Source organism: Larus michahellis, chromosome 1, assembly GCF_964199755.1.
Source record: "Larus michahellis chromosome 1, bLarMic1.1, whole genome shotgun sequence".
NCBI lineage: Eukaryota > Metazoa > Chordata > Aves > Charadriiformes > Laridae > Larus > Larus michahellis.
This window is the reverse complement of record NC_133896.1, coordinates 125,171,458-125,228,732: the sequence shown is the minus strand read 5'-3', so window position 1 is coordinate 125,228,732 and position 57,275 is coordinate 125,171,458. Positions and strand designations below refer to the sequence as shown.

The window sequence follows — 57,275 nt, the reverse complement described above, 5'->3', positions numbered from 1 at the left end:
GGATGGGTAAGGTGAGAAGTGAGAAGGGGCCTGGCCTTAACATTAAAGATGTGGCTGTGAGAGGAGCACGTCCCTTGGAGAGCACAGAGCTGCTGCCTCCTTCCCATTGCCTTGGCGTCTCCAGGGGTGCTCCTTCTGTGAAGACTGGCCAGTCCCGCCACAGCGAAGCCCTGCAGAAGGCTTTGGGGTGGGGAGTGGGGACTCTTTGTAGGCGTTGCTTCTTACCAGAGGACAAAGCTGGGGCACCTTGCCTGGATGCCAAAAGCGTGGGTACCTCTTGGCCCAGGCCTCTGCCTCTGGCGGGGTGCTCTTGCCTGTGCGGCCAAAATACATCACAGGGCCCACAGCCCTATGCCCGATGTGGGGTTGCTATGGACCCTGAACGCCTTCTGACAGGCCACCTGTGGGACCCCTACCTGCCGGCCGACACTGGCCAGGAGAAGGGCAAAACCCAGGCTGTGCAACCCGGGTGCAAAGCCCAGTTCGCACTCCCCCCCACTCCCCTTTTCCTCCGCCTCCGCCCCTCGCACAGGTGTTGTGCCCGGCCAGGAGAACCCGCTGCCCTGACAGGGGCGAGCCGGGGCGATGAGGGCGCCGGCCGAGGGTCAGCTCCGCCGTCACCACCCCCCGCCCCTTCCCCGGCCGCTCCCTCCTCCCGCGCCGCGGCGGCCCGGACCCCGCCGCTGCCGGACTACACTTCCCGCCCTGCTCTGCGGCCGGCCGCGCCGGCTTCCGGTGGCGCGTGGTTTCCGGAGCGGATCGGAACCCGGAGTCCGGATCCGATCCGGGTCTGGCCATTCCCCAGGCAGGTAACGCCGGTTCGCCGCGCTCCCGCCCGCCGCGCACCCCCCACTCCTTTCCCACCCACCCCCGGCCCACGCGTGGAACGCTACGCGCGGGACCCCCGCCCCGCCGGCTCCGTGCGCGGCCCGGCCCGACGCGCCTCCTCTCGCCGCCCCGCCGCTCCCCGGGACGCGCGGGGCCGAGGCGGTGGCGGCGGCGGGGGCTCCCCGGGGCGGCGGCGGCGGCTGCTGCCCCGCCGCCTCCGCCTCCTCCTCCTCCGCCGCCGCCTCCTCCATGCCGCCTGTTCTTTGTTACAGCGGCCGCGCCGCGGCGCGCGGAGGGAGGGCGGTAGGGAGGGGGGCGAGGCGGGTCCGAGGCAAAACCCGGCGGAGCCGCTCCCGGATCCCCGGCCGGGCCCTGCCGCCCGGATGGGTTTCTGGCGGCCGCGGTGCGGGATCCCACCGCTCGGCGCCCCGGCCGTGGGCCCGCGTCCAAGGCCTCGTCCCGCCCCGCACAGGCGCTCGCACGCCGCACCCCGCGGCGCCGGCAGGCTCCGGCCCCGCCGGAGCGGTGTGTCGGGCGCCGAGCGGGGCCCGGGCGGTGGTTCGGGGACGATGCGTTGTGGCTGTGTAACGGCCGTCCCCACGGGCGCGGGGCGCGGCCGGTAAAGCCGTTGGTCCGGGGAGGGCGCGGGCCCTGTGAGGGAAACGGCTTTCCCCCCCGCCCCCATCCCCCGCGCTGGGGCTGTGGGAGCGAGGAGCGCCTCGGCGGGGCAGGGATTCGCCTCGGGGTGGGGGGGTGGGGGGCTGGTTCCAGGTGTGAGGGCGGGATCCAAAGGAAAGAGGGTGGGAGGAGGAGGAGGCAGGTCTGGGAAGCGGCCCTTACCGGCGGAGGGGCCACCGGCTGGCGGCTCCGCCCGTCCCCTGCCCGGGCTCTCCGGGTGCCTGCCTTCTGGAAGGAGGCGGGGGGTGTTGGTTGAGCGATGAGAGGAAGAAAACCCCAGCCTAGAAGGCTTCGTACAGTTTTTCTGCAATACGCTTGATTTCTGCTCACTCCCATTAAAAGAATGGCACATACACTTCATACACCCTGGGCAGGGTGAACGTGACAGCAGGAAATTTTGGAAAGGGCAGGTGGCATAAACTCAGCGCTCCCTCTGTTACTCTCCGCTCCCGCTAACTGCTACTTAAATTGTTCCCCTTCTCAACAGTAACTGATAGAACGGTCATAATTAGAAATACAAGGTCTCACTGTAGTTTGACAGATATTCTGCCAGGTGGTTTCCTGGCAGATTACTTTGAGCAGTAGCTTGAACAAATTAGACTTACATCATGAAGAAAACAAAGGGTATTTTTAAGTGCATTCTGCTTGCACACATGTATTTGCAGTACCACCCATCCACTTCACTTGTGTTTTTCAAGTTACTTATTTGCACTTAGTAGAAGCTCACTCTAGGACTTTAATGGAAAACTGAAGAAGAAAGAGAAACTTTAATTTTACTTTGTTGGTCGTCAGATTCAAATATAGTTTGATTTGGTTTATTTTTTTTAATTCTTACCTATTTTTTAGATCCATTTGCAAGATCAAAATTACTCAATTTACCACTGGAGCCTGATTTCTTTCTTCAGCAGTTTACTAGGGGAAAACGTGGTTTTATACCAGGTCTTACGTTTTTGGATAGCTTAATGGCTCGAGTGGTTGCCTTACACTAATGCTGCACGCCACGCTCCGCAGGCGCATACCTGTGACTTTGCAGTCCCTCAGTGTCTTCATTTGCTCCCTCAGTGTCTTCATTTGCTCCCTCGAGTTTTGGCATGTTCAGAGGCCCATGTTGCAGCTGGAGTTTGTTTGCTTAGGTGCGTGTTCTACTCTGAGGTATGAAACCAGAAAATTCTGGTTTTCTTTTTCTGCAGTCAGAATTAGAGATTGTACCTGTGGTCTAATTTCTTTGGTGTAGCTTTTCACCTGATTTTTCACTGATTGGTCTCTGCTTCATAAAAATATATCCCGAATTTCCAGGAGCTTTGGTTATCTCTGCAAGACAAGAACGTACCTATGTGCCATATGACTTAAAGGAATATTTTTCTGATACAAATCGTTGAAAAGAAAAAAAAAATCTGACATGGCCCAGCACAACAGCAGATGAGGGTAAAAAAACCTCTGAAGTCTATTTTCAGTGCCATCATGTGAGCTAGCGTGGCACTTTGTAGCTCTGTTAACCAGCTGGAATGAGTGGCATAATGTCATTTATTTCCCAGACTCTTGGGAAATACAGTTGAGATTTGTGAGGAGTTTTGAAGCCTATGGGTGAGAAGTAGTATGTGTCTGCAAAGCAGAATTGTTAAACCCATTTTGGGGCAGGTCTTCCTTTCTTACGCTTTCTGTAAAGTAGGAACGGGGGAAAGAAGACCACGCAGGAATTTCTAACAAGGTGCAGACACTAATGCGAGGTACTCCTCTTTTTGTGAGTTTATTTGGTACACAATATGTGACCCATTCCTGTTTATTTCAGAGCATAGCAGGCCATTGTGCTAAGCACAGGAAAGATGGATGACAAATCAGAAATTTTGTGATGTGGAAAATGAAAGTACTTGCTGCCAAAATGAAAATTACGCTAATGCAGATAATAATTGAGATGTAGTGTCCTTATCAACTTCATGAGGTATGCTTTCTCCCCATCACCTTGAGCAACATTTATGCCACTATGATTTCTCCGCACCCTTGCTGCTATTCTCATCTGACGACCCCTAGAACAAGACTCACGTTGCTGCTTCTGTGATGCCGCGTGTCATCAGTCTGCTGTTTGTGAAGAATGCGACACAGGAAAGTCCTAGAGGGCAAATGCCTTTGACAAGCAGGTCACAACACAGCAGTATTGCTGGTCTTGCCGCACTGCATCCCCTGCGTATCTGAACCATCGACCAAGAAGGGTATTTGTTAATTCAGCCATATTTTAGATTAAAGTCTTGTCAGGACACACACTATCTAAAAATAACTGGATGTACACCTCTTGAAATAGCGCAGAGCATCCACAAAGCATCTTGGTTAAAAAGCAAACCAAATAATTTTTGACATCAACCTACGATGCGCTTTCTGTTGCTTCTTTCGCACTGTTATACTCCGGGCTTCCCTAAATACCTGTTGCATTGTTTACAGTGCTTTCAGGAAAAGAGGTTTTGGGAAATTCCCTGAATTGCTGCTTGTGCTCAGCATTGGGCTTTTATATAAATGTTTAAGTGTTTTATTACGTGAGTTTAGTCCCCAAAAGCCATAGCTGAGGAAGGACTAGCTTGTGCCACAGATGGGCAATGCTAGCCCCTTCCTGGGGAAGCAGGTGTTGACATTAGGTGGAGTTGGGTAGGGCAGTGCTTGGGACAGGCCGTGGGGGAATGCCAGGGTGCCCAGACGTGGTGACCAAAATCCTCCTTATGCTGTTGCCCAGATAACTGAGCAGCAGGATCCCTCCTGGCATGACCAAAACCCACAGCGACCAGGTGTCCCTTTGTATTTCCATCAGTTGACGTGCTGGCTTTCCACCCAGGCACATCTCTGTGTGGTGATGGACTGTTCTTCGCTAATTGGGAGTAGCCTACGGATGGGTGAAGGAACCTGTTTGCTCCTTCTGGTGGAGGCTTGAGGTGAAGTGGAGCGTGGGTGCAGCTGGCAGCTGCATTGCACCCTGGCATGCGCAGGTGCCATGGTGGCCTTAGCAGCAGTCTTGGTGCAAGTATGAAGCCCTTCCTGAAACAGTGAAAGGGGTCATGTGGGACAGGGACTTCACTTGTGCTGAAAAGTCAGTAGAGCCGGTACCTGTGCAGAAGCTGCTGCTCCAGGCTACCAGCCTGAGGCGTATTTCCACATCGCAGCCAGGCAGAGCATATGAAGCATCTGTATTCAAGAGTAAACTCATAACGGAGAGTCCTGCTCTAGCGCTGATCCTGAGTAACGGGTGTGCTTGTGCATATGTGTGCTTGCAGCCCAGAAGGCCAATCGCATCCTGGGCTGCATCAAATGAATTGTGGCCAGCAGATCCAGAGAGGTGATTCTGCCCCTCTTTCTGCTCTCGTGAGACCCCACCTGGAGTACTGTGTCCAGCTCTGGAGCCCTCAGCACAAGAAGGACATGGACCTGTTGGAGCAGGTCCAGAGGAGGGCCACAAAGATGATGAGAGGGCTGGAGCACCTCTCCTATGGAGACAGGCTGAGAGAGTTGGGGTTGTTCAGCCTGGAGAAGAGAAGGCTCCGGGGAGACCTTATAGCAGCCTTCCAGTACCTGAAGGGGGCCTACAGGAAAGCTGAGGAGGGGCTGTTTGCAAGGGCATGTAGCGATAGGACGAGGGGCGATGGTTTAAAACTAGAGCAGGGTAGGTTTAGATTGGACCTTAGCATGAAGTTCTTTACTGTGAGGGTGGTGAGACACTGGAACAGGTTGCCCAGTGAGGTGGTGGAGGCCCCATCCCTGGAGACATTGAAGGCCAGGCTGGCTGGGGCTCTGAGCAACCTGATCTAGCTGAAGATGTCCCTGTTTGCTGCAGGGGGGTTGAACTAGATGACCTTTAAACATCCCTTCCAACCCAACACATTCTATGATTCTATAGCTTTGGCTTGGATTTTGTTGTTGTAATAGCAAATGCTTTATCTTTTTTCAAACAGGGCTCTGCTGTCTTAATGTGTCTTCGTGTTTCCTCTCTTCCTGTCCTTCTCTTTCTGACAGCTTCAGTCTCCTACTCTTTCCTATTTTCTTCTTGACCAGTGCACTTGATGTTTTTGCAGCCTCATTTTCCCTTAGACTTCTGTCATGATCTTCCTGTTGCTTTGCCTCTCACTGGGGCATTGGAAAAATTGAGAGGAGAGAGCCTTTTCATAGTTAGTAAAGAGAGAACTTTATTCTAGGTCCTGCTTGTGTCATAATCTTAGCCATACGTAATCACAGACTATTTGCCAACCGTAATTTAGATTGTCTAGACTTCTTTGAGGAGCAATAAATAGTGTTTATGCAAGTTTTTAATACACGCTGCCAAAACAGATTTATAAAAGTGAATATAGATTATCCTTATCTTATGGGTGAAAGCAAATTGGTGAGTTTCTGTTTCATGGAATATCAATGACACAGACGGGATTCGTTTTACCAGGTTTTTTGATGCTCGTTATTGTGGTATACCTTTGCCTTTGGAACAAATCTGTGATCATATCTGCAGTTTTTAGGTTCTTGTGATTATTGGGTTTATTAAATAAGTAGTCTGCCCTTCAGAGACAATTTTTTAAGCTACTGTTCAATAAAATGTTGCACCGAACCAGATGGGCCTTGTTTCTGCAGTGGTTGTTGCTGGCCTGGATTAGTCCTCTGGCCTTGCTTGTTCTGAGGGTCCACAGGAGCTTGTTGCAGGGCACACAGAGGAATGGCTGGAGGTTGGTGGGAGGAGGGGTGGGGAACAGCATGAGACGGCATTGCCGCAGAGAGAAATGCCCATGAACCTACAGGCATTTAGGCTTCTTGGTAGTGATTTCAGCAAGTAGTGATTTTTGCTGGAAACAGTGTTGATTATACAGGGATTTAAGCTGAGCAGTGCTTACACAGAGTCAAGACCTTTTCTGCTTCTCAGACCACCCCACCAGCGAATAGGCTGGAGGTGCACAAGAAGTTGGGAGGGGACACAGCCGGGACAGCTGACCCCGTCTGACTGCAGGGATATTCCACGCCATATGATGTCATGCTCAGCATATGAAAAGCTGGGGGAAGAAGAAGGAAGCAGCGGGGGGACATATTTTAGGTTATGGCGTTTTTTCTTCCGAAGTAACCGTTACATGTGATAGAGCCCTGCTCTCCTAGAGATGGCTGAACGCCTGCCTGCTGGTGGGAAGTAGTGAATTAATTCCTATTTTTTTTATGATACTGGGTGATTTTTAACAAGTTTAATTTCTTTAACTTTCCGTTGATACTCCTGCAGGGATGCGTTTAGATATGCTCTGGGTCAGTCAGCATCATTACTCCATAAAGGGATGTTTCAATAATATGTAAAGTAAAAGTCCTTCAGAACTAACTACATCTTTTGTATTTTGGCAGGTTTGAAAAATGGCTGAAGATAGCAGTGAGGAGACTATGTTCATTTGTAAGTATTAGAAAGAAAAATGATCTAACTCTGGTGGTGTGACTTGTCTACTTAGAATGTTTGAAATTGAAGACTGAAACAGACTAAGTTTTTATTTAGAAAAGTATTTATGTAAAGGAAGCTCAAACAGCTTATGGAGGAGTAGAGAGAAGGTTGCTTATTTTAGGCATACTCATTCTCCTGGATTTGTTGGCAAACACACAAAGAGACCTCTGAATGTGAGTTAGCAGAACAGCTTTTTCATGGTTGAACTAAGTGAGACTGAAGGCCTAACACTAGCCTAAGCCCTTCATTTATACAGACAGCTTTAGCAACCAGGCGTGTCTGTGGGGAGCTCCAGCTTCCAGCCGGAGCTGAAGATCTGCACCTCCACAGGAGGAGAACGAGGGCACATTATTTTCTCTGGGCAAGCCCAGTTTGAGATGCACTGACTGCCCTGACAAGCCTCACTCATGGCATTCACCGTGTTTTCTTGTGCCCCTGTGACTAGGCCTGCGCTTCATGCAGCTTGACTTTGTGGTCTGCCTTCTATGTAACAGGATCTGGACTCATGGGGTCATGGCACATGAAGAGAGGCTGCGGCAGTGGTGTGCCCATGCAGTGTGGTGGGCAGTGCCCCATGCCTGATGGATCTTGGCTAGTAGGCTTGTCTTCTAGTGGCATACTGGCCCTGCAGCCTCTCCTTTGTCACCAGCTGGGCATGCAGCATCTGGTATTACAGTGGAAAAAAGTGAAGAGATGTAGAGTCCGCTCACCTACTTGTATGAGCAGAGAGGGCCCAGATATTGTGGATCCCAGGGATTGGGAGGAGCAGAGTATGGATCCACAGTCTTTTACCCCTTATGGCTCCACAGCTGCACATTAACCTTACGGCAACTATATCGGAAAGTTCCGCTTTTCCCTCCACCGCAGATTCACCAGAGCTCCTTCACAAATAGTGTAGACTCAATAGGCATTTTTAGTGAATTGCAGATACCAGTAGTGAAGTTACCTTATCTTCCCCTTGATAAAAAGACCCTGGTGGATAGCAACAAGGGTGAGGATGTGATACTATCCCCTAATCGTACAGGTAGAAGGTTTCACACAACACAATTTTCCCCCTTCCAGTGGAGATCATTGAATTTCTTGACCTTTCTTCTGCTCTCTTAAGTTTTTTCCCATGGGATATGGGGACTGCTTGTGTTGTGAAAAAGTCAGTTGTTGTAAATGATACTGTGCACTTGCACAGCTAACATCATTGAATACATATTTCACAGACATAAGAGAGTTTTGTAATATTTTTTATAGAAGTCTGTGAATATACTCCCCCCAGGGTATTTTACCATTTATCCAATGCTTAGTTTTGTTTTCCTGCTGTGGCTGTAATCTCTTGAAAGTGTCACATATGGTGAGCGTAACAGCCTTGGGGAATGTCAGCTGTAAGGCATCCCTTAGATTTTGAGAGACATGCTACACAGTGTTAGTATCATATTGCCCCTGCTTTGATCATTCATCCGCAAAGGAGTGAGAGCGGATGAATGGAGCTTATTCCTGCATGTAGTTTTGGACAGTGCTGTCCACAACTTGTTGAACCTGTGCAGTGGTTGCCTTTGCAGAAGTGAGAGGTGCCTAGGTGTAGTCGAAAGATGAGGGAAATGACGAAGTGCTTGTTTCCTTTGTCAGCAAAGCCTGTTGAAGAAGCTGTCGCTCCGGCTATTCCTTCCTGCCCCCATTGGTTATGACAACCCTTTGTGGATGATAATCTGATTCTTTTCAGCAGTCTGGTTTACACATTCCCGTGTGGCTCCTCCACCCTCTCTGGTTTTGGAAATTTGTATTTAGTCCAGATTATTTCAGTAATATTAAGCGCAGTATGAGCTATGGGCACACCTAAGGGGGATGGTGGTATGGTAAACAGCGCAGGACGAGGAAGGACGTTTGCCTGCAGGCTTTGATATGTGGATAGCACTTGCTCACTGATCCTTTCCCCTGATACTGCTATCTGGTGCTGTACAGCAAACTGGACTGGGAAATTCATGCAGGTGAAAAATAGACTGATGGGAAAAGCTGTTTATTTCGTTCCTTGGTTCACCAGAAGGCAGCACAAACAGCTGTACAGGAAGCAGCGGCCAGGCTTGGGGGTTGCATGAGCTGGTACTGCCGCTTGTCAAATGTATGTGGATTTTCACTGCTAAGCTGTTTTAATTGCCAGAAGAAGAAACAACTTGAAGCTGTGCTGTAGTTTGGGATTTCTTTTCCACATCATAGAAGAAATCCTTTTGTTAGTTCACTGTAACAAACACCGGGAGGGAGAGGTTTCCAGTTAGGTGTACTGAGCAGCTTTACAAGAGGGGGCATAGCCTGGAATGAAATGGCCTTTTTCTTGTTCTCTTCCCAAAAAAGGTGTAACCACCCTCTACTTTGCATCCTTGCTGGGGTTACCTGACTCGCCCTTGTGAGCGTGCAGCTCAGATGGAAGTTGCGCTACAGGAATATAATCCCTGCGCGATGATCTCTTCTTAAGCTGCATCAGCAGTTGACCACGCAGGGCAGTCTGACAGCTATTTTTCACAGTGAAGCAATGTATGTGCATTTGAAATCCTGTTAAGTTGTCTTATTTTAGAAAACCTCAAATTATCCTGGTCTGAAAATTGTTTCTTTCCTAAGAAAGAAACCATTCAGTTCTGGGTAATTTACAACCACTTAAAGTAAAAGTTAATTTAGGTAAGCTGACAGTGAATGAAGAGGTGGCCAAAGTGTATTACGCAGCCAGCTGACTTGTTTGGAAAGGCACCAGGAGGTATCTTGGAGGTATCTCTCCCTGCACCGTGGGTGAGGAGTGTGAGCAGGCCAGGTGCGGCTGCGGGCAGGACTGGGATCCTGTGGCGTGCTTGTGCCCTGCTGAGGACCCATGCCAGTGCTGCTACTGGGCTTATGCCTCCTGTCACTTAAAAAGACCATGCTACCCAAGCTGGTTCTAAAAACCTGAGTTCTGGTGAAGGTAGTAATGTGGTTTTCCTTACCTGCTAGATGTTATAGCACTTTACCTGAAGAATAATGCCATCTTCAAGCAGAATATTTACTGTGGATGCAAAACAATTATTTTCCTTTGAGAGATAATTTAAACAATTTTCTAGTAGTACTCGTCATGGTGTGTGATATCTCACCTACACAGGTGCTAGCTATCAACTTGATGTTCAATTATACATGTTCTTTTAAACAATATAAATAAACATCTGCCTCTATATGTATATATTTTGCCTGGTGCTAGGTTTTGTATTTGGCTCTTGAAAAAAGGAGGCAGCTGTCTTACAAAAGTGTTTTCCATCAACCTTTCTGTATGCTGTCTGTTTCCTTGCAGGGTGCGACGACTGTGGCCTGTACCATGATTCAGAGTGTCCTGAACTGGGCCCAGTGGTGACAGTCAAAGACTCCTTTGTATTGAGCCGGGCAAGGTAAGGAAAGTTTGTGTTAGTTCTGACTAACTCAACACCCATCTTAGTTCTTTAAAGCATATTTGCTGTTTAATGGGTGTCGTGCTGACAGCTGAAAAGTAAAGTCTCAGTCTGTGGAATGCACATAGCCTTGATTAAATAGAAAAATTGATGCACATACTTAAGTGCTGTACTGAATTGAAGCCAAAAAATAACTTGCTGCACATCGAGACTTGGCTTCTTTGCTGAGGTTTCTGGCAAAAAGTCAGATAGTGCCAGGTGGGGTCATGACTTGGTCGAGTACCTGCAACTTTTTCCCCTCCTCAGATATACTGTATTAGTTTCAGAGAAGTGTGTGGGGATTTCTCATTCGTATGAATGATTGTGTCCTCCTGCTTGGTGTAACCTCTGTAGTTCCTTCACTGAGAAGCAACACAAGTTGTTCTCATTATTGTGAGTCTTTACGAATGATTAGGGGTAATGCTTCTGTCAGAAAATCTGTGATGGCACAGCAGAAACGTTCACGCTTGCCAAAAGAAACAAATAGACTAAGTCTAGTTAGGAGAAAACAACACTAAGGAGTGATTTTTACAGAGAAAGGCAATCAGGCGTTTGCAATCAGCAAAATTTGTATTAAGGTGTAAAATGTAAGGCTGAGGAAAAGAAACAGCTATTGTGAAGATGCAGTACAAATCCAAAAAGAGAAGAGAGTTCAAATGGCTTTGTGTATTATATAATGTGCTTAGGGCTTCCATATTTCATCTTAGGAAGTCACAAACAGAGAACATGGGCATGTGGGCAGCAAGTCTGACACATGCTGGCTATGTAAGCCATACTGTGCATTCCCAGGAACATTTTGTAACAAATACTGAATGTGCTGGGTTTGCAGGATGCTCTTGGTGTCCCACGGTGTACACTCTACACGTGTGCAGGAGCTGTAGACATTTTTCTGTGCTTTCCCAGAAAACGACGCTCCCTGCAGCTCCTGCCGGGCACCACCTTCCTGTGCCTGGAAACCTGCTGCGTAAGTGTTAGTGGGGACCACTCTTTTGACAGCTCTGACTCTACAGATGCTTTGTTCTTGAGGGTAATTTCAAAATGCCCCTAGGAATAATAGAAGCTGGTGACGGAGGTGCTTTTCTTATACACAGAAACTAGGCAGTGCAGCAAGTCTAAACCCATACTAAGCAGATTCAATTACAAGTTAAACTATTATTTCTTACCTTTTATCCCTTTTTCTTTTTTTTTTGCCTTGCAATTTAATGCTCTTATGTATTTGTATGGTGGAGAATTACCACAGTGTCCAGATGTTCCAACTGTGAACATTTGCAAATATGGTGCGGGTACTGATTTTCAGCCTTTTTTTGACATGCAGATGCTAAGTTTTCCCTAGTGGAAGTGTGGGCTGCTGGATAGTGGATTTGAAAGCAGAGTTTAAAAATGGCAGTGTTACAGAAAAATGTATTTATTTTCCTCAAGAGTTTACAGCTGAAAACAGCTAAGATAAGAAAGGTCATGAAGAAATATAATTGCAGCCTTTATTTTACATTTGGGCAACAGTAGGTGAGAGAGTGAGTTGTCTGAGGTTGAGGGCAAGTTTAACCACAAAGTGGATATGAATCTCTTAAAAAACAGTCTAGTTGCTTAACCGCTTGATCGTTGTTTCCTCTCTCCTACTGAAAAGATAAAATGAATGCCTTATGGTTAGAAAAGAAGTGTTAAGAAACATCTCCTGAACTTCACTGTCTCTAGCATTGTGTATTCTGTTATTAAAATTGAGAGCACTTTTTCAATTCATTTGCTTATCACTATGATTGCAATCTTCTTGGATTTCTCTTCATCTAGACAGGAAAGTGGATCTGCCAGTGTCAATTTCTACAGAGTAGTCAGTAGCCGTCTGATTATTTTTAGCTTTTCATCCATTAGCACAGACCTGAAAAAACAGTGTTGCATTTGGTGTCTGTGAAACCAATATGGTGGTTCCGGTCATATGATTTTTTGGGAAGATGTTCTCTGTATATTATATGTAGTAACAATATTTACTATGTATAATTCTTCTCAGAAGCTTGTTTGGTAAACGAAGCACTTGTGATCAATGTATAAATATTTGTAATAAGAGAGCTAGACAACAGAAGGAAAACTTCCAGGGCTTTCATCTCAAGGTCTGTGATCTGCCTAAGTATATAAGGTGTTAATTTGGGGAGGGATGTAGATTATTTTTTAAAATAAACATGATCATAACCAAAGATCTGTAGAGCACAGGATAATTCATTTTGGAAGAGGTCTCGGGGTATCCCAGTCAGAACTAACATCCAGGCTGAACCGCTTATTTTTCGGTTTTATGCATATTCGTTTCTGCTCTTGCCATGAGCCCCTGGGAAGAGCCTGACTCCTCCATCTCAGTGATGTTCCTGTAGGTGTGCACAGGTGGCTGTTTGGGCCCCTACAGCCATCTCTTCCTCACGCTGATCAAGCTCTGCTTTCCCAGCCTCTCCTCACAGGGTGACCACTTTAGCCCTGGACCGAGGTGGTCCTCCCCTGCGCTCACTCCAGTTTGTCAATATCTTTCCCATATTAGGAGCCCGAAACAGGATCTAGAAAGTGCAGAGCAGAGGGGGTTAATCACTTGCCTCAATCTGATGGCTGCTCCTGTTCGTACCATCCAGGATGCCTTTGGCCCCCTTTGCTGCTGGGACATGCTATGGCCTCGTGTCCAGATTGCTGCCCACTGCTACCCCCAGGGTCTTTCTCCCTGGTGATGGTACTGGCTGGGTGTTCTTCCCAGGTGCAGAACTTTGCATTTGTCCATGGAATTCCATGTGGTTCCTGTCAGCGTGTCTCTCCAGGCTATCCAGCTCCCTCTGAGGTCTGCCTGCAGATGTGTGCATCCCCCAGTTAGTGTGACCTGCAAACTGGATGACAGTCCACTCCATTGCCCCTTCTAGGTCATTAGTAAAGATGTTAAACAGTACAAGTCCCAGCACAGACCCCTGTGGTACTCCAGCTGTTATAACCTTCAGGTGAAGAACCACTGATCATGACCCTCTAAGCCTGACCACCCAGGTTATTTACTCCAGTAAACTTACTCCAGTATTTACAAGTTATTTACTCCAGTAGTTGCGTACTCATCCAGACCATAATGTCTCAACTTGGACACAGAGATAGTGTTGAAAGCCTTACTAAAGTCAAGAGAAATGACATCCACTGCTCTCCCTTTATCCTATATCCAAAATGACCCTTAAATGGTCATTTTATCCTGGAAGGCAAACAGTTTGTCAGGCGTGAGTTGCCCTTAATCAATCCATGATGACAGTTTCCAGTTACCTTCTCCTCATGTGCCATAAATGCCTCCCAAAAGGTCTTGTTCCATGATTTTCCCAGGCGCTGAAGCGAGGCTGACCAACCTGTAGTTCCTTGTATCATTCTTTGGCCTTTTTTGAGGATGGGTGCAACATTTGCCTTTCTTCAGTCATCAGGGACCTCCCCTGATGCCAGTGATCTTTCCAAGATGATAGAGAGTAGTCTTACTATGGTACTGGACTGCTCTGTCAGCACCCTCAGGTGCAGCCTGTCAGATCCCTGCACTTAACATGGGTTGAGCTCTCTCAAGTAATCACTGATTTAGCTCTCCTCCACAGCTGGTAGTTGTTGTCCTATGTTTATTTATAAATCCTCATAGAAGTTAGGGTATTTTGATCAGAAAGCTTTGCTGTCACTGGAGATTGGAGAAATAGATGTTGACTTCTTTCTTCAGTGGGTTCCTGCAGTGTTGTGCCATGTGTAACTGTTTGGGGTTTTTTTTTCTCAATTCTTTCTTCAATGTTTAGATCATCTCTGCCTTCTAATTTGGAGATAAGACAATTGGAAGACGGGACTGAAGGAGTGTTTGCTCTGACTCAGCTAGTGAAACGTACCCAGTTTGGCCCATTTGAATCCAAGAGAGTTGCCAAGCTGGAAAAAGAATCAGTTTTTCCCCTGAAGGTAAGACATGGCAACATGAAAAGCAATAACAAGGAGTCCGTTTTACCCACGATGAATTTATGCAAACACTTTGGGAAAGAAAATGGGGGTTATTTGGGACATCATTTAGACATGCCCTATAACAGACTACCTAAACAAGCATTCTCTGGGCAAGACGCAGAAGAACCAAACTAGAGGCTTGTGCTTCATGTTTGACGTGAACATCCTTACAGGGGATAGGGCTAGGATGCAGTCAGTGAAACTGCTTGTCTTTCACCTTTTGTATGGGATGATACAAGAGGAACAATAACTGTGGCAGTTGATTTACGTTGTTTCAATGAGTCTCTTCAATTCTGTTGTCTTTGCTTAGTGAGTGACATATGCATTAGGCTTATGGAACATGCAGAATAAATATTTTTTTTTTTCTGTCTTGCATTTATTTTATTCCTCTCTTGACAAGTTTTGGTAGGAAAAATGCTACGGTAAAAATTGAATTCAGTCTTAGTTTTCAGTAACATCTAGCTCAAAAGTAAAGATTTACAAATGTGACTTGGGCTGATGGGTGTTTCACAGCGTGCTGTTTGGATTCCCCTCCATTCTCCTGTATGCAGTCATTCAAATTTTGTGTGAAACTGGTGGGTCTAGCAAGAATTCTTAGGGTAGAAGTTCAGCTTGTTCCCATCCTGCCCCTGGTTGTCTGTCTCAGGCTTACTCATCTGAAGATGTGACTGATATGTGAAACACACCTGATGCAAGTGTTGGAGCTTGCTTTGTCTCTGATGTACATTGAATGGAAGCCATTGCAAAAGCAGAAAATAAAAATTCTTCTTAACTTTGTATTATTTGTTAGGGTTTTGTTATATGCATATTTTGCTTGGCAGGTGTTCCAGAAGGGTGGGCCCCTGTTATATTTTGACACCTCAAATGAAGATGATTGCAACTGGATGATGATGGTGCGACCAGCCACCAAATATGAGCATCAAAACTTAACTGCCTTCCAGCAAGACAATGATATTTACTTCACCACTTCCCGGGACATCCCACCAGGAACTGAGCTGCGAGTGTGGTATGCAGCTTTTTACGGCAAAAAAATGGAAAAGCCAGTGCTGAAGCAGGTCACTAGTATTGCCAATGGTATGTGTGGGGGCCTTTTTTCCTTTCTAAGGGCCCAGTCTTGATAGGGACTGATAGTCCCCTTCTGTTGTAGTTGGCAGTGTGATTTATCAAATAGGCTCTGACCCTGAGTTTGTTAGCCTTTAGAGTCAGTATAACCAGCATACATGGTTGGCCTACAAGAAGAAAGCACCATGATTTATCTGAGTTTTTGAAAACGGATGGCCTAGTTGTTGATTCAGCCTCTCCAGAGTGAACAAACTGGATAAATAGTTCTTTACTAAAGAACTGGTGGCTGCATCAAAAATATTTCTGGGAGAAGAGCAAAGGTACCTAAGTGTCAGTGTAAGTCTAAACATACATGCAGACTCGCTAAAGAAGCCGTTCTTTTTCAGTTGTAGTGAAAATATTTTGGTTTTACTCGGAACTGTTACAACAGTTCTAAAAAACTACTTTTGTCTTATTCAGCCTTACATGGGACCCACTAGAATAACCTAAGCTCAAGTTTTTGTGTGCATATGGGTATTCAAAGGTGTTGTTCAGGTATGTCCTACTTTCTCTGTTCAGCACTTTCATTATACGCTCCAGAATATGAAATCCCATTATACGAGATTTAGGCATAAGAATCTCCCGGTTAGGATTTTACATGAGAATGTTTTTTGCAGGCCTGCTATAGGGCAGAACTTTCAGACTATAGTTACAGCCCTCAGCACAGAGCAGGAGAACCAAAGGGTCTGGGAAGTAAAGAAAAGGACCTGTTTTTCCTCTTCACAGATATGTCCTTGGTAGTGATGGAATCTGATAAAGAGGGGAATAAAATATCTTCAAAACCTTCATCTGCTGTCTTCCCCCCTAAAAAAACTAGGAAATCCAGCATACCAGCAGCTGATCCAGCAGGTATGCAAAATTATGGAATTTTTAAGGGAGGTAGAGGACAGATACAGATTTAAAGAGCTGCTAGGTGTACTACATCTATGCAGATACTATGGTTCTGTAACTTTCAGCAAATGCTTGTTTAGAGAGGATTTGAAAGTCTGGGTTTTTCTTTTTATTTTCATGGGCACGGTGCTTAAAATACACGTGCAGGTTAAAAAGTGACAGAGGTGCTGATAAACCTTAGGCAGATGATTTTCATGAAAACTACAACGGCTTCTGACTTTGGAGGTGGTTAGTGTTGGGGTGGTGGCGATTCCAAAGAAAATCTTCAGACTCTCTGTGCAAAGCATAATAGATCAAATGCTCAGGTTTGAGAAGAAAACATGAGACTGTGAGTGAATGGAAGAACGGTGCTGTTTGGAAATGATAAGAACGCTGGCCATCCCCAAAATACAGTAATACTAGAAGCCTGTTATCGAGTTCAGACTGTTGTAGATTACCAGAACTCAAATTCAGATAAACTTATAAGCAATACAGATACTCTTGGCAAAGAACATATGGCTCAGGGAATAACTAGTGGTGTCATAGGAACTCAGACCCCAAGGTTTATTATGAAGCAATGCCCCCCCACCCCCGTAGTCTCTGATAAGTGGAACAATGAAATTAAGAACCCACTTAATACAAATTGCCATGCCTAAAAGTAAACTCAGAGTATGTACTGTAGAGATCAGGATCAAAAGGAAACCATTCTGGGCCTGTTCCTTGAAAGGGTTACTTTGCTAAATTTTGCTTACTACTAATACTAAAAGTAGCCAAGAGAAGAGGAGGAGAGTTGTTGCAAAATGTGTGCAGAGCAATTCTTCAGTAGATACATTCATTTAACTTGGATACTGTCACAGCTAAAATGTGAAGTTGACTGGGAAGTTCTCTTTCAGTTTGGCATCACTCATTTTTCCGAGGTGGGGAGGGGTGAAGTTGGGGAAACTGAAGAATTTGAACAGCCCCTCCTATATCCTTCACCTACTATCTGAAAGTCCAACTTCAATAGAAACAAAATGCTGCCTGTTATACTTTGGGAACCCATAAGTGTTCCCACTGATGTGGTGTTTTGGTGTTTCCAAAACAAAACATACCTATTTTGATCTGACTGAACGCCTCAAGTCATACAAAGCAGTTGCCAACTGACAGATCTGTGCTTCCAAGTAAACTGGGTTGCCCTGCAGCTGCCTGGAAGCCTGAAGAAGTGGGAACCTAAACAGGACCTGACTCTTCCTGGCAAACCAGGGTACTGCTAAGATTTCTAAGTTTACTGCTTGAGGCAGCTAAGAAACAAGGGAAGTGCAGAGTCAGGGACAATTCTCCAAGACAGACTTCAGTTTTGCAGATAGTACTTTTTCAGTTTTCCTAGCCTGCAACTTCATGAGATAGATACAGTAGCTTACATGTTGCTTACAAACCTGACAATTTTTTAAAAGTTATTCAGAATCTTGGTGTTTAGGTTTGCTGATTTTGGCCTCCTGGGCAGAGCTCTCAAGATAAGTAGTTCTTTATGTAGCCTGTGAAGAAGGAATTTCTGTTGCTGAATTGTCTAGTCATTTTTAATGTATTTTTTACAGCATGGATGAGATGCTCCTCTGTAGTGCAGAATGTTGAACGTCACTTGTAGCAGGGAACAATCTCTGCCTCAGAGAATCTTTTATTTTGGTTTAAGAGCCAACAGTGAAAAGGAGGAAGTTTATCATCCCATTACAGATGAGGCAGAGAGATGAACTGACTTGCTAACAATCATACAGGAAATCTGTGGCAGAAACTGAGGCACAGTTTGAATCTCCTGTGCTGACATTCACTTGACCTAATTTCAGTGTCATCCTCCTCTGGGGAAGTCTTGTAGACTGTGGAATATTCAGTTTTGTGTGTACCAAAAAAATCTGTAAACCAGTCCAGGTTTATCAGATCCTCTTGACAAATTCAGACATATCATCCAAGGACTTAAAGACAATGGATTGTGAACAGACTAACTGTTTTCCTCTTTTCCTTTTTTTTCCAGTCCAGTTCTATTTTCATCCTAATTTCTTCTTTATTTTCTTTATCTGGCGTGGGCTGATATTTTAATTTAAATGTGAATGTGGTGATTTCATAGAACATCTAATTAATGAAACCGCTAAAACCCAGGTTTTCATTGTCCTCACCCTTATTTCTGTTAATCCGAATGGTCTTACTCTGCAATGCTTTTCACAGAGGCAAGGAGATTTCTCCTGCTTCTGTCCTCAGCTGACCCAGAAGAGGCCTGGTAACCCCGGTTTTAAAGGTGCTAAAAATTGCTTTAGATTGTGCCTTTGATAATCACAATTCTTTAGAAAGTGATAAAGTGACCCTCAAGACTTTATAAGAACACTGATATTCTCTCCTGAAATCATTTAGTTTCTGTTCTGACTTCTCATCTGTTCTGATGGTTCAGGTGTTCATGTTTGGAAAATCCTGAAGTGGTCCCAGCTGCCCCTGTGGGCCTTTTACTACTTAAATCATAACTTGTGATATTCAGGGAGTTATTGCAAGATAAATAAAGCTACAGGAATTTACCACCTTCCAATTTTCAAAGCTTTTCGGTATTTCTTCTTCTTGTGATTTAGTGAATGCTCCAGAAGGCAGTGGAGCTGCAGAAGCAGAGTCTAGCCAGTGGACGTGTAAAGTGTGTTCATCTGCTTTCCAGGAGCCTCAGCTGCTGACAGGTAAGAAGTAATAGAAATTCATGAGAGGAGTACTGAGAAGCATTAGGGGAATGCTGCTTTTCCAGAGCAGGACACTGTCAAGCCATATCCCGTCCACGATGCAGTATGACAGGGGTTTGAATTTTTGTGTTCCTTTAAGAAAAAGAGTAGTGGGGAAGATAAAACAGTGATATTTTGGATATGGCAGCAGTCAACCTCTGGGCAAAGAACTGTGATGTTGAATCTAGAGGAAATGAAACTGTTATCTAGAACATGACATGTGAATATTAGGAATGTCAAGGATGGGGAACTGCATGAGCAGTGTTTAAGGTCGGTGATGACAGCATATACTTGGTGATATTGTCTGTTCTGGTATTTATGGCACAGATTTAGTAAAGGTAATGAAATAACTTTTTTTTTTTTGTTTGCATTTCATTTGCAGCTATTTTATGCACTTTTCGAAAGAACTTAGAATATTTAAGAGCTCTAACCATTTGATTAATCATTTTTGAAAAGGGAACTTAGGCTGCTAAATAACTTGAGCATTTGGAAAAAGGTACCCATTATCAGGGGGCGCAACCTTTTTCCAGTGACCTCTAACAAATCTCTTAAAAATTCAGTCCCTGTGAGTAATCGTTTCAGTATTTAATAGACTGTGTGCTTTTATTTAGTAAGGTATTGTGACTGCTTTTGAAATTATTTGAAGTGATTCTCTGCTAAGTAGGGTTGACCTGATAGATAGGCTTCAGGTGGATCTATCCCTTTGAGTACTTCATGACAGTTTCTTTCCTCCTTACTCCCTTGTTCTTTCTCATCCACACAGAGCACTTGCTGAGTCACCTGGAACAAGCTAAAAGTGTCCCCCAAACCAGCCAGGATGAAGCTGTTGCAGAGAAAGCAGCAGAGCCTCCCCCTGTGGATCAGCCAGTGATTTGTGATGCAGCCAGTGCCAGTACAGAGTCAAGGAGGAAGGCCAGGCGGGGAAGAAAGCCCAAAACAGCAAAAGCAGAAATACCTCTAGTCGTTATCGAAGATAAAGATTCTGCAGGTAAAACAAAACTTAAGAAAATGCTAAGCACATATCCTCTTATATGTCTGTATTGATGCCTTCTCGGAAAGGCCTAAAAAGTAGCACAGAGACAAGATGGAGGTTCTTAGTTAGATCGCTAAAGCAGATGAGTTACAAACTTTGTTAATTATCTCTGATCTCCTTGTCTATACTAAATATTGCAGCACTTACACTTAGATTACCTGCATTCTCCTGTGGCGGTTTTAGTAATAGAGAGGCCCAGAGAAACACAGGACAGTGGTTATGAGAGACTCGCCTAGCTTTCTGCAAGAAGGAACAGGAGAGAAAGCATCCTCCCTCTGAAGCGGAGATACTTTCCTCTCTTCACCTTAGGGTTTATTCTTGAAAGGGGCTTTTTTCAGGGCCTTACCTTCCTTTAAGGCAAGTTTTAGTGGGAAATTTCACGATGCATAATGAACTGACCCCTTTAGTAATAAGTTGGAAAGATGAGAAATTACGTCTCCGTAAGAGATGTTGGCTACATCGTACTTGTCATTCAGTAGCCACTTTCTGTCTTGCAAGTGCTACCTACTCATTAGCAATCCATTATTTGTCATGGACAAATAATATGTTCAGTGCCACATCTCATTACAAAACCAAATTCCTGCATTTTGAAGTTTCATTTTTAGCTATCTACATTAACACTGTATTTTTCTGACATGTTTGCAGAGGAACATGTAGCTGAAGTTGTAACTGAGGTCCCACCAGACGAGGTAGCCCTGCCTTCAGCTACAGAAGAGAGAATTATGGAATTTGTTTTAGGAAGGATGCCTAGCACCACAAATAGCATCAGTTCAGTGACAAAGTAAGTGCGCTGGGATGCAGAATTTCCTCTTAGACTTAATTAAGATTATGTAGCATGTAACAGCTCTGCTCAACTTCTGGGCCCACAGATGGTCTTTTTTTAGTAGCGTAAAATTGTGTGACACTGCTGCTGCTACCAGAGCAGACTGTGAGTGCCACAAAGATGGCTCGTGCACTGGAGGATGGTGCACAGATGGTGAGATATTGGTGGTAGATATAAACCATGAGACTTTCATTTTCCATCATGGTACTGCTTGCATTCAGTGTGATTCCAAAAGCCTCCTGCAGCTGCAAGGTGAAATACTACTCCCGTTGAATGTTGGTGATAAAACAGGCAAAGAGATCTTTGCTAAAAAAATTATGCTAGCCATTATTATTCACTCTTGCTTGTCATCTTAACTCATGAGTGACTTCGTGTTGATTTCTACTTGTGATACTTCAGATGTAGAACAGTGGGAGGGGAAAATTTCACTCTAACAGAACCTTGGGGAGACTCTTAAATATCATTTGATTAATTTAGATTCTTGTATGTCGGTCAAATTGGCTTTTTGAATTTCTTTTTTGTATAATAAAGCACTTGATTTTTCAAAATTAGGCAGTGAAGCTATATAATGAAGTCCTTAGCAGACACAGAGCCATCAAAAATACATTCCAACGGGTGGTTGTGCTGGGAAATAGAACAAGTACTGCTTCTTGGTGCCCTGCTGCCCTCTTATCATATACGCCTTTTGCATGCGAACTGCCAAGCTTTCTAAGCTGAAATGGTGCTAATGTTTTCAGAGGATAAGCAGAACAGATCCTTTATGTTCCTCTGAGGGGCCTGCAGAGAGAATCTCTGAGGCTGGCGGCTGCTGCTTTTTTCCTCCTTTGTGCTGGGTGAAGATAATTTGGAGTGAGCTGCACTCTGACATCTGCTGCTTCCAGGGAGTGGCCAGGAGGGCGCCTTGGCAATGAGGAAGCTCCAGGCCCCCCTCTCCTGCCAGAAGCTGAGCATAACACTCCTCTAGCTTTTTCCAGCTGGTGGGACTCTTTCTTGCAACCTGTGGGATACCTTTCAGTCCCTGCCTTTCTTTCTCTAATCCAGTAGGTTTGCTCATCACCAAAACACCATGTCCCTCAAAAGAAGTTTAATTCTCTCCAGTAGACATGGTATACGGCGGAAGCTGATAAAACAACTTGGGGAGCACAAGCGAGTCTATCAATGCAGTATCTGCAGTAAGATCTTCCAGAACAGCAGCAACCTCAGCAGGCACATCCGTTCTCATGGTGGGTTTGATTTTGCCTCACTTGCATATTGATTTTGGTGGTTCCACCTTTGAGTAAAAGAAGAACTAGGCTATTCTTAGATATCGGGATACATAATTTTAGTAGAACTCTTTTTTTCTTTTTTTTCTTTTTTTTTAAACTCTCTCTAGAGAATTCTTTTAGTTTTGCAGACCAAATCGTGAGAAGATAATAGTTGAAAGTTGGAGTACTTAAAATTTGAATTTAGGTACATATTTTAAATGGTGGCAAGGATGTGATGTTTTTTCCAAAACTGTTCTTCCCTTTAAATATAGACATATGTCTGTCGCCCCCCACCTTCACAGGCACAAGGGTAACATTGCTGTGTAATGTCAACTGAGTGCTTTTTAGCTTGCAATCTGCAGTTTCAGGGGTCTGTGACCTAATTCTAAGGATTCCATTGAAAAATAATCACTGAAAAAGGGTGGGACAAACAAAATTGTTGTCAAAATTGTTGGAAAAGGTTAAAATCCACTATTTGGATGTCCTGAATGACTAAAGTTTCTCATCGCTAGCCTGTTTGTTTGCAGTTGTTTGTGCTTTGGTTTCCCCCTGTCTTACCTGGAGTTGGTTATTATCAGTCACTGACTACTTACTTTTTTTTTTTATTTTATCTTGATTAATCCCCTCAGGTGACAAACTATTTAAATGTGAGGAATGCGCAAAGCTGTTCAGCCGTAAAGAGAGCTTGAAGCAGCATGTTTCATACAAGCACAGCAGGAACGAAGTGAGTGGAAATGACTAGTGGGCTCTCTCTGAGGTTAGGTGAAAATGTACCTGCAGAGCTTGGGTCAATTATATTTGAGCGGATCTGTGTCAATAAGCGAGACAAGACTGATAGGGAGAGGTAACATCTTCTGTTAGAACAGCTGATGAATTTGGAATGTGTGGACACGCTTTTGAGCATACAAGTCCTTTTTTGTGTCTGAATTTCTTATAGGAAGTTGTTTTCAGGCATCAGTTACAGCAAGACAAGCTGGAATTAGCTGAACCTGCATGATCCAGAAATGAGATCTGACTTCAGTTTATGGTACTAAATAGGATTGTTCCAGTCTTGTTTGCTTGTCCTATTTCATACATCCCCACCTATAGCATCATTTAATGTGTGAACTCTCTAGGTAAAGGCTGTGTCATTAAGGGCTGTGCACACATGTGCTTACTGTAGCAGCACCATGCCTGTTGGTGAGGGCCTTTCAGTGCTGCTGCTATATGAATTTTAAACATGCTTGTAGTGGGGCCTTATCAGGGAATATTTCCATTGCTGCTTGGCATCAAGGTCCTCAGCTCTGAAATTGTTGGCATCTGTTCTGGAGCTGAAGGATGAGTCAGATTACATCTTGCTTCTCAAAAATTCTGTCTCTGTGTATAACCAGGGGTTATCAGGAAGACTGTTACATGCTCACAGGTGCATGGTCTACTTTTTTCTTTTTTTTTTTTTTTGTATAGAGCTTAGATGTAGAAACATGTCAAGATGATATAGCATCAGAGTATTGCATCAATGTGTATTTAAATGTCCTGTTGAAGGAAGAAAAATTGGAAAAGACAGAAACAGCAAAAGTAGTTGACATTTAGAATTTCCCTGTCGGACGTGACTTGGCTTTTTCCCTGTTTAAACACTTAACCGTTTGCAATCCTCAGGTTGACAGTGAGTACAGATACAAGTGCACCACGTGTGAAAAGGCCTTTCGGATAGAGAGTGCGTTGGAATTCCATAACTGCAGGACAGGTGAGAATGGCTAACCGTTCCGCTTTCTGTAGTCTCTGCTCCGTTTTGTGGGGATATCTGCAAATCCATCTCAACATAGTAATTACGACGGGGGAATAAGCATTTAGATTTTTTTCATCACAACAAGCAACCTGCCCCTCTTCTTCCTCCCTACCATCATTGCTGTCATAAGAAATATACAGCCAGTAGTCTGCAGAGCCACACATCTGCTTATGTATTGGGTTTTTTTTCAGTATCTCCTGCTCACCTGTCTAATGTTCTCACTGGTATTTCATTTGTATATTCACAGATACCCTGTCACTGTCTCTCTTTAACTGTCTTTTCTGAAACTAAGTTTCACCTCATTTCTCTGAATAGAGGAACTGGAAAGGGGGCGAGTTTTCTGGGATTACAATTTTCTTCTGCTTTCTCATGCTTTCTCTCTTTAGACTTGCAGTAGTCTCTCTAGGCATTTGGGGTTTATTTTTCTTGGTATCACCAGAACCTGTCCTTTTCTCCCATAGCCATCCCTTGTGGTTACTCATATTATTTATGCTGAGAGATCTTACGCTTAGGAAATGACATCGTGATTACTTTTATGGACCCATGATAACTGTCAGTCCAGAATCACCTGGGTAATTGTCCCTTACAGCACCATTCAAAGTAGGTTTTCTCATTTCCTTTCTGAGGGTACAGCTTGTATAAAAACTCAGCCTTATGAAGAATGCAAAATAATGCCATGTAACCTCAGTATTCTGTTTATTCAAAGACAGTAGCTCATTTTCTGAGTTGACTGTTACAAAAACAAGCAGCGATTTTTGCTCTACTCTTTAATGCATCAAACTGTTACTTCTTTTTAATTGCTGTAGCATTGGGAGATTCCATCTACAGGACTGTGCTTTCATGTTCTAAAAAAAGTCTCAACTACTGAATACACAACAACTTCCCCATAGGCCTATTATCATGTAATGGTCTGGAGATTTTCCACTTTCTTCTGGAATATTTAGTACTGGCTGGCATTAGGAACCAGTGGCGCATAGACACAGCTGTTTGTGTGATGTTGTGTTGCTGTATGTGCAGTGATTTTACCAACATTAAAAACTTGAATCAGCTGTGACGGAATCCACTCCAAACGTAATTTTAATGTATGCTAGACCACAATGGAAATACCCCTTGTGAGGCAGTTATGATGCAAGAGTCAGTGTTCAAGTTAGCATCATATATATTCACAGCCTTTAAAGAAATGTCCTCCGGTGCCTTCCAGTGATATTTAAACTTATAGGTAGCAAAAATAAAGTCAATGGGTAGCTTGATGTTTATTATCTTTTTAATGGGAAGACAAATTTTAAAGTAAAAGAAAAATACATGCTTTTGCATTTCCCTCCTCAGTCCATATAATGATGGATTATATGTTAAAACTCAGGCCTAACCAAAGAAATACCTGTCTCACAAATACACAATACCTACTTTCATCTGTAAAGAGCTGCATGGTTTCTCTTGCTTACAGATGACAAGACATTCCAGTGTGAGATGTGTTTCAGATTTTTCTCTACAAACAGTAATCTTTCAAAACACAAGAAAAAGCACGGGGATAAGAAGTTTGCGTGTGAAATCTGCAATAAGATGTTCTACCGGAAGGACGTCATGCTAGACCATCAAAGACGACATTTGGAAGGTAAGTATACTGCAGATGAACCTAATTATTACGCTTGAAACACTAATAGGGGTGGGAAGGTTAAGGAAATGATTATGCATTAGATTCTTCTGGATGGTAGCTGTCATTTTTTAGTCAGTTACCTGATCTAGAGTAGCAGGCTTCAGCAAAATGTGACATTTATTAAAAATATAAACTCCTCTGGAGGGGAGTTGTCTAATTCTATGAAAAACTTTCTAGGAGCACCTGCAGTGTTTTTTTTCAGCCTCATGCGATTGGATCCAGTGCTACTAACAGTCATGTGAAAGTTGCTTGGCTTATTATGTGGTAGTTTAGACTAGCTGATTTTAATTTATTTTTTTTCCTTTCTTTGAATTCTAGTCTTTCTTTTTAAAAAAAAAAAAGTGTGGTAACTTGAAAATTTGAAGGCAGAGAATTAACTTGCAATGTATGGCTGAAAGTGACTGCTGTATGAATATAGTATAAATGGAATGCTGTGTGAAGTTATGTTTCAAAACCATGAGAATACATGAAGATTATTTTATAAGAGTTTACTGTTCAAAATGTCAAACATTTAAGGATGTTATAGGTACTCAAAGACTCTGGAAAAACTTGGGTGATGGTAGACTGCCAAAGTATGTATTAAAATGTCTCTAGTGATCTAGGTGGTAAGACCAAAGGTGATTTTAAAAAAGCAGACAGGTTATCTAATTTGGTGCTTTGGGCAAAGCCAACCATCATTGGCTGCTCTTGTATTTCAGACCTTTGTGTCATGAACTGGAGGACAGCTAGAGGATGAGGGGCTGAATGGCAATGGCAAGACATCTCATGTTTAGCTGTCACAGAACAGCAGCAGTCCTCTTCCCTCCTGAAAGTAGTGAGAAAGGGGTCTGAAATCCTTATTGAGCAGTGAAGGTGATGCTGGATGGTTCCCTCTCCTTAGATACTTCAAGGGGGAATTTCTGGGCCAGATACCTGATAGAAATGCCAAGGTCTACTAGATCTGCCTGATTCCTGGTGTTGACAATCAATGTCTGTTTTCAGACACTTCAAAATTGGTGTAATAACCAATAAGCCAAAATACATCACTTTGGCAGTTTGCTTTTATATTCCTAAGACCCCATTTTAATTTAGAAATTTTCCTTTTGTTAGCAATTAAATTCTGCATTGAGGCTCTTCCCAGTGTTTCACTCTTCTTTACAGTATTCACCTGAAAGGGCATGCAGATTGGAGTGGAAAACCATGGTTTATTTTTTTGTTTTGTTTTTTTGATGGGAACTGTTCTGTTAAGGGGTGAGGCGTGTGAAAAGAGAAGACTTTGAGCACAGCACGGAAAACATGGTTCGCTACAAGAAGGAGCCTTCGGGATGCCCCGTGTGTGGGAAGGTAGGCATCTTTGCCAGTGTGTGCCATGTGAAACTCTGCATTGTAGCCCCAAGGATGCTGCAGGGGTACAGTGCGTCTCAACCCAGCACCTCCAAATGAGTTACCATGGCATAAGTCACCACCTGTGTATTAAACCACAGTAGCAGCCAACCTGAATAGGCATACAGCCTGCTAAAAGGTTGAGGTAAATGACGTGCACTCGGGTATGTGCCAAGTCAGTTTACCTCGCTACCCGGACAGGCACATGGTCAGTTACCAGTGAGCCCTGTCGCCCAGCCAAGACATTACTCTTTAAACAGCCTTAACTCCATTATATATCCAAGCCCACTGTGGCCAGGGATGGTGGGAGCTGTTAGGACACAGATAAGAACAAAACTGAAGCTCAGACTAGGCTTTTTTTCAGGACATGTAGTGCAATGTAGAGTGTAAGATGGCCACTATGTCTGTCAGTGGAATCTCATGGCTTATGTTATTTAGTGTGATTTTTTTTCTGCCAGAATGTAAACAGGTGGAGTTGACTGTGTGCATTGGGAATAATTTTCTATTAGAAATCAAAGTGAATTCATGGTATAGTCATGACACTTTTGCATTTGGGTACTTAACGCTCATGATCTTAAGCGATCGTTATCACAGGTACAAAGACTGTGGGTTCAACTAGTGATTTTATAAATGTTTAATGATTCATGGTGCAAGATGTACTCAAGCTACTCTTAAGTTGGCGTGTAGACCTTTGTTTTTGATCCTTTGGGTATGTTATATATCGATGAAGGTAGATTTTGTGGATGTGTCTTTTTATAGACATTCATGATTCAAAAGACACTGTCTAAATATTTCTAAATCCACACTATGTAATTCTGATGCAGCTTTTTTGAAAGTCTACCTCTGATGAGCAGCCAATTTCAGTCAGTTCCTTGGAACTGTACACCTGTATTCTGCTGTGCCAGCAGTTTCTGAGATCACCTGCTGGTTGGGTAACAGGAGATCCTACGTGTTTCTGACAGAATTAATAAAACAGGACAGTAAATATGTTCTGCGCTGTCCATTGGATAACTTGCAAAGAACTGTAGTCCTGCTGGACATGATACAAAAACCCTTACTTTCTTCTTTTCTTTTAGGTATTTTCATGTAGGAGCAATATGAACAAACACCTTTTAACACATGGAGACAAGAAATACACTTGTGAAATCTGTGGACGTAAATTTTTCAGGGTGGATGTGTTGAGAGATCATATTCATGTCCATTTTAAGGTATTGTGTTACTAATTTATTAGAAAAGGCATGTTACTTAGCAGACATATCAATATATCAATGAATATATTGAGACTGTTATGGCCACATGTTCGTACTGGCAACACAAGCAGTGGTTATGTACCCTGTGCAGTGATGTTTCTACAGCAGCCTAGCATGAGTTGTGCTCTGATTTACTGATGGCTGTTTCTGCATCTGGATTGCTACGGCGTATATGGACTATCACATTCGAAGTTATTTCAGCTACCGCTGCAGAACACTATTCTGAACACTATGGAAAAAACACCTCTCTGACCCTGGGTGAATCACAGAGGTCACCTAGTTTATAGCAGGGAGAATAACTTAACAGGAAGGCTGCAGACAGATATATTGTTCCAGTTGTAGTTTGGTTGGGCTGAGGGGTTACTGTCATCCCCTCTCTTTGTGGGGAAAAAAAAAACAATCAAGAGAACTAATTGTTCCTGCCCTTTCCCATGCTAGTGATTGTGGTTCTCTTTTATATGCCAGCATAACTGCCTGTGTATTGAGTTCCTTACCTGGTTTTATCAGAATGTTCCAAATCACAAAAAAACCCAAAACCTATTAGTAATGCTTAATCAGATCCGGGTTGTTTTGACATAACTAGGTTAACACTGAATTGTAAGGAATTGAATTGAATGGGAATTGTATCACTCAGTGGTGCTCATAAAGATGCTTTTATGGATGTGATACTGTGCCGGTTGAGTCTCTCTTTACATTAAAGTTCCTTTTGTACACAAAAATTGGGTGTTCCTTGTTTGGTCATGGAGAGGACCTTTTTTTACCTGAATTGAATGAAGCAGGAGGGTTTTTTAAATAACTAATGTTACAGCAATTGTTAATGCAAGGCAGTCTGCATGCAACAAAAGCTGACTAGGTGTTACCTTTTGAAGTAGAAGTTTGATCTATTAAAACAGAATATTCTTTCCCCCCTACCCAGGACATAGCACTAATGGATGATCACCAAAGAGAAGAGTTCATTGGTAAAATTGGAATCTCGTCAGAGGAAAATGATGACAACTCTGATGAAAGTGCAGATTCTGAGCCTCACAAGTATAGCTGCAAAAGGTGCCAGGTAGCTTTAAATACTTCCAAATTAACTTGTTTTGGCATGGAGGGAGGGAGTGGAGATGTCTATGAATCATTCAGAATTTGAAATAACATTATGGGTTTACAAAGAGAAGGCCAGTCCACAGGTCTGCTCTCTTCTGCAGTGCTTGTTACCTCTGATCTATGAAGTGATGCTATTCTGTAAGACTTCAGGTGGTGTTCTGTAAGGTGAATGCTAAACACTTAAAAAAGAGAAATACACATCCATACGCTTACCTGTGTGCAAGGAGGCAAACAAGCAAAACTGGAGGAAGAAACAATAAAGGAAGATGCAAATCTTACACTACCTATTAATTATGTGCAAATTAGAATCATTACAGCGTTTCTGAATGATACAGTCCACAAATTGATTAGTTTTGATGAGATCAGATGGTCCTCTAGTGGATATCCAGAGTGGAGGATTAAGACTGTTGCTTATGTTCAGTGTGACTGCTTATTCTTGGCCTACTCTATTACTAACAGGATGGCGTTAGAAGTACTGCTGGAACATACTTTACGCAGTTGTCAGCTGAGAAAGGAAGACTTTTTAAACCTCTTACTTGCATGGTTTTTGCCATTTTGTAAAGAAGTAATGGGGAAGAATGGGGTCCTTAAGGCCCGATTGTATTCTGTGCCCTTACTGGTCAAGCACACTGTTCTGGGGCAGGTGGGATGCAAAAGCAATCAGTGAGAACAGCAAAACCAGCCAAGCTGACATAGGGACAAGGGAATTTTGGTAGCTAAGCCACTGACTTGGCCCATGGAAATCAGAGCTTATTTCACAGTCTACACTTAATGTGGTCAAAGTGCTTATCTTACCTTAATTTTAAAGACATGGAGGTAATAATACTTCAGTTTTCTGTTCGTATCTGTGAACTGGTTTTAAGTGCGAACTGATTTTAAGCTTATGTCAGTAAGCACAAGAAGATGTGGTATCACAGCAGTTAATCATGTGCTTGCTTTCAGTGTGGTAATTTTAATGCCTGACACTGAAGTGGTACGTAAACTATATGAAATTGTATGCTTCCAAATGAAGGCAATTGTGCCATTCAAATTAGAAAGCTCTTTTCGGAAGCTGGGTTTTTTTAGCGCTTTTGCAGGTCTTTGTGAAATAAACAGTTGTGTAAGGCAACAGCTGTGGAAAATTAGTGTTACCTGTGATGAGATGGGGAGACTTTTTTTGGCTGGTAACACCTGTTCACACATTCCTAAGGGAGAACAACATATGAATGAATCTTAATGAAATATTTCTTCTGAGCTCTTAAGAATCTCTCTCTATTTTTTTTTCTCATCCCAAAGTATACCTTCACCAAGCTGTGCAATGCTGTCAGAAATACCCTGACTAGTTCAAAAATGGGAGCAAAAGATCACGTCATTATGACACTTTGCCCTGATAAGTTGGAGCATATCTGCTTATGCAGGATTACTTAGCCCAGGGAGCTAAGTAGTCTTGCACTTGTCTATTGTAGTAGTAGCACTTCCAGGAGCTGACCTAGAATCGCTGCCCTGCAATGCCTAGAAATACCAACTCTTCTGGAGCTAGTGCCAAAGCTTACTATGCAGACTAGAGCTTACCATGCCCCTGGAGCCCAAAAGACATTTTTTCTATCTGTGGTGTCCCTGCTTTGACAGCTAGTGGAGGTTAGACATGGTTCTCTTCATGGCTGTTCCTTGGTGCACAAATAATCGGAGGTCCTCTAATTGTGCAGTGTAAGAAGCAGAAGTACCATCTCAAGCTAATTTTCCAAATGAGTTAACTGATGTCCTGTAGTAACGTGCTTGTAATGGCCAAAAAGGTTCAGGCCTAAATCCAGCTTTCACAGATTTTTCATCTAGTGATACACAGGATATTTATGTCTGCTAGCTCTGACTCTAAATCCTGATAATGTGTTACTAGATTGTTGCTGTTCCTGAGGACTTTTTTCCCCTTCCATTCACTATTGGTTCATTCCACAGTTGACTTTCGGCAGAGGGAAGGAGTACTTGAAGCACATAATGGACGTGCACAAGGAGAAGGGCTATGGCTGTAGCATTTGTAATCGACGTTTTGCCTTGAAGGCAACTTACCACGCACACATGGTCATTCATCGGGAGAACCTGCCTGATCCTAATGTGCAGAAGTAAGATGACGTGTTGGACTGATAAGAGGGGCTATTTTTTTGAAGTTACAGTGGCTCTGCCACCTGATGCTTTAGAGAATTGGGCTGTACTAAAATATCTGAAACTGTACAATGTTTGTTAAAATGTTTATGAAAAGCTTGAAATACATATCACAAATTATTCACTTCACACAGATGATTAGTCAACAGCCTCCCAGTTTGGCCTTTGTAAAGTATAAATCTGTGATTTTGGTAAATATTTTCTAAAAACTATGATTTGAGGAATGCCAGACTGCTCCAAGCTTGCAGTGAACTTAGAGGTTTCTTAAGGCTCATTTTAAAAATGCGTTTATGTTTCAAGGAACTTTTAATAGTAATTAGTATTACCAAATGAAATAGTTACTGACAGAGATGCCTGAAAACCCTCTCTGTCTTAAGAAAAGAATGACAGGTTTTCGTCTCTTTGGTTTCAGATACATCCATCCATGTGAAATCTGTGGAAGAATTTTTAACAGTATAGGAAATCTGGAAAGACATAAGCTTATACATACAGGTAAAGATGTTGTGGTTCTTTATTATTACAAATATTAAAAAGAAGTTTCTGTTGCCAGTGCCTGCCTTATTTTTTTCAGGTGGAAATAAGTTAGGGGTTTTGACTGTAAGTTACAATAAGTGTTACATTTATGCTTTTAGGGTAGATGAGTTTTCTAAAGCAGATAGTATTAATGAAGATACTTGGTCTAGGCACACAATCCAGGTTCCTAGTTTATATGGTGCAGGCTTCACCTGCTAAAAATTCTAATTCTGTATTCTGTTCTTCCCCAAATTCTTATCCATGCCACCTTCTCACCATTACACAGGCTGAAACGGCTATTGCAAAATCATTTTTAACAGCTCATTATTATTTCATGCTATTCAGTATTTTCCCACCTCAGGCTTTATCTTTTTTTTCAGATCTCACACAAAAAGCCAGCTTTTCTGTCTCTCCAAAGTCTTCTAATGTAGTTTGGGCTACAATATGCATGAAAGATGTGGTTGACAACACAGGTGGACTGTTGCCCTCTAATTCACCAGTTTAGTCAGTTTTTAGGAGATGCACATTTTTCATTAACATTTTTTTTTGTTTATGTTGTCTTTTAAATTTATTTTTAAGGTGTAAAAAGTCATGCTTGTGAGCAATGTGGCAAATCATTTGCTAGAAAAGACATGTTAAAAGAACATATGCGAGTCCATGATAATATCCGAGAATACTTGTGTGCAGAATGTGGCAAAGGTATGTCTAATGCCTTGTTTTCCATTAATTGTGATACTGAATAGCAGGTGAATATCTGAATTAAAGCTACTTCCGTTCTTAGAATGTTGGGAAAGTCCTCGGAGTGCTATAAGTCCAGTATTTTTTGAGAGGTAGAAACTGTAATAATCAGGAGCCTTGTGGTTACATAAACTACCCCTAATTTTATACAATCTTGTTTCATAGCCCATAAGACAAAACTGATTTTAATAAAGTTTGCTTTTGTCAGATTGAGGAGTGCTTGCCTGACTGAGTTACAATGCATTTGCGGAACTAAAGTGAATACAAGTTAATTTTTTCATTCTAGGCTGTCTTTAAACTTAAGAAATAGAGTAATTTCTCTAAGAGCTATAAGAATCAAAATTGCTTTGAGTTTGTGAATTGTTTGCATTATAACTTGAAAAAATCTAAACTGGTATTTCAGTGGAAGGCAGTAAGTCTGACATCTCTAATGACGTTTTGTCTGTGCTTGTCCCTGCTGTTTTGTTTCTTCCTCAGTGGTTACTCAGATGTTTTCCAGAGCTTTTGCCTGGAATTAAAATAATAATGACAGTGTGCGCTGCTACCTCAACTATTGACAATATGCAATTGTGGACACGCAGCAGATATAATCTTAGAGCTCTTGGCTAACAACATGACCGTCCTGATTTCTTCTCTGAACGTGGGAGCAATGGACTAATTGTCATGCTGCACTTTTTGTCTCACAGGAATGAAGACAAAACATGCACTTCGTCACCACATGAAGCTTCACAAAGGCATTAAAGAATATGAATGCAAAGAGTGTCACCGAAAATTTGCACAGAAAGTCAACATGCTGAAGCATTACAAAAGACACACGGGTGAGGTCTCTAAAGATGTACAAAAGTTGCCCTGAATCAGTTAAATGCTACCTGAGAGAACTTGTATCTAGAATATTCAGAGAGTATGAGGAACACTAATTAAAAAATACTCATATTCTGCTTTTTGAAGAGTGGGATTTTGTCCTCTCATCAGCCAATACCACCTGTTATACAATTAAGATACATAGTTTGGTTGTTTTCATGTTTTGCTTTTTTAAGAGAGATGGGTTTGGTCTAGGGGTGGGTCTAGATTGTTGGTTTTGTTTTAATTTAGTCTTCAGGATCTCATTTCCTTAAAGAAAATTTTACCTCCGACATCAGTTCCTCTTGGGTTCATTTTCTGCCAGATATAGTGGCATCACGTAGATAAATATAGTTAGTGAATCTGGGCTGCTTCTTGTTGTGCTGTGAGAGAGAGATATACATATTTATTTAGTAATATGAGACTCAGAATTGTCCCAGATACCTTAGACTATTTTCACTCAGGTGCTAAATCTGCTTTTCATGCAGGAATCAAAGATTTCATGTGTGAACTCTGTGGCAAGACGTTTAGTGAGAGAAATACAATGGAGACTCATAAGTTGATTCATACAGGTAAATCCTCTAAAAAATTGTGTTCAAAGACAATAGCTTAATTTTCTTCCTAGGCTTGCTTTAGACTTGCCAGTCTTGGCACTAATGTTACGCATCAAGTTACCACCATAAAATTGTTCCTCTTGTTGAGATGCTGACAACATGATACTCGTCTTTGGGCGCTCTTGCTAACAGCATTTCCTTCCATCTGCCACCAGTAGGAAAACAGTGGACTTGTTCAGTCTGTGATAAGAAATATGTCACTGATTACATGCTACAGAAGCATATCCAGCTCACTCATGATAAGGTAGAAGCCCAGAGCTGTCAGCTCTGTGGGACAAAGGTTTCTACCAGAGCATCCATGAGTCGACATATGAGGCGTAAACATCCAGAGGTGAGTTAGCTTGGCAGGTAGATTGTGGGGAGGTTGGTTTGTTTGGTTTTTTTTTAAAAATGTATAGACTTCAGTGACTTGAAAGGAATTACTTTTTCTTTTTTTCTGTTCTTTTGGTGCAAATTTTAGGTAGCGTCTGTTAAGCATACAGTTAACTGAATCAGCCCTTTTGTTATATTATGTTTCAGTAGTAAACATATTTGTTAGTCTCCCTGAAAATGAAGTTGTTCTGATTAATGTAAATCCCTTTTCTTTTTCTGCCTCAGGTTAAATGTGTATTTTTTCATGTTTTGTCTTCATCCATTAGGGAGTATAATTGATTCTTTTCCCCCATTGTGTTCTCTGTATTCAGAAGTGGTCTGAAAGAAGTGGTGAATAGAGGTGATGGCAGCATCTGTGATGATACAAAATTATTCTTAGCATTAAGGATGAATGCTGACTGCAGAGTATCTGGATTAGAGGGATGTTTTGTCTGACCCCAGTGGGGCTTTTTCTGTGTTGTACATTTCTGAATAGCTATTGTGTTTCTCCTCAGCATTTCTTGTTTAGGTTGACTAAGGGTTGTCTGTTCCCTTTGAGGCTTTTTTTTTTTACTACCAATTTATCATGAGTATTGCTTTGCCTTGAACTATCTCTATTTTTTTATCATTATGACTGGGAAGGAAATCAAGAAAAAGCTTGGTTTATTGATTTTTGGATTAAAAATGTAGCTACATATTTGCAATCCAGAGGGCAGTTTGTCTCTGTTCTTTGATCAGCTGAGATGTATAGATGTAGCTGAAAATTATGGAGTAGGACACAGTTGACAGGTTTATAAATAGAAATGCTAAAATAATAAAAAACAATTTCAAACACACTGTTTCTTTTGTATAGAATTCATCACTTGCCAATGGCCTGTGTTCTGTCTAGAATATGAAAATAAACATATTCTTCTATTGTTGTCTTTAAACTTTGCTGGTTTTCAGCAAGAAAGAAAAGATGATACGCCATGACGTTATTTTTAAAAACCATGGTTAAATCCCTTGTATTAAATGATACATGTAAAATGTTAGATGACATCATTTTTGCTTTGTGACAGGATTTATTAGGGCAATGCTCTGTTGTTTGACTGTGGTATGCGCTGCTGCAGTTCATTGGCTGATACCTCTTTGTCCACAGATTCTTTCAGTGAGGATTGATGATTTAGAGCAGCTGCCAGAGACGACTACCATTGATGCCTCCTCAATTGGGATTGTTCAGGTAAATCTGCCATTGCAGAATTCTGGTGGCAACTAGATTCCAAGCGTACTGGAGGGTGAGGTGGAGACATCAGTTTTTTTAGAGAGTCAGCCCCAGCTTAATGTGTATAAGCAGATGGAAGCTGTTGATCTGTGTTGTTACATAACATGGGTCAGGAGCTTATGGGTCAGGATTAAAGGGAGGGCAGGGACAGGTGACGTTACAGTGGGGGTCTGCTACAGGTCACCTGACCAGGAAGACCAAGTGGATGAGGCCCTCTATAGACAGACAGGAGCAGCCTCACATTCACAAGCCCTGGTCCCCATGGGGGTCTTCAACCACCCCTATAGCAGGGCATAAGCAATCCAGGAGGTTCCTGGAATGCATCAATGATAATTTCCTTCTCCAAGTGATAGAGGAGCCAACAAGGAGTGGTACTACGCTGGACCTTGTTCTCACCAACAAGGAGGGGCTAGTGGGGAATGTGACGCTCAAGGGCAGCCTTGGCTGCAGTGACCATGAAATGGTGGAGTTCAGCATCCCTAGGGCAGCAAGGAGGGTGCACAGTAAGCTCACTACCCTGGACTTCAGGGATGCAGACTTTGGGCTCTTCAGGGATCTGGTTGGCAGAGTACCATGAGATAAAGCCCTGGAGGGAAGAAGGGCCCGAGAAAGCTGGCTAATATTCAAGGATCACCTTCTCCAGGCTCAGGAGTGATGCAACAAAGAAGAAGTCGGGCAAAAACGACAGGAGGCCTGTATGGATGAACAAGGAGGTCGTGGACAATCTCAAACAGAAAAAGGGAAGCCTACAGAGCATGGAAACCAGGACAGGTAGCCTGGGAGGAATGCAGACAAATTGTCCAAGCAATCAGGGATCAGGTTAGGAAAGCTAAAGCCCTGATAGAATTAAACCTTGCCAGGGACGTCAAAGGAAACAAGAAAATCTTCTACAGGTACATCAGTGGTAAAAAGAAGACTAGAAAAAATGCGGGCCCTCTCCAGAAGGAAATAGGAGATCCGTTCACCCAGGATATGGAGAAGGCTGAGGTCCTCAACAACTGTTTTTGCCTCAGTCTTAACCAGTAAGTGCTCTAGCCACACCACTCAAGTCGCAGAAGGCAAAGGCAGGGACTGGGACAATGAGGAACTGCCCACTGTAGGAGAAGACCAGGTTCGAGACCATCTGAGGAATCTGAAGGTGCACAAGTCCATGGGACCTAATGAGATTCATCTGCAGGTCCTGAGGGAACTAGCGGATGAAGTTGATAAGCCACTATCCCTCATATTTGAGAAGTCGTGGCAGTCTGATGAGGTTCCCACTGACGGGAAAAGGGGAAACATATCCCGCATTTTTAAAAGGGGGGGAAAAGGAAGACCCAGGGTACTACAGGCTGGTCAGTCTCACCTCTGTGCCTGGCAAGATCATGGAGGTCCTCCTGGAAATTATGCTAAGGCACCTGGAAAATATGGAGGTGATTGTTCACAGACACCATGGCTTCACTGAGGGCAAATCGTGCCTGACAAATTTGGTCACCTTCTACATTGGGGTTACGGTGTTGATGAAAGAGCAACCCATGTCATCTACCTGGACCTGTGCAAAGTATTTGACACTGTCCTACGTGACATCCTTGTCTCTAAATTGGAGAGACATGGATTTGATGGATGGACCACTCGGTGGATAAGGAATTGGCTGGATGGTCGTACTCAGAGAGTTGTGGTCAATGGCTCGATGTCCAAGTGGTGACCAGTGACAAGTGGAGTTCCTCAGGGGTCGGTACGGGGACCGGTGCTGTTTAACATCTTTGTTGGTGACATGGACAGTGGGATTGACTGCACCCTCAGCAAGTTTGCCGATGACACCAAGCTGTGTGGTGCAGTCAACATGCTGGAGGGAAGGGATGCCATACAGAAGGACCTTGACAGGCTTGAGAGGTGAGCCAATGCAAACCTCATGAAGTTCAACAAGGTTAAGTGCAAGGTCCTGCATGTGGATCAGGACAATCGACAATCCCAAGCACAAATACAGGCAGGGTGGACAATGGCTTGAGAGCAGCCCTGAGGAGAAGGACTTGGGGGTGTTGGTGGATGAGAAGCTCAACATAAGCCAGCAATGTGCACTGGCAGCCCAGAAAGCCAACCGCATCCTGGGCTGCATCAAAAGCAGTGTGGCCGGCAGGTCGAGGGAGGTGATTCTGCCCCTCTGCTCTGCTCTCATGAGACCCCACCTGGAATACTGCATCCAGCTCTGGAGCCCCCAACATAAGGACATAGACCTGTTGGAGCAGGTCCAGAGGAGGGCCATGAAGATGATCAGAGCGCTGGAGCACCTCTGCTATGAGGGCAGGCTGAGAGAGTTGGGGTTGTTCAGCCTGGAGAAGAGAAGGCTCCGGGCAGACCTTATAGCAGCCTTCCAGTACCTGAAGGGAGCCTACAGGAGAGATGGGGAGGGACTCTCTATCAGGGAGTGTAGCGATAGGATGAGGGGTAACAGTTTTAAACTGAAAGAGGGGAGATTTATATTAGGCATTAGGAAGAAATTCTTTACTGTGAGGGTGGTGAGGCACTGGAACAGGTTGCCCAGAGAAGCTGTGGATGCCCCATCCCTGGCAGTGTTCAAGGCCAGGCTGGATGGGGCTTTGAGCAGCCTGGTCTAGTGGGAGGTGTCCCTGCCCATGGCAGGGGGGTTGGAACTAGATCATCTTTAAGGTCCCTTCCAACCCGAACATTCTATTATTCTATGGGTGTTGGTAAAACAGAGGTAGTTACAGGGTGAGGTCTCATTTCCTGAAATCAGGTTTTTGCTAAAGTTTGTTTCTTCACTTGAGAATCGACAGTAAACCAACTTCAGGTGACAGTCTCTTACTTGGAACTTCACTAAGCAAAATGACTTGATGTTTTGTTTGGAAATGTGTTGCTCCAGCCGGAATTAGCCTTGGAACAGGGAGAATTACCAGAAGGGAAACAGCATATGAAAGCTCTTAAACGTGGCCAGAAACGAAAACAAAAGTCAGGTGAGGAAGAGGAAGCACAAGTGCCTGAGGACCCTGCCTTCAGTGAATACACAGAGAAGGAAGGTGAATTCACAGGGAATGTTGGAGATGAGACTAATTCAGCTGTACAGAGCATCCAGCAGGTGAGCTCCAGCAGCAGGGTGACGGGTAGCAGGCATTGCTTAGAGGGATAACAATTCTTTTTTTTCCTAATAGCAAACACAAAAGAGCGATCAGACCATTTAAGGCTAATTTGATAAATTGTGATAAATTGTAAAAATTCATCACAAAGATGAATAAAGACTGTAAAAAAACAAGGAGTTGGACCAGTAAGCTCCTCATATTTTGGTTTTGTTTTTTTTGTTTCCTTTGGTGTTACCATCTCCTTGTTTGCCCAATACCACTAACTGGCTGAAGCTGTGACTAAAAGTGTGAAAGTTAATTTGGCTGCTTGTTTGCGGATGCCTCCCTCGCATTACCTTCTTATTTCTCTACGTGGAAGTTGTTATATTCCAAGCTTTTCGTGTTCCCCTCTGTCTCTGTGCTACTTCTCTTGCTGGCAGTAGCAACATGTGAGCCCGTCGGCACTCAGGTGACCTTTCTCGATGCTTGGTATTTGGTAGTCAGCTGCAAGATACAAGGTTGAGGTTACCTTTCTGTTTTTCCTCAGGTGGTGGTGACCCTTGGCGACCCAAATGTCACAGCCCCTTCCAGTTCTGTCGGGCTGACAAATATCACTGTTACCCCCATTACGACGGCAGCTGGAACCCAATTCACACACCTCCAGCCAGTGGCTGTGGGCCATCTGACTGCACCTGAACGCCAGTTACAGCTGGACAACTCAATTCTCACCGTCACGTTTGACACTGTCAGTGGTTCCGCCATGCTGCACAACCGCCAAAGTGACATTCAGATCCAGCCGCAGCCAGAGGCAGCCAATCCTCAGTCTGTGGCTCATTTTATAAACCTGACCACCTTGGTGAACTCCATTGCCCCTCTAGGGAACCAGATAACAGAACAGCATCCTCTGACGTGGAGGTCAGTGCCTCAGACTGATGTCTTGCAGCCCCAGGCACAGCCAACACAGCAGCAGTCAGGACAACAACAGGTTCAAACAGAGCAACAACAACAGATGTATAGCTACTAATTTATACTTTGAAAAGTTTTGAAATGGACAGTACTTAGAGACAAAAACACACAGACGTTTGGAAAATTTCTAATAGGATTGTTTGCTGGATACCAAACAGAGATAGAAAAATGCTTATACAACGAAATGTAAGCTAAATTTGGCGTAGAACCCTGCAACACCCTAATCGTGAGAATTCTAACGCTGTCTCTAGACCTTGCACTGTCTTAAAAAAAAAAAGAAAAAGGAAAAAAATCTCACCATAAATTTAGCACCCCCTTGCACTGTGTATTTTGCGCAGTAAGATTGAGATTTGACAAGAGCATCATAATATATCTTTAACCAAAGCAGGGAAATCCTAAATATTATGGCACTGGTGATTTACAAAACCCTTTCAGCCATACCATGTCACTTCTTTCCAGTCTGGAAATTACATACGAAGACCTTGTTCACAGTGAGGTGGAATGCAGTTGTGGTCAGCTGGTAAAGACTGAAATGTAAAGACACAAATGGGCAAAACAATAATTGTCTTGGGTTTTATCTTCTTTAGGTCTTGTATCTAACAACATTGGTAAAGTAGGTGGAGGTTGGGGATTTGGGGTGGGGATGAGTGTGGTGTGGAAGAAAAATATACCAATTTCACAAAGTATTTCCATTTTAGTCATGGGAAAAACCCTGTACCCATAACACAGTGTTAGTGCTACTTGAATCAGATAGCTGGTCTAATGCTAAAGCAACTTTTATGGTCTTCTAGTCAAGTTTGAATCAAACCCGTTACGAACTGAAAAAAAGAATGTGATACAGTTTTATGTAATTTTTCAAAACTGCTCTTTCAATCTTGCTTTTAGCTAACAGGTCTGAAGAGCAATCAGTCCCCTTTGATCAAGTTCAGGATGTGAATTTTTTTCAATTAGTCTTCTTTCATCGTGTAATAAACATTTGAGAAAGCATTCTTTTTATATATATATGCATATATATATATATAGCCTTTGTACTTTACTGTGTGTTCCTGGTGAGTATTTGTGTGAAAAACGCTGTTATCAATATAATTCATTAATTTTTTTCATCTCCATATTGCGCTTTCTCACAGAAGAAAATGTATGGGTTCTTTTCCTTCTGTTTCCAAAACTATTTCCAAAATTCATAGCCACACACAAGATTGTGTGAAACGCAAGAGAAAAGAAGGTCTGAAGCATATCCTGCCACATGGAGGCAGTGTGCCCTAGCGTATAATGGGCAAGGTTTGCATGACTGTTGGGGATATAGAGTGGGGTTGGGTCAAATGCATCATTGCCGACGCTACACTTTCATTCCATTCTCCATACGTTGATGTGCAATTTTACTTTAGCATGTCCAGAAGATAGTATCTTCCCCACAGAGAAAAAGCAGCTGATATGAAAAAGGAATAAACTAAAAAAAAAAAAAAAAAAAAAAAAAGTGTTGCTGCCTGGAATTCTGAAAGGCAAATCTATCCTTCCAGCTGTGGCTGAAGAACAAGGCCCTTTGGGGCAACAGACTGAGCCCCAGAACTCTGCTAAAGATTTTTGCTGAGGATAAAGCAGCTGCTGTGTTTGACAGTGAAGATAGATTAATGGTTGTAAAAATCCTGTCTGTGCCTATCATATTTATGAAAATGTTCTATGTATTAACAAAAATATGAGTAGGAATGACTTCAGCTTTGAAAGTCTGTATTAACATGGACTACCTGACCCCTAAAGAATGCCTTATAATCTCTACAACAAATTCTTCCAAAGTATAACTGTCTGGATATTAAAGTTAACCTTCAATGGTTTTCTTGGTGCTGTAGCAGTGTCCAGAGGCTCACTAGGCGAGGCTCTGTGTAAAGCTTAGTTGCAACAGGACATGTATAGGAAAGGGGTTTCTGGTGACAGATTTTGCGTGTCAGAGGATATCTCTAAATATCAACAAGCCTATAAAATGTCTGCATGGGAGGGACCAATATTTGATGGGACAAGGATGCATATCAAAAAGAGGAAATATCTTACTGGTGTGGGAAAGAGAATTTTTCGGTCCGTAGCCCCTTCTGTTTTCTTCAGATCGTTTTCACACAATACCATGAGATCCCGTAATTTTGTTAGCCTCCCAGTATCCTGAGAAGTACAGTTTTATGTTCCTTTATCACCTGGATAATTTCACCACTGCCAGTAGAGTTCCCCCTCAGCTGTCCTGTCCGCAAATGCTTCCCCTTCACACCAAACCCACTGGTCAAGAGGAAGCTAGGTTTTATTTATGAAATATGTTGTTTATATACTTGAAAGTGTTTTTTTTTTCCCCCCCCCATGTTTTGTTCCTAATTGGTAAAGGCAATGATCGATTCTAGCAGATTTAAAAAGGAATGATCACACAATAAATGCTTGCATTTTGGTGGTCACATAGAAAATGAAGTCTCTCTTCGGTCTCTCAGTATCCCCAAAATCATAGAATCATAGAACAGCCCAGGTTGGAAGGGACCTCGAAAGATCATCTGATCCAGCTTTTTTTGGGAAAGGGAGCCTAGATGAGATTATCTAGCACCCTGCCCTATTGCATATGTAAAGCCTCCTGTGACAAGGACTCTACCGTGTCCCTGGGGAGGTTGTTCCAGCAGACGATTGTTCTTACTGTAAAAATTATCTTAAGTAATACTCTGCTTCAGGAGGGAACAATATAACACTGGAAGGGCTTTGACTAGGCCAGGCAATAGAAAGTTCTCTAAAAGTTAATCTTCCCAGAGTGCTCCTTTTAAAAATTATCTTGACTTTCCCTGCAACCATTGCTATGGTTCCTCATCATCTCTCAGCGTGATTTTGTTACTAATACTGTTACTAACATCCCTGTGAGAACACAACTGTATCTTGGGTGTGCTGCAGCATGAAATATTTCAAAACAAATTAGTTCAGTTTTGTTTCAAACAAATTATTTTGTTTGGAGAAGTTGGAAATGGGCGCCTCTTCAGACAGAGCTTACCTTGGAGAACTATTGACTGCCAGCTGCCCTCCCAACTAAGCCTTTTTCAGATGAATACCAAAGTTATACTGGTGCTGTTTCAAAACTGCACAAGAAATAAAACTACGTAAGGGATGTGCAATCTAAATTTCCTTTGCCAATTTGTTACTAGCCTTTTCAGCTATGGGATGTGAAGGTTATTGTTTTCAGCCGCGCGTTGGAGATTTTGCGTAACAACTGTTCAGTAACAAACTGGAATTACTTTGAGCCAAAGGAGTGATGTTGTGTAGTGTTCTGTGTATTGTCATTGTTTATTGCTAAGACTATTATTTAATTGAATGCTGTCTGTGGCACATGGGCTCTGAAGTAAAGGAGCATCAAGGTACAGAACCCTTTCTCTACCAGTGTTATTCTTTTCTGGTCTTAATTAATGCATCAGACATTTTTTTCTTCAAATCACATAGACTTGCTTCAAAAGCAAGAAGCTTAATCATTATCTCACAGAACTTTGTACATCCCGCGATACACAGAAACACGGGGTAGCATTCTAAAATATTTATTCTATAGTTACTGGGTAATAACAGAAAACAGAGGAGATAGATAGATTGAATCTTTCTTGGCTACGGTCTGTGATGAGTTCTCTCAGGAAAACCTACTGTATCAAGTGCTATTACACTCTCTGAAATTAAACTTTTGAGATGTGTCAGTATAAAAAGTGAGTATTTTTGCAGAAACTTGCCAGTCAGGCTCCTGTGTAACCTGCTACATTTCTGTACATTTTTATTGTTCCAGAAATTGTTTGAAGTTAACAGCCAGGTAACAGCTGCATTTATTTGTAGAACTGAATTTTCTGTCAGTTTGTCAGAGTGATTTATTAGTGTTCTGCACACATAGGGATGCCTCAGTTTCTCATCTTGAAAGCTAGGAATGGCAAAAATAACATATATCCAAGTGACAATCATATAAAAACTATAGGTACTACATGAAAATGGATAGGGTAAATAGCTTTGTTAGTATTGCTTTGTGATTGTGAATTCTTGTTTGATAATGACATCCTTGGTGCTATTTAAAGTAATAATAATGTCACTCCTCCTAATTACATTTGGCCTTACATTTGTTATGGATATAGGCATACCTGTTGGAAAATCTTTAACCCTTTGTATTTTTGGCATGCCCTTTCATGGTGGTTGTGTGTTGGCCTCATCTGGTGTAAAGGAGAAGGAAAGATCGGAGGAGGATACTGCTGATCCACACCAGGAGGCACAGCAAAGCTCTGCTGGTCCTTTTGGAGACAGACTGTGCAGCCAAGTGACTTGCATCTGTGAGATTAGTCACCAAGGTTTGGTGCTTTTTTGCCCTGTAGCACATCCACAGTGTCACGTTGGCAACAGGAGAAAGGAAAAAAAGTGTTTCCGTTGTGTTTGTCATCATCTCGTCTTAGAGAGATTTCCTTCAGTACTGAGATGCTACTATGGTATTTGCACTGTATATGGCAAGAAGCCATTAAATTTGCTTGATTAAAAATCTTGGAACACTGTAAAAAGCCACAGGTTCTGCACCGTACAGTGTAACTGTGCTTGGAAAATATGTTTCTTGCCCTAAAATGTGTTGAGAAAGCTGTTTGGGGTTTATTTTCCCTCCTGGGTGCTGAAGTGTTGTTCTGCATGGGTACTGCTGACAGTTCAGTTCAGACTGGGATGCGGCATCCCGAGCCCCTCCAGTACAGGTACGGATGGCTGTCATGCTGGATCGCTTTTCGAAAGAGTCCAGGCTCACTTTGCTAAATGTAGATTCCCACCAGCTGAGCTGGAAAGGGCAGAGAAGGTGAGGCTTGTCCAGGAGACTTCAGTCTCGCCCCTGGAGTCAGGATTCCATCAACATTCATCATGTAATGCTATTCTCTTTCTGCCTTATCCGTGAGCTGGTTTGACCTGGTTAGTTGCTAACACTTTTGAAAAAAAGTTTGCTGGTTATTAGGTGCAGTGGCTGTACAGCAGCTGATGTCAAAAGCAATGAAAAATACTGAGTTTGGGGATTTACTTAATCTAAAGCAAAGGTTTTAAGTTCTAATGTCTTTTTTGCTGTCAGTGGAGTGCTTTCCTGTATTTTTCTGTTTACCTATATCTTCCGATTCTAAAAAGTTTTTAAGGTGTCCCGTAAGTTTAGCACAATTTAAAAGGCTACAAAAAAAGGAAGTACAGTAATGGCAGAATGGGGAGTTAAAATTAGGAGAAACTAATGATGCTAATTTTCTACAGATTTACGCCCTTCTCCTGCCCATATGAGTCTGAGATTCTTGCCGTGACACTTGCTTAAGGAAGGGGACGGCACATGCTCCGGCTCATTTGCCAGAACTACTCATGTAGGGATTGATGCGCTGGGTGCTGTTAACGAGGGCAGATACGAGCAGAGTTCTGCCAGCCTTCCCCTCCAGCCAGGTGCTCGTTTCAGTGTCTCTTCCTGACACAGCCGGCTGCTTTCAGAGAGGTCGCAGGAACGTGAGCGTCTCTGAGACTCGTACCTCTCACCTCTAGCGAATATCAAGACACAGATTCAAAACTGGGGGGAGGAAGAGGGACCTGAGAGGCAACAAAATACATTGGAAGTACAGCTAAAAACTATGTGGGAGAACACATACTTAGCTTGCTGTACTGAACTGCGTGCTAAGTTGTGGTGGATGCAGTGCTGTTAATTAAATATTAGTGATGATTACGTCCATATGCTTTTTTCTAGCGGAACCTTATAACCTTATAAGCAGGACCAAATAACCTTCTGTTATTTGTACAGGGGTGAATGTTGGTGTGTGTTCAGTTTACCGTAAATTAAATTCAAAGGTTTGAATTCACACGCTTGGTGTGTTATATGCAGCAACACGCAGAAACCAAAGGGTAAGATGCACAAATGATAAGAGAATGAAGCAGGTCCACGTTTCATCACTTTTGGGAAGAGGGAAAGCGAGGTTGCGGGCAGCGTTTTCTCAAGAGTGACTGACCTTTCTCATGCACAGAACAGACCTGCTCTGGTGTGTACGTGATATCTGCGTGCAACTTGGACACAGGAGTGTCATCAAGGGGATGGCACTGGAATAAAGAGGGGTGTTTTAAAATCAGGAAAAAAAAAAACAAAAATAAAAACAAAAAAATCAAATCAGCTCATTAAAGGAAAGGGTGGGGAAGATCTAACCCTAGTTCCTTGATGAGCCAAGGAGATGGACATAAAAAAGAACGGCTCTCTATCTATCTGTTACACAGGCTGTGTAGTGTGGGGGTGAAAAATTAATCAGCTGCACGCATGAGCTCCTCTTCCCTTCTTTCCACACCCATGCCTCTGTTAAGACCCTAGTCTGAGCTTTCAAAGGAATAAAATACCTTTTTCTGACTGACGTACAGATGGCATTTGTGCCCAAGGGCCCTAGTTATGGTATAGAATTCAGGGTTGGTTTTCAAAGTAAATATAGGTACCTAGGTTGGGGGTATTTGGGCAGGAGCAGGTTCTTTTGAGGGTTGTGTGTGTCTTACAAAGTAAAGAATAGTTGCTTTATTGCGCTCCTGGGAAGTCCATGCTGACGCAAACAGAAGATTTTTGCTGAAGAGAGAGTGGAATCGGTGACAAAGCACCATTTTTAAAGATGCAAAGGGAAAGAGCTTAGATTGCGTAATCAAAGAGAAAAATGAGAAACTTTGTCCTGAAGGCAAATGCACCTACTTCTCATTCACTCTCCTCCCTTTTCCACTACTTTTTTTCCCATGAAATACATGCAAATCCCAACACGCACTAAGTTTTCCTCCAGGCATGATATACTTGTGTGGTTATTCAAGTAAGAAGAGAGCTGAGTAGAGATATGAGGTGTTCCTGGCAGAAAGGTCTTGGAAAAGAGCACTCTACTTACTCCTGTTGTTTTAAAGCAATCCAGTCACCCCTGAGAGCATTTCTAGTTACTAAGGGGATAGCTGTCATTCTAATTACACGTTTCCTTCTTCATTCACTTTGTCTTCTCACAGTATAGCCAGTATTTCTGAGTCTACCTACTTCAAAAAAATGTCTAGAAATTAAGTGTAAGCATTTTATCAAAATCAAGAGTGGTTTAAGACGTAATTCAAGTAAAGCAAGAACTTGCTGTCATCAATTAATGCTTGCAAGAAATCACAAATTCTGGTTGCACAGGACACTTAGAGTCTGGAAGCAGTAACTGAATGTGTGTGGTCTCCTAGACTTGGCTACAAAGACTTCCAGCTCTCAATGGCACGCATTGCCAGCTAATGCGCTCTTACCTCTAAAGATGCCTGTGTTTGGTGTGAAGGATATTGAAAATGGTGGGGTTAAGTCTAAACTAACAGCATTATCAACGGAAGCATTAGAGGGCGGGTGGTGGGGACTGGGATTGTTCAGTGGTAGCTACAACACCAGTCATAGGAAGATGTGTTTTAAACACCTAAAGTGCCTTGGCAGCCCATTGCTTGCTTCCCTTCTCCTCTGGACATTCGCCTTCCACCAGCAGCTCCCCTACTCCTGCTCATGAGCTGGCCGTTCAGCCTCCGGCACCAGAAATGGGGGCCTCCACCATAGCCTGATGGATCTCCCAGGCGTCCTGCAAGATGGTCACCGCTGAGACTCTCTGAAACCGGGGGACTCCGTGACCTGCGGGCCCTCGTCAGCCTGCGCCACGAAGGAACCGCAATGGATCGAGTCCCCGCCAAGGTGCGTCCCCACCACTGGCGCCTACACACCTGCGCCCGCAATGGGCAGGGTGTGCGGCCCTGCCCGGCCCCGCGGCGGGCACTCTTCAGGTTTGGGAAACGTCTCAACGGGGGAGAGCTTGAAAACGGGGAAATAAGCTTCTGGGGCACAGCGGGGGGCAGATGGCCGTTAACGGCCGGCGGGCCGCACAACGCCCCCGCTGACTCCAGCCGCAGGTAAAACCACGGGCTTTACCGCCGCGGGGCAACCCACGGCCCCGCCCGCGGAAGGGGAGCGCGGTGACAAGGCGGCTGAGAGGGGCGGAAGGCCTGGCTCGGCCACCGCTCCGCCATTCGCTCAGAGGAGGAGGAGGAGGAGAAGAAGAAAGACAGCCCCGACCCGAGCACCCCCCATTCCCTCCTCGCTGTGAGGGGAGAGCCCGACCCGCTCCCTCCGACCCCGCCTTGGGTACGGCGTCTGCGCATGCGCACCCCGCGGCCGGCGCAGGTGCGCGGCCGTACCTGGGTGTCCTTCCCCCCCCACCCCCGGCGTCGGTTGGTGCCGTCGGTCAGGAGTGTGGGGGCCAACCGTCCGCCCGGGGGAGGGCGGCTCTCCCGCCCGACACCCGGCAGCTAAGGGCGGCTGAGGTGGGGTGTAAAGACAAGAGGGGGGCGGTAGGCGGCTGAGGTGGGACGCAGAGATGGCGGGAGGGGGCTATGGGCAGCTGAGCTGAGGTGTAGAGACAACAGGGGGTCTGTAAGCGGCTGAAGTGGGGTGTAGAGATGGCGGGGGGGAGAAGGGGAGGCGCTGAGGGTCCGTATCGTTAGGGATGGGAGAACCTCAAGGTTACTCCCAGAGTTTTCCCCTCTGGTTGTCGTTGCCTCTGGTCCCATCTGCTCGGTCGGATATTGTGGACACCGGCATTGATGAATTAGAATAATTATAACTTGAAACATTTTGTTCCGGTAGTATTAATACTGTGCCTGGAATAACTTTAATAAAGTACTCGACAATGGATTATTTAATGTGTAGCATAAATGGTAGTCTTCTTACCTTTCTGTCTGTCTTTAGGGCTGCCAGCGTTTCCTGCTTCAGGTCAGTAAGATGGGGCACTGGTGAAATAAAAAGGTTGGTTGTAGCAGTTTAGATTAAACTGTTACAATGTAAGAAGAGTCCCACTTGCAATATAAGATGATCAGATCTCTCAGATCTCTCTTTCCGGTAATTAACTTCCTGATAGGAGAATGCTTCCAGATTGGTATTTTTAGTAACTGAAGTACAAAGACACTGCCAGTTATGTTGATACTGTCTGCTTAACACCGCTGAGTTGGCATACTGATTCCTGCACTTTTTTCGACTTGCACACTGTTTAATTTTTCTTAACCCAGTATTATGTCAGCGCCTGACTTTTTTAATCAATAAAATCAGTAAGAGCATCAGGGAAGACACAGTCAGACTTTTATACTGATGCTTTAGGCTATTGGACAGAGTTTGTCTTCCAGATCTGTATGCGTTGATGAGAAAATGAAGAACCTCCTCCCAGCTGCTTGTTACCATTCTCCTCCCAAAGTCTGCTGCTGACAGATCCATCAGCTGATCTGCTCGGAGGCTATTTAAACTCTTAAAAACTAATCCAGATTGCTGGGAATCATGCAAGTTAGGGAGTGGTCCTCTGAGCAGCTGAACTGGCAGATCTTTGAAGCTAGTAACACAGGGAAGAGTAGGGGGTGGAAAACCACTGAGAACAGGCTAGTAGTTTTTAATGAAGTTCGCTATTGTTATATCTGTTCAGAGTCATGAAAAAACAGTGGAACTATTTCTCCTTGGTTCTTCTCATCTCCTGTTGCTTCCTTTATACTGAAACAAACATGCATCCAGTTGAGCAGAAAACTGATTTAGCCATCTTTCTATCGGTCCCCACAAGAATGAGGTTGCAGTTGGATCAGTTTTCTCATCAATTTAGTGGCTGGCTGTGCCAATTCCAGAGCTGGATCTTGAGAAGAACGAGAAAGGGCAGCCTTGTTCAGCAGGAGCCCTTGCTGATGTCAGGCTAAAGGGGCTGGGGAATTGCACTCTTGGTAATGATTACCTTGGCTTTCTATGTGGAAAGAGGTTTTACAGTCCTGCCGTGGAGTTGAATTACAATAAAGGCATCAGCAGATGTTTGGGATGATGATCATAGGACTCTTACTGTACAGTTGGAATGAAAATGTTAGAACTTGTGGCTTCTGGCAAGGTGTAAATTTTTGCAAAATATGGCCCTCTCGAAGTAATGTATCCAGTAATTTAAAAAAAAAAAAAAAAAAAAAGAAAAAAACCAGCCAACCAAAAATGTTCATGTCATCTAGGAGCCTGTAATCTTAACTGCTATTTTTACAAGAAAAATTTACGGAAATGTAATATGATAACTAAAACTTCTCTGTACTTCTAAAACTTTTAGGCAATGGCCCCTGGAAGCAAATTTAAGAATGCTGAATTGATATTACCATGTGAATGGAAAGAATGCTGCTTTGTAGGGAAATGCATGGAGGAATTTTGTAATCATATTGCGGAACACTTGGAAGAGTATCTACAGCACCCCCTGGAAACAGAAGGTCATTTACGTCTCATATGTCACACAGATTACATTGCAGTTTGGAATACTATTCCTAGCCTAGAAAATAATACTGACTTCAGTTTACCTGCATCTTAGCTTATCTAAGACCCAGGTGCATGAAGCCCTTAGACAAGGGCTTATACCTGCTTTTTGCTTCACATCTGATTGTCCTGGATTTTTGCCTGTATTAATAACTATTACTAATATGGAAAGAGGCTGGAGAGGTGATGTCATGAGAACTTCTGCTGAGGATTTAATTTTTCTAAGATGAGGGTCTCTGCAGGTGCAATTTTCTAAAACAGATTTTTGCAAAATGTTTTTGAATGGCAGAGTTCTTCCCTTTTAGGGACCTGTCCCGCTGCTTAAGAATTCTAGGTTTAAAGTAGCACTTGTATGAGTCTTTATAGAAAAATGGAAACTTTTATTGTTTGTACGGTATTTGCCTTATTTGGATACATACACTGGTGTTATTTCATGATGAGTATTGTATTTTACGTCTTTTTAATAGTATTAAATTTGCTTAAAAGGATAACAAAAAAACCTGATTCTGCAGAAAATTATAGGCAGTCTCTGTGGATGTAATAGCAATAATATACTAGACTTTTTAATATAGCTATTTTGGCTCTAGTGTATCCTGCTCTTTATTCTTAACGCTATAATCAAGTGTAATTACAGGTGTAGACATTTTAATTAAAGGTGAATGAGTTTTAATTAAAGGTGAAAAAAGTAGAATTGGACCAACATTAACAATGTCTCTGTGACCTAAGCTGAAGAGTGTCATAGTATATACCTAAGAAAATACATATTTTTACTAAATTTTCCTATTGAATCTATTAAGTGCCCTTCTGCAGAAAGTTGTGGTTTAAGGTACAAAGCACTCTAGTATTGCTGCAGTTGTGAGACAGTGGAAAATACGTTTGCCACTGAGATTTGCAAGTTTTATCTAGTGTATTATCAGTAGATAGCAATTACCAGCTTCTCTGCTAAGGTTACTTACAGATTGTGAAGTTATTACAAATGTAAGTACTACTGGCATTCTCACTGTTGGGGCACACAGATGCAGATTTCATGCATCTTTCTTGTGTTTACTTCTTTCTTGTGTTTAGAGCAGTGCCGGTGTTGGTGGAGAAGTTGTGAATTTGGGGCGAGAGATCCCAGAGAGCTGATAACACATGTCAATTTTCACAGTTACCACACCAAACTGAAATTCATAGGCTCTCAGTTACGGGCATTGCACCGTGATTTGCCAGCATGTTTGCAGAACAGCCGTAGCTGGCATCAGGTATCAAAGACTTCGGAGGAGTTTGTTTGCCGTTGGGAGAATTGTGATGTAAGTGAAATATGTTGAGAATGGCTATTTTTTTCCCCTTCCTAATTTTATCTTAGCATTAATTGGATCTGACTCGCTATTGGGAATTTTTGATCAATTTTACCTCTGAACAATGTTTCCCCCTATCTTTGTAAGTAATACATGATAATTATTATGGTAGCATTCAGGAAAACGTAATCAACATATTTGCATAACATCTGCGACCTCGAATTCAAATTTTATTTCTCTTTGTGCTGACTAAAATGATCTTTTGACAAAGAGGCAACTTCTCTTGCATTTTAAGAGCATAGGTGCAAAACTTTAATATACCCCATTTAATGATAACTTAATGAACTTAGTAGTTTGTAGAGAGGTCCAGAGTGTTTATTGTTTGTCTGATGAAAGGCAACAGAATATCTAATGTTTCCTTGGTTGGTTGGAAATGTTTGGTTTTTACTGGGACAGAAATCAAGCATTTTCAATAGGCTGTTCACATAAGTCTGATGTTCCAATGTGGCCACGATTGGTTTAAACAGAAATGGTTTGTATCTTGGCCAATTTGGTGTTTTGACTGGGCTATTTCTGTATCAAGTAAACCAAAACAATTAACAGTTGATATCTTTTTTTTGACAATGTTAATGTAAATAGTCCTGCCTATATAACTTTTTTCCTGCTTCTTGGAGGTGTTCATTCCTGATCAAAAGTGGCTTCATATTGATATGATGTTATAGGGAAGCATTTTCTCTATCACTGTTGGCCTCAGGACCTCAGCTGTTATTTATGGCTCGTCAGCATTGCCTTTGCATCCACAAGTGTGATGCCTTGCAGATGACATTTTCTTACCATCTCCTTTTGTGTAACTGTTGAGCAAGATAGTTTTAGAAGTACTGCAGGAAAACTGTCTAACCAGTCTACATTAATTTTTTCATGTTGTATGAGGTTTTTTGTTTCATTTGAGTTAAGTGATATAACCAAAACCAAATAAAATATTTGCAAAGAAGAAACAACTGAAATGAATTGTACTGTGAAAACTGGAAAAACTGTAAAACTAAATAGTTTTGCAAACCCCATATGTGCAAATCTGATGTAAGTTTAGTAGTGTTGAACTACAAATCAAACAGAAAATTTTGATGTTTTTCAAAGTTCTTTGGTCCTTTTTCCCTTATGTGTCTCTAGGCCTTTCAATGATTCATAGGTTATCATCCTTAAATCCTATTGCTCTATTATCTGCGACTTTTTCATATCAAAGTTGTGAGAAAATTAATTTATGACATAAACTATGCTTTTTGAGGTCATAAACAAACACTAACAAGAGTGATAACATTTCCATGCAGGGGAATGTCGGACTGGTGGTGCTTTACATAGGTATTGTATCCCTCGCATGCATCACATCATTGTTGAATTAGAATCAGCATGATGTTTGAGTAAATATACTGCAGTGATGGAGAGAAATTACTTTTGTCTTCTGATGGTGGTTATAGTCCGTGCTGTGCTTTGCTAACCGTCTCCTTACTAAGTCTAAAGTTATTTCCAGTTTCCTCTTAACATTTCAGCTTACAGATTGTTTGTGCCATAGCATATATAAAAGGTAAGTGCTTCCTCATCTCTATGTTATTACTGGACAGCATGTGCAGAAATATCTGTTTAGCTCTTTAAGCTCTGAATTTAGAATGTCTATACTCATGTAATGCTTTTCATTAAAATAAGGAGTGACATAAAAATCTGAGAGTGAAGTTCATAGAGAGTGGTAATTCTGTTGTTAAGTCACCCTGTGAGAAACTCTATCTCTGTAAACAAAGGCTTTTATTTACTAGTGGGTTACTCATGGAAGTACCCCATTCTCTTCTTTTTAAAGGTATAAGCTTAAACATACAATACAGAGCATTATTTATGATAACTTTTGGATTTTTTTGCATAGTTTGATTACAAAAAACTATTATTCCAAACAAATCTTATTGCCATTATGTCTCATAGCTTATAGGAATTCTATTTTTCACAGCAGTTATTTTTGTTATTAAAGCTTTTTTATACGTACCAATCAGTTTTCACTTGAATAGTGCCATGGTCGGCCTATCTGTTTGAAAAATGAAGAGGTTCAGAAAAACTTTAAAGCTCTCAGAATTTGATCTTGCTGCATCTGTTAGTAAGCATAGTCTTTTGAAAAACATGCTTAAAAAAAACCAAGAAAAATCTTCCTGTTAATTGATTTCGTGTTCCATTTTTCGTTTACGTAAGTGGACAGTTTTGGCTAATGGAATCCTTTAGTCCATAGCATTTTGCTAAATCTTTTTATACGTGTTTTTTCAAGTTCAAACTATGTTGTGAATTTTATTAATTAAAAGAATGTTTCCCAACTTAGTAGGCAGGCTAGGCTAGGCTAGACCCAGGAGGTGGGGTAGGGCACACTGCGAAAGAGGAGAACTTTGAGGGCAGGGAAAACTGCTTACCTTTCCCACCCTCCTGCAAGTATGTTCCCACAGTTATGAATATAATTCTCTTTGAAAATCACCCATACAGCTTCCCCCGACACTTGTGGTGCCTCCTACTGTGTCAGATTCTGATTCCCCAAAGGTAAAGCTTCTGACTCAGGCAACAGCCCCAATAACTTCTCTCCTATTTACATATAAAGAAATATTCAAGAAAGTTACGGCAAAGCACTTAAAGAGATGGTACAATCAAATTAAAATGGGTTTAACTCCCATATGGTTTCTCTGATTAAGAAGCGAAGAGGTTTTCGATCACTGTCTAGCTCAATGCTTTTAGTTGATTCACCTTAATATGCCTATATGTTTTCATATACACAAGCCCTTGGATTTCTCAGATCATGTTTCAAGCCCTTCAGAGGAAATAAGGGCTTGTCTCCCTGAGGGAGCTATTGTGAAATACACTGGAGTATGAATTTAAAATGCAGCAGTTTGCCTGCATTAACTCCTCATGTGAATGCTCTGTTCTGCACGCAGAATGCCTGGCAGCTTAGTTTAATCCACTCTACGAAGACTAGTATGATTAAAACCAGATAATACTAAATAAATAGGTTTTTTTCATTTATATTTTTCTTAAAAAAAAAGAGAACCAAAAAAACCCCCCCAAAACCCAACACTGTTTAAATTTGAGTCAACTGTACATTATCAACAGTGGCATACCAGCCTAAGGAGTTTCACTTGTTTCCCATTTCCTCTCCCTGGTGTTTTGATTTAGTTGAACGCCAGATCAATTCCTTGTCCCAATTCAATGCGTAGCCTTACAAAATTGTGCCAGCACAGCAGAGAGGTTAAGGGGTTAAATTATTGGGAACTGGGAGGAATGCTTTGAATTGGGACTGATGACAGTATGCAGTTGAATGACACCCTGTATTACTTGAAGAAAATGCAATGTGCCGTCTACTTTCACTCTGTAGTTGTGGATTTTTGTGGAGTGAGGCAGAGTCTAATTAAGGTTTAGTCCCCCTTGTCACAGAAGTACTGACTCATGGAGTGCTGTGTCCATAACACCTAATTCAGTTTAATCATTGTGCAGCCTTCCCATTTCTGTTGGAATTACCTGCACTGCCCTCATAGCCTTCTCATGAGTAGGAGCAGGTAGAGGTGAAGGGAAGGGAGAAGGTAAAAATATACCAAAGAAATAAATCAACAGAAATACATTAACAGACACATCCCTGCCCCAAAGAATGGGTAGCATTCGCTCAACTAGTCTAGACAGACCTTTCAACTACTAGATAGTAGGTGAAAATTCGGGACCTGGTTTGTGTGGTGGATACTGCAGAATGTTCTACATTTTTGCAGTTGATGTAATTGTCTCTGTGTTGGGGTGAGTTAATTAAATGTTACTGCAATATTTACTGGTGTCTGTTTGATTTCTAAAAACATTTAATTCTATGTTCCTGTCAGTTGATTTCCTGCCAAAACTATCTTGTCTTCTCCATGCTTCTATTTTGTTTTTAGGTTACCTTCAATAACCCAGTGTGGTTTTATCAACATGTTGCTCTTCATGCCTATGCAACCGAGGAAGAAACTGTTACACATCATAAGAAAGCTGTTTATTGTCACTGGAAAGGTAGTTCACATTAAAAAAAATCTGTTTCAAAAAGTATTTCACTGCAGTGTTTCTTATAAAATTCACTTAGTACTACATATTGCATAGGAACTTGTGAGACATCTTCAGATATGTTTTCATCTCTCTTAAATAGTTGCAGAAATATTTCTATTTTATAGGCACCATGATTTACATAGAATAGTTCCTATTATCCATAGGGTTGAACGCCCTCAACTCCAAATTAGTCTAACTTGAGGACTGGCAGTACCGAACAGGGTTGGGTTTCCTCATAATTCTGCCTGTGGTTGATTGATAGTTCATATACCATTCAGACTTTTCACTCAGGATCAGGGTTGGTCTCCCTCACAATAATCTTTCATGGTGAGCTTACTCTTTGCTTTCCCTCATCTGTTCACTTCAAATCAAGGGAAGCACGCCTATTGCCGTCCTAGTTTTTCTCACCTGTGTGGTGAGAAAGAGCATTTTTAATACATTCTCTACATTGCTAGCTACCTCTTGTGTTAAAATTATTGTCATGGCTTCAAAGCTGATGTTCTGCCCTTGGCTCTATTGTAGAAGCCACATTCCATTGACAGTCTTTCATAGCAGATGCCTTGATTGTTTGAGTAAGGGCTAAACTATGGACTGCCATTTGATGTGCATGCCATTCAGCTTCAGATCTACAAAGTGTATGAGCACAGCCTCTCCAGAAGAAAAGACTTTCTGCTGAAGAGTAATGAGGCAACTTGAGGGACTCTGGCCCTGGAACAGATCATTCTGTACTTGCTTTAAACCAGTCAGTTTGGCTGTGTCTTGTAAAATATGTCAACAAAGTCCAGGTTTGATTGGAATCCTCTTGGTGACACACACACACACACACCCCCCATATATGTGTCTTTTCAATTGATGGGTTAAGGTTACTTTTTGGGTTAGCTATTCACTGCAATGATGACAAAATCCCATCGGTGATGCAAGGTGACATCATTTTGTTCCTTTTCCCTCTTGAGATTAGCTGACACATGCACTATTTTTTGGCTGGGGAACTCACTCCAGTGACCTGATAATGTAGAATCTATAGTCCTTAGAGGAACAAAAATCACGCATCAGTGTTTTCATAGCTTTAGGAAATAAGCCCATTAGGACAGGTGAAGGTACTCCTCTGACTGTATGGCCTAAATAACAGAATGGGGAAAACGGAAATGCAGAAAAAAAGGAATATAGTACGTCTTCAAATATGTTTAAGAAATGCCCTGCTGTTAGGAACAGTGAAATCATCTGTTCTCCATGTTTGTACTAGAAAGGACGAGAAGTAACGAGCTTCAGTTGTAACAAGAGAGGTGCAGGTTATAAGTTAGGAAAGCCATTTTAATAGAGCATTTTAAAATACTGTAGTAGTTGCCTGTTGAAATTGTGGAGGTTGTCTATCACTGGGGCACTGAGAAGGCCTCTTTTGAGACCAAGGTATAAGTGATCCTGCCTTGGGACAAAAGAATAGGTCCTGGGTTTTACCGGGTCTGTTGTAGTCTGTGATCTTGACATTCACTTGAAAGCGACGTGCAGAACCATAATGTCCAGGCAGTGAAAGACAACTTTTCGTTCACACCCCCAAACCTATCAAGCAAGCACAGGCCACTAAGGACTCACCTCTGTGAGAAAGTAGTTGTCATGGAACTGGGACAACAGATACAACGTGATCAGTCTTTCCCAGGGACCTTCAGTATACTAGCTGGTGGTCTGAGTTGGTTTGAATTTGTGAGGGTACAGCGAGAGTGGGCTGCTCTGCAAGGGAAGGCAAACTGGGAGTTAAGGGTGTGACAGTCAGGCGGGGACCTCACTGACACGGTGCAGTCTCACAGAACCTGAGCAAGAAGAACAGAGCAGGTCTGGTAATGCCAGCCATGTCAGCTGCAGCTCAGTGATCACCAGCCAAGTCCACTGTGACAAGACAGGTCAGATGAGGCTTC

The 57,275-nt window shown here is 42.7% G+C and overlaps 1 protein-coding gene across 12 annotated transcripts; it reads left to right on the top strand.

Annotated features, from left to right (window-relative positions):
- Positions 1 to 716: 716 nt before the first annotated feature.
- PRDM15 (PR/SET domain 15) lies at positions 717 to 40,712 on the top strand. Of its 12 annotated transcripts, none has more exons than XM_074602448.1 (25): positions 717 to 809; positions 6,847 to 6,892; positions 10,233 to 10,326; positions 14,133 to 14,286; positions 15,147 to 15,399; positions 16,153 to 16,275; positions 18,885 to 18,983; positions 19,786 to 20,010; positions 20,701 to 20,836; positions 21,920 to 22,101; positions 22,752 to 22,846; positions 23,758 to 23,845; positions 25,332 to 25,499; positions 26,770 to 26,864; positions 27,980 to 28,111; positions 29,070 to 29,204; positions 31,175 to 31,338; positions 31,791 to 31,870; positions 32,471 to 32,590; positions 33,316 to 33,447; positions 33,958 to 34,041; positions 34,239 to 34,414; positions 35,573 to 35,653; positions 38,556 to 38,768; positions 39,296 to 40,700. In XM_074602448.1, the coding sequence occupies exons 2-25, from the start codon at positions 6,856 to 6,858 to the stop codon at positions 39,770 to 39,772; spliced, it is 3,543 nt and encodes a 1,180-aa protein (XP_074458549.1). In that variant the 5' UTR covers positions 717 to 809; positions 6,847 to 6,855; the 3' UTR covers positions 39,773 to 40,700. The 12 variants fall into 12 exon arrangements, with proteins under 12 accessions (XP_074458549.1, XP_074458590.1, XP_074458576.1 ...); XM_074602489.1 differs by having other exon boundaries at positions 21,977 to 22,101; positions 34,242 to 34,414; positions 39,296 to 39,980; XM_074602475.1 differs by having other exon boundaries at positions 34,242 to 34,414; positions 39,296 to 39,980.
- Positions 40,713 to 57,275: the final 16,563 nt, after the last annotated feature.

Bases quoted from the DNA above. Each gene is read 5' to 3' on its own strand.
- PRDM15 (XM_074602448.1), top strand. From the start codon at position 6,856: ATGGCTGAAGATAGCAGTGAGGAGACTATGTTCATTT. The intron at 20,011-20,700 runs GTAAAACAAAAC...ACATGTTTGCAG, and splicing joins CGAAGATAAAGATTCTGCAG to AGGAACATGTAGCTGAAGTT. The intron at 29,205-31,174 runs GTAGCTTTAAAT...TTCATTCCACAG, and splicing joins ATAGCTGCAAAAGGTGCCAG to TTGACTTTCGGCAGAGGGAA.